General features: G+C 37.6%; 1 long non-coding RNA gene across 1 annotated transcript; it reads left to right on the top strand.

Annotated features, from left to right (window-relative positions):
• The first annotated feature begins 3,379 nt into the window (after positions 1-3,379).
• On the top strand, positions 3,380-37,798 carry LOC127390703 (uncharacterized). Its single transcript, XR_007890916.1, has 4 exons — positions 3,380-3,495; positions 4,818-4,929; positions 19,402-19,450; positions 37,224-37,798. It is a non-coding gene; the product is annotated as an uncharacterized LOC127390703 (long non-coding RNA).
• The last annotated feature ends 34,291 nt before the right edge of the window (positions 37,799-72,089 follow it).

Here is a 72,089-nt window from a genome sequence, read left to right on the forward strand (position 1 = left end):
GCTTTCATTCTTTGATGAGATTAAAAAATTTTCAGTAAAGGTGACTAATAAAGGTAGACTAGAAGTGACATAAGATTGTGTATGGTTTTTGAACTACTGTGGCATTCTGGTTAAGAGTACACTATGCAACCATAATAAGGCATACATGAATTAGCAACTGGCAGAGAGAGAAAAGGTCAATGGTAAATCAACATTATATGAGTGTTTCCTTGTAGGTTCTTCAGGGATTGCCCACGTAACGAGTTGAATTCAACATCAGTATTAATAAGATTGAAGCAAATATGAAATCACAGACAATGAAGTACACAGGCAAGAAGGAATGCTTAGATGTTGAATTAAGAGAAAATGACAACTATATCATATAATCTGGTTACTTTTTTATGGTCAACAAGGTCATTCTTGCAAAATCTGCTTTAAAAACATTATTGCAAAATAATGAGGAAAATAATTAATTAAAGACTACCTGGCTCTTGACTCTGGGCTAAGATTCTGTTTCAGTCAGCAAAATGTGCTCAAATTATTCTGTTGGATATATGTATACAAAGGGAAGCACAATATCTTAGAAACACAACAGTACTTAGACAAACATTAAGACATTATATGCATTCCATAATGTAGAAATACATGCATGTGTGCATGTGTGCGTAAATGCATTATTATTAAACAGATTATCATTTAGCTGTCATGCATAATTAATTGGAGGAAATAAACTACCCAATGCTAAAAGATTCTTTAATATAGTGGACTGATGTATAAGAACAACTGTTGTGCAGAAATTGATTCAAGACATATTTAAATGAGAACAAAAGCACTGGGTGGACTAAATGTTCTCATAGACTATATACTAAATTAAAAAAAGAAGGCACAGTCCTAAGCAATGACATGATATATTGCTTAATTACAAGCACATCTGCTGTCATGGTTTATCTTTTTAGCATTGTTATAACCTATTTAAAATACTGCCAGGCACAGTTCAAGAGACATCTTCCAACCAGCAGTGTTCCCAATAGGGCAGTATGACTACAGCCACCATCTTTCTATAGAAAAGCATTTAGGTGGGTAGACATGAGCTGTCACTTGGCCTCGAGGCCAAAGAACACCAGGGGGTTTTTAGTATGATAGCCTAGCCTTGCTTTTAATTTCATTTAAGACTCAGAGTTGAGTGGGAAAAGGTGATTGTTCACCAAAGCTCTGATGTCCATCACTGAGGTAATGTCTCTTCGGTATGATCACATCAAGCATTTTACAACTTTTAGGTAACTGACAAAGTTTAGTCTAATTAGACAAATCACAAGCTGCTACTCTGACCTCTCAGAGCTGTTCTCAGGAAACAAAGTAAATCATGAGCACTCCTAATCGCCCAAAAGCTATTTGTGTAGATCAATTTATCTTAGTTTTACTTATGCACTTTGTAAGCATTTACCTGTATTTTCTTATTTCATCCTGAATTTCAAACTACAGAAATGCCCTACAGAAATTTGTCCTCAGGCTCTGGAGGTAATTTCCATAGAAATACTGTTAAAGTGTCACTTTGGAGTTTAAAGAAGAAATCTAAGTTCCTCATCTCTCTCCTCACTTTTATGCAATAAAACTGAGTTTAGATTGGAGATGGATTTGAAAAGCTTTTCTGCCTAGATGTAATCTCAGTCCAAATCACTCTCCTCCTCTGTCACCATGACCTAACCATCAGTGGGATGAATTCTTCGTGTCATCTGTTGGAGCTGCACATCATTAACTTGTCCAGAAGTGCATGAAGCTCAGTAGTGCCTTGCAGGGTAAAGCTGGGCAGGGAAAACACTTGACAAAAATCTTCAGGGAATTTTGGAAATATTTCCTGAGAGATGTGTGCACAATGGGTCTCCCTCACTCCTACTGGAGTGCACTCATCATTGAGTAAAAAAAAAATGAGAACTGTTTTCTACATAATTTCACATTTAGTTACAGTTTTCCAGTTTTTTAAACAGCTGCTGGTTTGCATAAGAAAAGAGAACATAAAATTAATTTCTAGTTCACAATGGGTAGCTGCCAATCCAGAATGATAATGAACAAATCAAAAACATGTTACTTAGACATCTTAGTATGTCATAATTTTCCTTTTATCTCTGAAGAAAATTGAGTGGAGGAGATCATAAAAATATTTAAAATCTTAGAAGCTGAAATAGCATTTTGGAATAAGATTAAATATTTAAAAATTAAGTTTTAAAGATGGAGTTGTGGAAGGATGTAATACATTATCAAGAACATGTTAAAATTAAGCACTTGTGTATCTGTTGAAAATAATAATTCTTGATTAAGAACCAGTGGCAGATGGAAACATTCACTCAAGACATTACACATTCATTCATGAAGACACAGATGTTACTCAGTCTGATGGATTGTACATTAGCCCTAGGTTAATTTAAATAGATCCAGACATTTATTTATTATTTTTTTTATCCCTTTTAAAACATATAGTCAAGTTTAACATCACAAACCTAGTTCAGTGACTGCAAAAGGTGACTGAAAAACGACCATTCTGCACTATGCCTTTTTTTGGATAAGAGACAAACCCTTACATAAAGTATTAGTCAAACAGCAGTTCTCACACAAGTAAAAGTTGTAATGATATTATACAATCTAAGTCATACATTAATAAAAAATTAATTTCTTTTAAAATAAAATTGTCCTCTCTTTGCATACTTTAATGACTACTTTTTACTGATGGAGGGTTATGCACAGTTTTTTACTGAATGTCATCATTTTTCTAAGGTATTAATGCAATTCCACAATATTTAGCTTTTATGCAGTGAAAAACATCTAAATCAAAACAGAAATATATGTATTTTTAATACATGACAATTGCATTCAATAGATGTCAGTTTCTCACTTTGATTTTAAAAAAGAAAGTAAAGTCTTAACTTCTTTGTTTTTCTGTGGAGTAAAGAAATATTTAAGACTGGGAAACCTGAGATTTGAAAATATAAGAATATCATCTGTTTATATAGGGAAATCATGATTGTTTTAGTCACGGGAGATGCCTTATAATTTTTGAAAGCATTAATTCACACATGGTGTCCAAAATAAGAATAATTAAAGTTGGATGAAACTTCTCCTTTAAATTAAGGATAATTTGTAATCTTCATTACAATAATTTAGAAACTTAAGATTAAAATTCTAAATATTCCTGTTTACTTACACTTAATTCTTGTAAAATATCTATAAATGCATTGAAAAACATCAGATTTCTCATGCTCTACCTGTTCATTCAACTTAAAATTACTTTTACTTTGCTAGGATTTCTAGATCAAATAATTTATTTTCCTTAAGTAGTCAGAGAAGCACCAGCCACTAATTAAAACTACTTAATGGTTTTCTGTAACATTAGAAAAAATGTGCTACAAATAACTGTATTTTCCTTTCCCATTTAAAGCACTTTTCATGGAGGAAAGTGATCAAACTGACAACAAGTAGAAAGAGCCAAAGTGGAAGTTCTGTGACCATAGATCTAGAAATAAGGTAGGTGTTTTCACTTGTTCTTGCTGAGCAGCAAAGAGGGTGGCAGTCATTCAGGTGCCTGTAAGCAGTCATGAAGAAACCAAAGGCTGCCAGTGAATGACTGGTTCTTTTGCAATACAAGTGAAGGAAGGAGAGCTCTGCCTCTCTTCTGAGGCCAAGAACCTGTGGTCCCAGTTGCTCAGTGTCTAGGCCTACATCAATGCCTAAACAGAAAGTCAACCACTGAACAAATGTTAATTTACGCACGGCCCAGGTTTCATACTCTCCCAACTATTTAACCTCAGAAGATTTTATTAGTATATCTAAGACTAACAATGGGCTTCAATGAAGAGCAGTGATTGTCCTTATGAGGATGTCTTGATTGCTGCTTTAAGTGTAAAAAGAGCTCTGGGTATCACATATTCTGCTGGCACAATCTCAGTTAAATGAAACCCATTACAGAATCGTGAGTCATTATGTTTCATTTCATGGTGAAAATAGATGGAACGTTTTGAGTTGTATGTATAGGACAATTTTCCTCGTGTATCAGGAATACAGGAAATCTAAATAATTCATTATTTTAGGCATTTTTTTATTATTATAGAATTTTTTTTTCTTTTTAAGATAAATCATGTACTGACTTTGTAATATCAAATAATGAAAAGAAGAAGAAAGCCTTCCAAGATATAAACATCACTAAAAAAAACCAAACCAAAACAAACAAACAAACAAACAAACTGAAACAGAAATCCCTTTGGTTGTATATTTAAACTATGCAATTACACCATTAGCTTATTTTGATGGTTATTTCTTGGAAGACTGTAATACAGATACTGTGGATATAATATTACAGGATCTAGAGATGTTTAGTAATATGTTTTTTAGTCAATACATTTAAGAAAATAAAATCAACACAACAAGAATAATGTTTCGGGTATTGCAATTCACAATGCAGGAAAGTGCAGTGTGCTTTCAGAGCATGGAGGACACTTTTTCTCTGGGAGAAACAACAGATTTAATCACCCTGCAAATGGACAGCTGCATTTTGTCTCACTTGGCTTAACTGGTGAGGGCAAGAAAAGTTACACCTTTACAGCACTGATCATCAGAGTAGGGGGAATCAGAAACTGTCTCTTTGCAGTGATGGGTAACAGTAATAATCAGCTTCCCTCTTCTGTCTGTTACTGGACTGCAGAGAAGAGCCTGCTCTGATGGAGGCTACTTCCCAGAGACTTTGTCATTTACTATTGTTAAGATAGAATGAGTGAAACATATTCCTTTTTTTTTTTTTCTTTTTTTTTCCAGTTTAAAAAATAAGATGCACTTCTGTAATTTTTTTCCAGGTAGGTGTCACTCCAGAATCTGTCTGCCAGAAAAGAAGAGGAAGAAAACTCCCCAGCCAGGCTCCAGACTCAGCTGGGTGGCAATGTGGAACAGTGGATGCGACAACACTTGGTAAGTAAACATCTTGGGCCAAATCCCAGAGGCTCAGTGTGGACACGACATGTAATATAAATATGGTTCCAATATTATAGAATCACTTCACTCCTTCTATACACAATCTCCCCTCAAAACTTCCCAGCCATTTTTGTTTCACAGTGGTATCACAAAACAGCTAGACTTTGCAACAAAGCCACAACAACCATATTGCCTTTAAAATACACATGCAAAAGCCTATGGAATCTTAGGTGTGTAGTATTCTCTAACAGGGATAGCAAGAAACAACCAAAGCAGCTAACATTTAAAGAAAATTCTTGGCATAATAAAAAAAAAAAAAACACAACAAACATTAAAAGAGCAACAGAATATTTTAAATGCAGTATTTTCTCACTTTACTTCTTTGTAGTACTATTTCTAAAAGCATTTAGAAAAATATCTACACTTAGATTGAGGTGGCCATCAGACTAACACCCTACCAGGTCTGTATGAACCAGAACTTCCTTGACTGCATGGACGTGTAATACTGTTTTATTTTCACTGTCTACTTCAGTCCATCATGCTGTGAAAATAGCAAACGGACTGAAATAGATTTAGTAAAAAAATGGAAAAAGCCAAAGAAAATCATATGAGTAAACTTTGTAGTAAAAATCCATTCCAGTAAGTTCTGGACTGTCTACTGATATCTTAAATAATGAGAAAATGTTGAGCACAAATTACTATTTTGTTATATATATAAAACTATTGCAAGTTACTGTGCTTTAGCAGCAGTTCAGAAGGAAAAGCAAAAAATCTTAGACAAGTTTCAGAGATTATATTATCTAAACTGATAGCTCCCAAATTTGATTTTATAAAAGGAGAAGCTATGTCTTGCAGTACAAATGGAGTGTTTTGGACTGCAGGCATAATGTCTGCATCTGGACGGTAAGGAAACAGAAGCTGTCTCAGAAAAAAATTGGATCAGTGTGATTTGGGTAATTTATTGCTGATGTTCCTTCTGTTTAGCATATTTGTGAATAAAGATAAGTTTAAGATTGGTCTTCAATGCATTCCTATGTAAGCACCATCACACAGACTCACTGCTACTGTGGTATAAATTTTAGACTGGTGTTATGAAGGGTTGTACTTGACATAAGCTCTCTACTTAGTAATGAATGTGTGCAGGATTGGGATCTTCCAAAGCCAAATAAATATTTAAAAATAATGTCTTTATCTTAAAAAAAACATGTAGAATATTGATTTTACATACAGAATAGAACGATTTTCATCACATCTGCATATGTTTGCAAAATCAGGAATTAAAAATACATCTGCTGAGAATCACTTTTCTGAATTTCTTGGCAGTAATTCACTGTTAAAATATTTTCTTTACATGGAATTTACTAATGTTGCTCTTTACAGCTTACCATTTCACTGACAGTTTTTTTCCAGACAGGCTTCCTGCTAGCAGAGGAGGAGACTTAAGTAAATGCTAACCGTAGAGCATTAATTTACTATATTATTGTGACTGTACTCAGCAAATGTCAGGATTAAAACTGGAAGTTTTAATCACTTCCATTTTAGAGAAGCCTAAGCAACTCACTGATGACTAATTATTAATATCTCACAGCTTTGAGTTTCTCACACATGTCCACATTATCATATAAAATATTGCCCCAAAATTCTTGCTTTTTTTCATCAATTTTATTCAGACAAGAAAAGCAGTTCCTCATTTGTTTCCACTTTGTGACTTCACAAGTGTATTCCACATTGCTGTTCTTTTTGTTTGCCTCCTCTTGCTTTTCCGGGTTCATGTCTTTTTGAAGAAACATTGATTTAATAATTAGAAATCACCATTTTTATTATGTTATGATAAAGATCTGTGTGGGAAAGCTGATTTTTAAAGACACGCCAGTGTCTTTAGATGGAGATAAATGTCTTTTGCTAAATTCAGACTGAAGATAGCAGTATTGCAAATATATAAGTAATATAAATAATTATTGGAGTGTAGAACCTATATTTCTGTGTTTTCCTATTGGTTATTTGGACTACTAGATAATAAGCAAGATAGGACTCTTCACTCTTCAGGTTTTGGTAACCTGCCACTTTCTGAGCACCCACACCTACTATATACTTGCTTTTCATAACTGAGATGTTCCCCCAGGTACCTTTTAAATATTTTAACCTATAAAATTGACCTATAAATACATTTTATATATTTTTTAATACATAAAAATCATTATGTAGGCAGTATGACTTTTACCCAACCATGAGATTCTGGTTTTACCCCATGTCATTTATGCTAAGAAACATAAAGTTGCAAGTTCATGGCTTCTGTACTCAATGAGACATGACAATTCAGATGTTTAGGTTTCTTCCTCACCATCTGGAGAATATTCTGCTTCCTAGTATCATCCCTGAGTATCATTGCAACAGTTTTAGATCTTAGGAAATTCTCTCCTATCCCTTCCTATAGCAAATGAGGGCTTCTGACCTTCATTTGGGGCAATTAATAGGCTCAGGACTCTGCCATGCAGGTGTTCACAGAATGGATGTCCCAATAAGATGTCTGGCCTGCTCTGTCTTCAACAATTTTGGTTTCCCAATGAGATCCAAATTTTTCTTGTGTTCTTTGTGCTGATGCCTCTTACCTTAAGCAAAATTTGGATGGTGGCTCAACAATGGCATTTACAGATTTCAGCACTGGAAATGAATCCAGGAACTGAAGGCACAAGTGACACTGGGCAGTATATAAAGTTCCTCATTTTTATTAATTTTTTTCTTGTCTGAAACACTTATTGTTTCTGTCTGCTTATGCCCCAATTGTTCTTCGTGTCTATTCCCAGATAGGCTGCATTTTTAAAAGTGTTTGGAGCACTGAACATCTGATTCTTCCATAAGAGCTGGCTAGGAGGATTGTAAGCATATCAATATCGCCAAACCAGTGTCCAAAAGTAATGAGTCAGACAATCTAATCTTGAGAAATCTTTAAAACTGTGGAAGTAAACCAAATAGTTTTCATTTATTTTAGTTGCTTCTGGAGTCATAGGAAGTCTACAAGTTTTGCAAATTCTGTAAGGTTACATGACTGGAGAAGCTGAGGCTTTAAGGAAACTATCCCCAAGCTTGGATTCCACAGTGAGAGAGCAACACTTCTGCACCTTCCAATACAGTTACCTTAACTATCTATTCTGCTTCATCTGGTGAGTGAGCAAATGAACACCTTTGAATTTAAAAGCAATCATCAGAAATTGTGCCTATGTGGAAATCAAGTCAGCTTCTGCTGAGCATAAGACAAATGCTTATACTTCAAGGAGCAAGTGCTAGTATATCATGCTGGCTATCCAGTCTGAAAGAAGTGTTAATAAAAAGGTCAGAGTATATAAAAAGATCATAGTAATACAAATCAAAGAAGGCAAGGAAAGACCTGACAAGACCTCTTATCATAGAAGGCAAGTGAAACGGGACAGATAAGTAAAAGCACATTGAAAAGCACTGTATTTCAACCAAATTTTTAACCTCAGGGCAATTACTTCATACTTTTCTATAAAGAGCTGGAATATAGATGGATATACATAAATAATAAAAATATTTATTATTTGGAAGAGAGATATTTCCATATATTGAAGACCTCAATATCCCTTTCACCAAAGCAATAGAAGGTTTCATACTGCATTAAGTGCCTTGACAATTTTGAAATATGCAAATCTGATTACAGTTTATACACAAATATAATGAACTAAATATATCAGAACTAGTATCATGCATGCAAAACTCATAGGAGAACTGTCTTCTAGATTGAAAGATTAAATTACTTTGACAGCATGTTGATAAATACACTAAAGCTCTACTAGTACTTATGGAAGTCTACCATTATGAAAGTATAGGACTTTCGGTTATCTATATATGCACAATTTTTTTCATGATTTAGCATTGAATCATAGAATGGCTAGGGTTTAACCTAAAAATCTCCTGTAAGACACATGAAACACAGTCAGAATATTTGCCTTTCCTGCTGAATAAATGAAAAGAAAGGTTACTTTTTTCAGTGATGACCAGTGATAGGACAAGGGTCAATGGATGCAAACTGGAGCATAGGAGGTTCCATGTGAATATCAGGAAGAACTTCTTTACTGTGAGAGTGACAGAGCACTGGAACAGGCTGCCCAGAGAGGTTGTGGAGTCTCCTTCACTGGAGACATTCAAAACCCACCTGGACAAGTTCCTGTGTGATGTACTCTAGGTGACCCTGCTCTGGCAGGTGGGTTGGACTAGATGATCTTTCGAGGTCCCTTCCAACCCCTAGGATTCTGTGATTTTGTGATTCCGTGATTACTAGCATTTCATTTTATATGTCTGTAATTATATTCAGGAACACTTCCAAGGCATATATTTGTCTTTGTAGATTTAACTCATAGATTAGCAGCAATGTAGACTCTGGAAAACCTGTGCAGGTTCTTGGTCAGGCTGTTTATGAAGACAAGCACAGACAAATAAAATCCTCTGAACACATTTTATAAAATTCACAGATGTAGGGTGGCACACAATCACAGCATCTGAGAGAATTAATGAACACAACTTTATAGACTGTATAGAAGAATCAGTTTTCTTTATGGCTCTGGAGTGGATACTCACAAGACCACACAACTCAGGATATAGCTCATTTTTAACACAAAATTCAGCCTAAAACAAGGTCCTGGATTCCTTAAGTAATGTTTCTAGGTCTTCAGCAATTACTCTCATTATAAAATGAAGGTAACATTAATTCAATATTTTGTCATGTTGGACATACTGGATATATTGATCAAACCTTCTAAATATGAAGTTAGATTTGCAAATTTTGAATATTTTTTTTCCCCAGTGGTGAAAAAAACTGGCCCAGAACAGACCAAGAAGCAGTTTAATCTGTACCTTTGGATTTCTTAATATAAATCTGGTCTATCATGAAAAATTAATGTGTTTATGGCATTGTGGGTCCATATCATTATCACTCAAGGATTTTGGCATCAAATATGCTTAGTTTGAGAATAAAGTTTTTTTAGTTGGTTGTTTTTTTGTTTTTGTTCCTTGATTGGTTGGGCTTTTCATTTTCTTTTCTTTTCTTTTCTTTTCTTTTCTTTTCTTTTCTTTTCTTTTCTTTTCTTTTCTTTTCTTTTCTTTTCTTCTTTTCTTTTTTCTTTTCTTTTCTTTTCTTTTCTTTTCTTTTCTTTTCTTTTCTTTTCTTTTCTTTTCTTTTCTTTTCTTTTCTTTTCTTTTCTTTTCTTTTCTTTTCTTTTTTCTTTTCTTTTCTTTTCTTTTTTCCTTTCCTTTCCTTTCCTTTCCTTTCCTTTCCTTTCCTTTCCTTTCCTTTCCTTTCCTTTCCTTTCCTTTCCTTTCCTTTCCTTTCCTTTCCTTTCCTTCCCTTCCCTTCCCTTTCCTTCTCTTCCCTTCCCTTTCTTTTTCCTTCCCTTCCCTTTCTTTTTCCTTCCCTTCCCTTCCCTTTCTTTTCCCTTCCCTTCCCTTCCCTTCCCTTCCCTTCCCTTCCCTTCCCTTCCCTTCCCTTCCCTTCCCTTCCCTTCCCTTCCCTTCCCTTCCCTTCCCTTCCCTTCCCTTCCCTTCTCTTCTCTTTTTTCTGACTACTTCCTCTGCATTCCTTAGAATCAAGCTAGATATTATAGGTTTGTTTTTTTTTTTTTCATGTGACTTATCATAGCTTGTTATAAATGTTCTGCAAAGCAAATTAGCTCCAAGCTACATCTGTGCAACACAAAATTCCAAATTAAGCTTCTATGGATGGCACCATCACCTTGTTTCCCTCAGCGGAATTGCACAGGTGTATTCAGCTGAAAGTTATTAAACAAATCTGTTGAGGATATAGAAGATAGAACAAAATTTGCAGCTTACTATTTCCTTGCTGTGTTGGCTCTGCAGGAGAGAAAGCTTATTTATATTACTGGCACAGGCAGTTATTACAAAATGCGTGGAGAAAGGAGATCTGCTGAATAACATGGTGTTTGTGAGGAGGAAAGGTTCATGCTAGAGCTACGCTTTATGGTCTTCAGTACTAATATTCTGCAATCACAAAGTCCTTCTTCCAACATGGTAGAACAGGGTCAGATGTCAACAAGAAAAATTGTTACAAATAAGAACTTTATAACCTTAGAGAGAGGTAATAAAATGTTTGTGACTTTCTCATTGACTGGATCTACAGAAAAAAAAGTGTGTAAGGCAGTTATAGATGACCTAGCTTTGGAGTGATCTCTAAGCAGTTATGCTCCAATTCTTACTTCAAAAGATAATTCAAAATCTTTTTTCATTACACTTTTAAGATTTTGTTGCTGTGATTCATTTGATCCTTGAAATTTCTGTATTTTTGCCATTGCTTAGTTCGTTTCCTTGGACAGATGGAATTCCTATTGTAGTTTATAGTTATGTTCATCGACTTTTGGCACATGCGAAAATCTTGAGAATGTTTAGTACACTCAGAATAGTAAAAAATAAATGTTATTAGGAGAAGGAAAAAACAATAAACCTAGAAAATATTTTGCTTTAAAATCTGTGTGACCTTACAATAAGGGCTTGGGGTGGTTCTTTTTCTTCCTGAACCATGTTTGATTCTTTTCAGCTAAAAAACTCACCCTGAACTCTTCTCTTTAAATTGAAAATTTATCAGAGTAAAACTGAAGGAAATGAGATTCTGAGAGCATGAGTGTCCTCCCATTCCCTCCAGCCCCCGCAGTAAGGTCAAATATTGAAACAGCAGTCTGTATCAAAATGTTTCTGTCTCAGAAAGACTCTGGTCATTATGAAGTTTTCTAGCTTTCTTTTGAATATTTAGAAAGGTACATAATGCAGCTGCAATTATGTCTAGAAAAAAATCAGCAGGAGAACTGAGTGTTATTTGAAATACCTAAATAAAAAATATGCTGGTCCAAAACTCTCACCTCACTTTATGTTCCTATAGGGCTTAGATGCTTACATATGTAAAACTTAATTCAAATTTATTATTGCATTGACATCTTCAGATAGATATAAAGTAGTTTTTAATAAAACCACTAAACTGAAGACCAATATTTATATAAAATTTTCAAACATGTTATTACAAAGAAATGTTATTGCTTTGAGATTCTTTCCAGTGAACAAAATATCTGACAATAAGCAGGTATTTACAAAACAAACTATCCTAAACTTAGCACAAAAGGAATCCAAGGAATTTTTGAATCATCTCTGTTGATCCCAAGTATATAAAACATAATGAGCTAACATGGCTTTATTTCACTCCCTGTTTGCTGGCTAATTAGTCTACAACAGAAACATGCATCTGTAGCTCTTTGCTTCATTGTCTTGAGACTTTCCATTACTTCGCCTAATTTCTGAAAGATTTTGTTTATCAGGATCAAAGTAGAGAGCAGCCAACTGGCTGGAAAGGAGTCCCATCTCTCACTGCAACATACAACTACTGTTACTTTGAAGAAAGACAGCATGTTCAAGATCTCTCTGTGTGAACACTAGCAAAAGACAATTGCTTTGGTGTCTAAAGGCTTTCAAGACCACCACTGTTCTAGGTTATTTGAAAATAAAAGAGGTGGTTTGTATACTTACTTACAATGTGATCTGTTGCCTTGTCAGAGTAGCAGCTTTTTTTTTCCCCTTCAGCTTCTTGAGGACCTCTGCAAACTACAGTTATCATTTAGTCTTATGTTTTACCATAGTGACCCATGTATTAATTGCACAACCACCTTTTTCCACCCACAAAAATTACATGCATTCCAAAAGGACTTCACAGCTAAGCATGTGAGATCTGATCCTGAGGTGCATAGATGAACTTTGGGTGTCTGTCACACAGAAAATCCTGCAGCTGGTCAGTCCACATCAGTGCTGGGTTCAGCTAGTGGCTGCTCCTGTGCAGCTTTAGGGGCACCTCTCTCTGATACGGCATGACTGAGGAGCAGAGTTTTTCTGGGTACATCTATGCTGCACCTGAGGCATGATTCTAGCCTAGAAAGCAATATCCCAAGTATGTCTAATATCTTAATTAAAGGCCCAGTAACATCTCTTCTGTGCAAGCCTGATGGATCAGGTAGAGTCAAGCAAAGATGTGCCCTACCCAGTAGCTGGTACAATGATTTATGCACTTCCTTGGCATAGAATAATTACTTAGTTTTTGAGCTTTAGCCAGTGACAAGAGCAGAAACCATATGGGTTATAGCTGTGCTTAAACTTTCTTTCTTCTTATAACATTATAAATTGTATGAATCTTTATTTCTCCCTTCTCTTCTGCTTATTTTGCTGTTATTCACCATTGACCTTATACACTTACATATACACACAGATCACTATTTTTATTACTATTTTTATTATTGTAATGTACAGATTATTATTTCACAAGTTTCCCAGTAATTTTCTTGGACTTCTATGTTGTTAAATGTGAGATTCCTAATGCATTTGCATTAAAGTTAATAATCCATTGAATTACTAGGTATGACACATTGGAAGTTCAGCTAATTCTCTGTCTCATTAAGCAGTGTAGGGAACACTATAATCATCCCACATTTCACTTATACAGTAAATTAATATTCTAAAAATTTTATCTAAGCTTACTTATCTTTCACAGATGTCTGCATTATGAGCTAGGAAGCAGTGTCTCGGTAAAATATCATGTTAATGATGTCTGCCTCAATACACCTTGCAGGAGAATATTTTTTTTTTACTTGTTTGATAATTATAACTTAGAAAACATCTCTTCTCTGTTTTTTTTCTAATTCCTTAAATTACAAGTAAAATGAACGCTACAGTCTCACTAGCAGTCCCTCTTGTAAATGTGTATCTGTGTGTGAGAGAGTGAGTAAATGTAAGGAGATAGCAAGAAACCTTAAATTCTGTTAATTTATATTTATTGCTATCTTTTATGGTTTCTAGAATATTTTGTATTGAAACTCTTTTAATGGAAAATTGGGCTCTTGACCAAAAAAATTTTTTCTCTTCACAAAAACTATGTGCATTCCATGGAAAACTGCTTTTGTTTTGATTAGTTTTCCTTAAAGACCAGAGGCCTGAAAACTAAATATTTTTATTTGGCTGTGGTCCTGTAGAGACACATGAAAGCATGAGTGAGGTTCTTTTGTCTCTGCTAGGGGCTGGACTCCCAGTCAGAACACTAGAATAATATTTCACAGTCAGGAGTCATCAGGAGGGGACACTGTGGTACTTAATGAAAAGACATTGACCAAATACAGATCTAGATTAATTAAAGTATTTTTCTTACTCCTAGTTATAAATCCCATGGACTATGAGCAGTACTTACAGTTGTAAAAAATTCAGACTTAAAAAAAATATAAAAATAATATGGACAGGTTAATACAAGCAAACAAACTAAACAATATAAACTCTTCTGAAAATATATATGTCTAGAGAACAGACAATTAAACCTATACTTAAAACTATGTTTATTGTAGACACCATTAATAATGACCAGTAAATCTTGGCCATATTGAGGCTGCCACAGTTAAGTTCCATAGTGACAAGCAGATATGAGAAGTGTTTGTCTTCTGCTGAACAGATGCTGACTTTGGTGAAATAATCCATTCCATTTGGGGTGTTAAACTTCATTGATAAAATGCAACATGCAAAGAAGACCAACAGATAAAGGCAAAATACAGACAAAAGGGAAACGTATGAGTTTCATTGCTCAATGTTGTTGATCTGCTCATGAAAACACATCTCATAGAGGACACTGTATCAGTTTGAATGCAATCTGTATGGTAAAGTGTATTTGCTGTGCATGAATCTTCTCTTTAAAATGGCCAATGTTTTATGGTTACACAACTGCTGTGTGTGCAGCAGTGTAAAAGACACTGTGCCGAGCCACATTTTTACATGAAATGTGGCAAACCCCTCACAGGTATGTGACTTATTCAATAGCTCCCTGCAAAGAATATGTCTCCATGAAGTCAACACGGGTTTTAACTGAGGAACTCTCTTTTCTTGCTTGTGCAACAAACGTAACCATCCACTTCTGATTATACCAGCTGGGAGGTAAATGACTAGAGTTGTTGAAGGATGGGTAGTTTCCAACAGCAAGAGTTGCCTCATTAAAATTTTGGAATTTTTTCCCCTTGAACATACAAAACTCTGTAAAATGCTTATTGGAAGAATTTTTGGATGCAGGACGAGGGACTTCAGAGGATGACTCTCAATACTCAATAGTCCAATAACTAAAATATTTTGGTTAAATGTTGTTAATGTTGTCACTGAACTCCTTTAACTTATGTGACAAAACCTGCCCTCCATGCACAAAGGACTGCAGAGGAGCACAGCAGCTGAGGGAACCCCAGTGCCTCCCTGTTCAGCTCCAGCTGGGCCTTCATAGGAAAATCTCATTCCCACAGCTTCAAAGGCACGACGGTGGAGGGGACTCCAATGCCCCAGTCAGAGACAGGAGATCCCACTCCAGCTCCAAGTCTCTCCTAGGGCAGCCCCAGTCCGTTGTGCCTTGGGGACAACCAGCACCTGCAGTCAGTGAGGAGGATCGCCCCAAAGGGGTACTGCCTGGGATTTCAGGGTTCCCTGTGGGATTAGCAGAAGAGCATTTGGGAACTGCACAGAACTTATTGTGAATGCTTAAGGGAGGCAATTAAGATGTGAAAAGGGATGGATTGACGTGGTTTGGGGAGTTACAAGTGAAAAAAACTGGTTGGATGGCTGGGCCCAGAGAGTTGTGGTAAACGGGGTCAAACCTAGTTGGCAGCCGGTCACCAGTGGTTTCCCTCAGGGCTCAATTCTGGGGCCAGTCTTGTTCAATATCTTTATCAGTTATCCGGATGAGGGGATTTGGTGACCCTCATTAAGTTTGCAGACTACAGCAAATTGGGTGGAAGTGTTGATCTGCTAAAGGGTAGGAAGGCTCTACAGAGGGATCTGGAGAGGCTGGATTGATGGGCCAAGGCCAATTGCATGAGGTTCAATAAGGCCAAGTGCCGGGTCCTGCATTTCGGTCACAACAACTCCAGCCAAAGCTACAGGTTTGGGGAAGAGTGGCTGGAAAGCTGCCCAGCAGAAAAGGAGCTGGGGGTGCTGTTTGACAGCCAGATGAACATGAGCCAGCAATGTGCCCAGGTGGCCAAGAAGGCGAACAGCATCCTGGCCTGTATCAGGAATAGCACAGCCAGCAGGAGTAGGGAAGTGATCATGCCTCTGTACTCGGCACTGGTGAGGCTCTATCTCAAGTACTGGGTTTAGTTCTGGGTCCCTCACTACAGGAATGACATTGAGGTAGTGGAGTGTGTCCAGAGGAGAGCTACCAAGCTGGTGAAGGGTCTAGAGAACAAATCATATGAGAGAACTGGGGTTGTTTAGTTTGGAGAATAGGAGGCTGAGGGGAGATCCCATTGCCCTCTATAACTATCTGAAAGGAGGTTGTAGGGAGGGGAGTGTCGGCCTCTTCTCCCAAGTAAATAAAGACAGGACTAGAGGAAATAGCTTGAAGTTGCAGCAGGGGAGGTTCAGATTGGATATTAGAAAGAATTTTTATACTGAATGAGTGGTCAGGTACTGGAACAGCCTGCCCAAGGAGGTGGGTGAGTCACCATACTTGGAGGTATTCAAGAAACATGTAGATGTAGCCCTTCAAGGCATGCTCTAATGGCTGAGGTTGTGGGGGGCAGGGGGGTTTGTGAGTGTTTTATGGTGGAGTGTGTGTGGTTGATTGTGCTTGTTTGGGGTTTTTTTATGTGTTGATGGTTGGACTTGGTGATCTCAGAGGTCCTTTCCAACCATGATGATTCTGTGAAATTTTCATTTTACTTATTCTCCTTCAATGTGAGCCTTCAATGCCCTGTAATCTACTTCCATTCAATCAAGGTATAAAAATCCAGATTTGTGCCTCCTAGAATTAATTTTTTATCCAGTGGTCGATCCTTATTGCCTTAGTAATGACTGCCTACATGAAAATGGTTTTCAACTTGTGATCCATGGATCCCTGTATCCATGGTCAGGTACTGAAAGATCTGACAACTAAGAAAACCAAATGTATAGTCTGCAGGTTTAAATAATATGAATCTCAGCCCACATCTCTATTAGAAGAGCCATGATAAGTCCAAAACTGGCAGATAAAGATCAAGAAAACATTTAACAATCAACAGGGGAGGGCAGTTTAAATAGGCAACTCAGCCCACAGTCTGAATCACTTTCTGGGGGCATCTATCTCTTTCCATCAATACTGAAGGGAACTTTGGTTGAGTAGGCTTCTGGTGCAGATATCTTAACTGAGCACCTGAAATTAGGTGAGCTGAATAAAGAACTACGCTTCTATGGGGACTTTATGGTACTTTCTCATTAACTCAGGATAAACCTCAGTTTCTTAAAATACTTTCCACAACTTCAAAATGGCTCTTCCTATAACTTTCTGTTTTACTCAGCAAAGGTAATTAAGAGCCATATGACATATCTGAAATATCAAAATATCTTGGTTCTCATAGTTGCTCACAGGGAATAAAAAAAATTAATTTCAGATTTATTTTCCAAAAACATTTGACTTTGGTGGAAAAAGATACATTAATAAGCCAATATTGTACAAGTCTCTTGGTCAATAGCCTGGATTGTGTTGCAGACCAAGACTAAGGAATAGTAGGTAACACAATTGTGTTAGTGCTTTATAGGAAGTGTTATTTACAGCACTGAGGACAGATTTTATTTTTTATTTTTAGTGTCATTTTATGACACATCTACTACATGAAATACTTAAGAACATGACTATAATAATATTCTCTTTTACATAGTTTTAATTTGTTTCATACAATCAATACTTTGAGGCCCATTATAATGCAACAAATTAAAACAAGCACGCTCTCTTAATAACTCTTAAAAAAGGGTTGTTCTGTAACAGGCTATTTAAAACAGTCTCTTTTTTTTTTTAATGATTGCCCAGATAAATGTGGTGAGCAGTAAACAAAGAAACTCTGACAATCCTGAAATGAAATCCAATTACAGAAAATAATAAATCAAACTAAGCTTTTTGAAACTTAAGCTCTTGCATTTTAGAAATTATTATTTCTGTCAACAGTGAGTCTCACTGGGATAGGTGTTCCACTAAGTTATTTTTACATTGCGAGGGTTGGCAAAGCTGTTACAAGTTGTCTTCTATAAACCCAGTGCATGAGTCCAGTAGCTGAGCCTTTTGCGTGCATTGACTTCCAGTGTCCCCACCTGGCAATTTTATGTGACTGAACATAAAATTCAATTGAGTTGTTTGGACCTGGGATCTCAAAATCATGAGTCCCTTTTGAACAAATTGGCCCTAGATTTTTTCATTAATGAATGAGCCTTTGTATATAAATGCATAAATACATTCCTCTCAAAGAAAAGCCAGATCTGTGTGGTACAGATGTAGAGCTAGTCACAGCAACAAGCTTGGTAGAAATTGCATTCTTCATGGAAATGTGTACAACATCTGTCTCTACATTCATTTTCTTTGATGTACTTATTTTCATGTCTCTGCTAAAGAGAATGTTTTTGTAATCTTCTTCCTTCTTGGAAAAGTTTACAGTCTCTTTCAAGATGGCAGCTGAAGCCACTTTTTTCTTTCTTAGATGCAACAGGAAAGCTCTCATCTCCCTGGTTTTGTATAGTCTTTTTTAATAAAAAGAAAGAAAATTTTTAAAAGAAAGTTTACTTTAAAAATAAAAAGAAAGAATAAAAAGTAATTTAAGATTTTTGTGAGATGAAGATAGACATGTTGCTACCTGACACTTCTTATCCACTTTTGTAGTACTTACTTTTCTATCTGGTGTTATTATTTGATTTGCTAATTCTTGTATTTCTGCACATCCTCTTGAATGTGTGCAGCTACAACCTCTCTTCTGATCATACTTCACTATAACAAGTTCTAAGAAGAACATTCAGAGCAGGTAAATTAATCCAGTTGATATTTCTGTTTTTGTTAGGCCTGTCTAAGTCTGGATATGACTTTGCCAGATCATATGACACAGGCTAGTAGGTGTGTAGTATGAATACGATTCAGGCCTGGTCAAGACTGTAGGTAAGCTAATACAATGGGAGCTGTACATCCAAAGTGCATATGTGGCAGTATCTAGGGTCCCAAAGAGAAGAGAGTTTTGTCTCTTCAGAGTACCATTTTTTGGAGCTGTCAAAAAGACATAATTTTCTCTTTCTGAATAGGTTTTTGCAAAACATGAATAATCACAAGGATTCCTTGTAGCCTGTTTTTCAGACAGTTACCAAAGTATTTTAAAAATACAGGGCAACACTGCATTGTGTTTCACCATAATGAAAGTTACGTTGCTGCCAGGAAGCAACTTGAAAGTGGTACAATTACAACTCTAACACTTCTCTTTCCCAGTTTCACGTTCTGATTGCTGGAAGGCTCCATAAGGATTGCTTCAGGTCAGAAAAAGAACCATAAAACCTCTGAGTAGTTATAAAACTGGAAAAATCTCTGCTTTTTAACCATGCTAAAGTAGAAGCAGGTCATTTTCAACTAGAGCTTAAAACATCTCTGAATCTCATTTGATGCAGGAAGAAGCTGAAGGACTGCAAAGACCTCCTGAAATTTTGACACCAAAAGGTACATGAATGAATATGAAAGAATAAATACTTTATAATTTTCTTCTTCTAGCCTTTTTTTTTTTTTTCTGCTTGACTAGCCTGTGTGATACGTAATGATTCAATTGACACTGTTTTACCACGAGAGGGCAGGAACGCTTATCAAACAGGTTTGCCACTGGTTGTTTCACCATTTCTTCCTTAGGAGTGTGAATCTCAGCTGGTACCATGTGTCTAAGCATGTACCCCGAGCACTTCACAACATGACAAAATGCTTTGACCCAACAGGCTGGCCTGCCATTAGTACGACAGATTAATCCCCATGGGGTCACTGCTGAACAGCAGCTGGGTAAAGCTAAAAGCAAAATCAGAACCCCTCACTCTGGGCTGGTAAAGAGAAACAGCCGTGCCAATGCATCAGGCTTGCCAAGAGAGGTGGATGGGTAGGTAGAGGTGAATCAGTGCCTGATTTTCTTCCTTATGGTAGGTAACAGGAGCAAGAGGGAAGACCTTTAGAAACACTTTTTAACTCAATAAGAGGAACATTGGCTTATTCATGAATAATATTTAAGCTTTTCTGTAAGTGAAAAAAATTTTGATCGTACCATAACAGTAGCAAGATCTGAACAGTAGAAGACTGCACAGGACAGAACACTGTGTAGAAAAGTTCCAGACTTTTGTTAAAGTGAAACAGATTGGTGTGGAATATCCTGGTTAACTCTTGAACAATTTATAAACCAAAGCATTTAGCAGAGCTTGATTAAACGTTTAAATTTTTGTAACTGTTTGCCAACAAAATATAGTGTTTCACTGTTCCCAAAACTATGTTTTGGGAAAAAAAACACAATTAACATGTACAGTGGGGGGCCACTCACAGCTGTAAGATTTTAAACAGCTAAAGTTAAGCTCAGTAACATACATGGAAATAACCTTTCTTTTGCCTGCTCTGATGTCATTTTAAGTATTTTCCTTTTTAAAATCACAAAGGTTTTCACGTGGAGTTGTGATAATGACTGGATAAACAATATTTAATGGGAACAAAGAGAAAAAAATGGGAAAGTAACCGTACTCTAGTAATAACAATAACTTTAATAATAAGAAAAAAAATTATACAAGTTATTTTCCATTGGTCATGTCATTAAATCATGCTTTTACAAAGCCACCCTCTAGAATAACAATGTTCAGCAAAAATATCAGTTGTTAAGCTTCTTTGCTGCTTCTGTTATTGGGATAAAAAAGGTTTTCCCCAATCATAAAGTAAAAAAGGGCATTGCCTTCCTATTATGTGGCTTGACTGTCCCCTATAAGAAGTTCCTGACTTATACCTACAGGGTTACATTCCCTCTAGGAGATCTACATTCTCAGTGTAATTTTACAAATCTCTGTTCCCTGGAGGTTTTCCAGAGCCAGGCTGCAACAACATGCTACCAGGGTGACTAAGTAGAAAAGTAGGAAACCCTAAAAGATCTCATCATTCAGTGATTAAAGATTTATTTGGGGACTTTTAAATAGCCCTAAGGTTGTGTGGCTCTCTTCAAAGCCCCAGCACCATGCAAGGACCATTCAGCCCAGACTGAGCAGCCGCCAGCCACCTAGATTTTTGCTAAAAAAGGAAAAAAAATAGCTGAACAGCATGCACTAACATGGAAATAGGAGAATGGTATAAGGGTAAAAAACCTCTGTTTTCTGTGTGGTATCAGGATTCATAGAGAAATCAACACAAGTCAGGATTTCCGTAGAAGTTACACAGTCCTGTGCAGATGGATCATCCTATAACTTTTTCCAGAAAGATTTTGAAGCTGCGAAGAGGGAAGGATTGTGCTTTAAGATTTCCAGTATTTATCTGCAGGAGAATACTACCCACAAAGTTCCAAAGGAATGATGCACAAGGTGTCTTGCCTAGGGCCTCATAGAGTTACACATGTGGAAAACCTGTGTCATGTTTTGGTCAAAGACCAGAAGGAGTGACTCATTTACTTTCTATTGTATTTTCTGTAGCACAAGAATATGACAGGTGCAGTACCCAGCTCTGGGTGAATCTTGTGGTTTTGGTCTTATGGTTTTAGCTGCTGCTAAGAAACAGGTTGCCCAGGGAAGTTTTGGAAGCTCCCTCCCTGGAAGTGTTCAAGGCCAAGTTGGATGAGGCTCTGAGCAACATGATCTAGTGGAAGGTGTCCCTGTCCATGCATGGGGTGTTGGAACTAAATGGTCTTTAAGGTCTCTTCCAACTCAAACCATTCTATGATTCTATGATATATAGCAAAGAAACAGCAAAAGAAAATCTGGAATATTTTTGGTTGCTTTCCCTTTATTTCATTTCAAGAGGTACACTGCAAAAGCAAATGAAAACAGAGATATTTCTTTTTTTTCTGCCATTTCCTTTTATGTTAACTTTTGAGCAATTACAACATTTTGGACACGTTTATGGCCTTGTCTTTGAACCCTTATTCCCATAATCAACCTACTCACCTCTACATCACTTTTGTTTGTAGAAATCACTCCTTGATTTATCATTCAGTGTCTTTCCCATTAAATGCTGTTCTAGGGAGATCAAATAGGATTTCACATGATGAAAACTCTCCAGCAGACAATAACCAGGCAATACCTTATACAGGGAGCAGAGCTATAAAAAGCCCTCTAGTCAGGTAGGACCACATATAGTTAATATTAAAATTCTTACTTGCTATCAGACCAACAGAACCATCAGGTCCTTAAGAGAAATTTTTGTGACACCAACACCCATTCAGAACTACTGTCCACAAGAACCTCACCCTACCTTTTTGCTCATGGTCTGCAAAAGCATGATGTGAGATTAAGACATTTAATATTCTCTATTGAATATTCTCTGGTGCTGTTCCTTGAAATAAATTGGACTCCTTCCTAAAATTACAGCAATTTTACTGCAACATGAAGATATCTGAAGAAATGTCTGAGTGGACTGTCTCAAGTGCTAGAAGTAGTTTAGATGTTCCAGACTTGCTGTCTCACCTGAATAGGGCTGGCCAAATACAGACTATGGGGATATATATAAAGTAGTAGATTTAGGAAGGCTTTTAAATTCACAGGTGCAGAGATGTATGTTAATCATATTCCAGTCTCACAAAATCATAGAATCATTAAGGTTGGAAAAGACCTTCAAGATCGTCAAATCCAACCGTCAGCCCTATACCCCTGTGACCACTAAACCATCTCTTGAAGCACCATGTCCACCTGTTTTTTGAACACCTTCAGGGACAGTGCGCCAACACCTCCCTAGGCAGCCAGTTCCAATGCCTCACCACTCTTTCAGTGAAGAAATTTTTCCTAATATGCAAACAGAAGCTCCCCTGGTGCAACTTGACTCCATTTCGTCTTGTCCTACCACTAGCCTCCTATCAAAGCAAAACATCACCAAGCACCTGTGTGAGGAAGCTGCAGCTGATGATCAGTTCTTAAAAATCTGAATTTAAATTTCATTGAAGCAGATGCTATTTAATCCTGCCCTCTGCCATACGTATCAATAGCCTCATTTGTCTTGGTGCTGGTGGGGTCATGTGGTAAATAAAATCAAAGAACTCACCCAGCTGACAGTTTACTGAAAAAAGTAGAACGAAAAGAAAAAAAGGCAAGGAAAGGCAAGGTGGAGAGGAGAGGGAAGGGAAGGGAAGGGCAGGGAAGGGAAGGGAAGGGAAGAGAAGGGAAGGGAAGGGAAGGGACAGGAAGAATGCAAAGAGTTTGGTATAAAACAAAACCAAAATCTTTCTATTATATTAAAGAGAATGTGGGTATAACCTTTAAGAATATTTTACAGAGAAATTCAGGAGACAATATTCTGACAGTATTTAATGAGGTCTGAGTAGTAAGATCTCTAGGTATCTATTTTGAATCCAACCAGTTTCTGAAGATGGAAAGTGCATCAGTTGCTCTTTCTCTCCAGATGTTTTGGTTGCTGGTTTTTTTGAGAGGGGTAAAAGTCTGGGTTCTACTTGGGACCACACACAGGGTTGTGAAGAGGTCAGCATGAAGGAGATTGTGGTATTTCCAGGATGGAAGTGCCAGACGTTTCACAAAGACATGTTAAACATTTTTTAATCAGTTTTGCAGATTAGCAATAAAAATATTTCTATTGTTTTCATAAAATCTCAAGCTTCTCAGTGCTTTTATTGAAACCTGTGCTTTAGTGATATCTGAGCTTTTCACAACTTTTCACATCTTCTCAAATTTAAAAAATAGGTCATATATTTCAGCCTATGTAATGTAAAAATGTGTGCCAAATCTCTGTAAAATGAGTCATAGCAACATTAAAGAGACTACATCCAATACTGTGATCTTTAAACCATTTTATTCAAATGATGTCTGTTCTTGAAAGTGTAACCTCCACATACATCCCAGTTTTCCTACTGAAAAGTTCATATCCATGGAGTTATGGATTCTACAGTTTAGCCTTATTTTCTTTACTTCTTTGGCAAATCTAGAGGTTAGGCTGTTTAACCAAGAAACAAAATAAAGGTAGTTATAAGAAAATTCGAAAGTATTATTTTCATTTGAACTTGCAGTTTGAAAAAGATTAATATCCAAGCTTTTCTTAGCTTCTGTGATAATATTCAGCCTCAGATCCCATGGAATACTCGAGTACTATTATCTCACTTAACAGATACTTGGGAGAGTAGATATTGTAAATCCCTTTCCAATCAGGGTGTTACAGAAACACATCTATCACAAGGCCTGGATCAAGAAAGGCAATGATGTTAAGTGAGACTTAGATTTTAAGAAACTAAAACTAAGCTCTGGAAAGCTCCTGCTTAATCTTTGGAGGTGCCCACACTCTATCAGCACCTCATTTTTCAGTGCTGCATTAGCTCAGATGCCTGAATTTTAGGTCTGCAAAGGCTTAAAAGTAAATCACTGTTGACATGACTGACAACAGCTTGGCTTCTGTCTCATATTTAAGTCTCATCAACAGCAGCAAGCTTCGTTCCACTGTTCATTTCCTTTGCGTATCTCAACTTGAAAGGCACTCTCTCAGCAAACTTGCCAGCATGAAAGGGGAAATGTAGGAGAAAGGTTAGGCTTGTAGCTGAAAGGAGCAAGAAGTTTTTTATAAGAACCTAAGCTCTCTTTGGATCTGGGCCTACACAGTTTACCATCAGCATTGCAGGATCTGTGATAATGCAAAAATTGGAGCCCTTGTTTCTTTCCCCCAGACAAATTCTTTAATCACAGAACTGTGATTGTAGTTGCCTACAGGCTCATATTTCTGTTTAGTGAAAGCCTGTAGAGAGCTCAGAAGAAATATTACATCCATTACTCAGTACTGAACTGGAAGAACCAAATTAAAGAATCTGCAAAGAATAACAGAATTAACAGAGAGCTCAAAAATATAGTAGAGAGATTCATGTAGCAAGGAAAATTCAGATCAGATCAGGAAAACATTCATGGTAGAAACAATAAAGAAGAACTGAAAGAGAAGTGGAAGTCTCTAAGATTCTTCTATGTTTTCAGGAATGACAGAGGTATTGTACATTCTGAGTTGAATATCTAAGTTTAGCTCTTGCACTCCTTTCTCTTCTGAGGAGTAAAAAAAATGGTGGCTTCTTCCTATTGCATTCTACTCTAAACATTTTTGAAATTTATAGAGAAATATGAAGCTTAGAATTTATGTATTAATTTTTTCCTTACTTTTTCCCCATAGATAAAGCAGTCAAAACTTGGGCTATAAAGGTCAGGACCAACACATTAACTAAATTTACACATTGAATAAGCCTGTAAGTGAACCTCTGTTCATCTGAAGACATTTTAAAACAAACATCCCAAAGAGCTTTACTGGAGCCAGCAATGCTGCATCCAAACAAATGTGACACCACGTGGTCCCAGGATACTGCAACACCTTAACAGGGACTTGAGCAGTGCTCACATAACCATATTAAACTGACAAAAAACAGACTATAAAATCCTAACGATCAGACCCGCAGCTCCATATGCAGTCCTCTACAGTAACATGAGCTGTTTGGAGGGGGAACCATGTGATAATGTACCTTTGGCTCACAAGCTATGCAGCCCTTTGGTGTGGGAAGAAGTTTTTGCTGAGTGTTAATGAAGCGAAAAGAGGCTCAGAAGCTCAGCAGTGCTGTACCTGTGCAGACAAAAGGCCTCCTGAGGAGACACATCTGGAGAACCAATAGAGACCACAGCAGACTCCAAGGCTTCTTTAATGTCTCTCCCATGAAGCCAAAAAATGCCCTGGGGTAAATTCAGTAGGATAAGAACAATTTTTTTTATTTATTTATTTTTTTCACATGCAGTTTACTTTCAGGGAAGCTGCTTCTAATCATCCTGTGTTAGACAGACCTCAGCCCCTACATTTTTGAGTGATCTCGTTTTTCTCTTTGCACCATATACATCTTGCAAAGAGCAGTGTCATTTTAAACTGTCACAGCTGAGGTGGATGGAGAGGTGAGATGAACCCAGCCTATGTGGCTGTGGCTGCCCAGGAAGGGTTTGGTAAGAGGATAGAAAACCTCTCTCTCCACCAGTGATTCCGCAGGAATCACAGGGAAGGAGGATCCTCCTGGCTTTACCAGAAGAGAGAGCTGGTGCCTTGGCCACGGGCCAGGGCTGTGCTTTCTCACAGCCGCTCACCTTCATGTTCCTCACCCTCCAAGCACCAGGCAAAACGAGACGGCAAAACAGGGGGAGACATAAAAAAATCCCCCTGGTTTTCTTTGGAAGCCTACTGGATTATTTCACACAGGTACATGTGCACATGTATATAGACTCACAGAATGAACCAGAAAAAATACTTCAAAAAGTCAAAATTACCTTTTTAATTTTCTCTTCCTGCTCATCTAGAAACTGTAGAAAAATCGCAGTCTGTGTACCCACACCTAGACAGGGTTTAAATGGCCTAGACCCAGCCTGTGTGTAAAGAGCATGCTGCGTTATGCTGTCAGTAAGCAATACGATGTCTTGTTTCCCATTGTTACCAAGCTGTAGTGCTGGAGCTGACACACTGATAAAAAGATTCTTCACCTCTTACAGAAGTTTTTCTCAAATTCTTCTGCCCTATTCTCCCCCAGTGAACTCCAGTTTGACTCCCTCACCAGTGAATTTACCTGATTGCAGTTAACATTTCCAGTAATGTACAAAAGATAAATAACATATTTTTCTCACAACCCAGAACAAAGTGCTGCCCCAAATCAGTTTGGAAAATGCTTTTTTATGACATTGCAGTAAAAGTGAGATTCAATTAAATGGAAAAATATGTGCTTAAGCTATGTGCTGTAGGCTTCTGTTGCCCCACCTAAGACATGAAGCAAGGAGAGATGTGCCCATTCCTGACGGAAAGCTTTGCTGAGAAAGGCCCCAGCACAGTTACAGTTGCACAAGCAAAACTGCATTTTCACAAGGATAGCTGCTTCACCACTGCTGTGATTCTATGATTCACAGGGGGAGTGTTGTGAATTTATAAACTTGAGCTTTGCCTGTAACATTGCATACAGATCTGAGGCATTTTATCAGTAAACAAACTCTGAATCCTCTGCTGCTAAAATATTTCTAGGGCAAGTATTTGTTAGGAAGCTTGTTTGCTCTGTTATACTGACCTACTTAGAGGAGCATAGCTCTCCAGTTCCTTTGTGCAGGTAATGAAAGTTGTCATGTCTATGCCTGTGTATGCCAAAGTCACCAAGCCATGGATCTTCAAAAGGACTTCAGTCTCCTTCTTTAGGTGCTTCAGGTAATAATGCATGAGCAACACCTTCAAAATGACCCATCAGCTGCCTCTGAAGCTGGTGAATGCCTATTGTCTGCTGGGGTCTCCATGCACAGACCCAGCTGAAGCATGACAATGTTGCTGCTTCTCATAAATTGGTCAGACCCTGACACTGGATCTGATCTGCGTTCCTTTTGGCAGAAGTGTGAGGTTGGCACACTCCTCTCTTTTCACACTCCAGACCTTAGCTCCTGGCCTTGCATTTTCCCATCAAGTGAGTCAGCATAGCTGCTTGGGTGGCTATATACTGAACTGAACCTGGAAACAGACAGCTGAAAATCTTTTCAGCAATCTTTTTCTTTTTGTTTTTCTTTTTGTTTTCTTTTGTTTTCTTTTTCTTTTCTTTTTCCTTTTCCTTGTCTTTTTTTTTCCTTTTCCTTTTACTTCCTCTGTTCCACTCTACTTCTCTTCCTAACTTTAATTCCTTACCTCCATTTATTTATTTCATTTCCTTTCTTTTCCTGAATCTGTTCATTGGTCTGGTTTGCCCTACAGATAAAACATTTTTAATTTACCGAAGACGTGATGTTAGAGAGGAAACCTGTTACAGTGGGAGGTGTGCTTGACCATGGCAGGGGGCTGGAACTAAATGGTCTTTAAAAGTCTCTTTCAACCCAAACCATTCTATGATGCTATTATTCTATTTCCCAAGATGCAATTAAATATATAAAATAAGGTTAGTATAATGTGTAGTTTTCCGGGATTAATTTTTACTTCATATCAGTAACAGAATTATGTTATATATTAACCAAGTAGCTTACAGAAAGTTATGTTTGCTAAAAAAAAAGGTCAGCTAATACTTTGATAAAATCCATTAATCTAACAGAATTTTTTTGGTTTGGTGAACTGTATTTATTTTACTCTCTCTCTCTCTTTTAGTTTGCTCAAACTTTTATTTTTATGTTTTACTTTGAGCTTTAAATTGAAGCAGCAGTGAAAATGAGGCAGAAGGGGTTATGTTTCCTAGGTTTTGAGTTTAAATATGCCCCTTAATGAAGCTTTGTATTAATATAGTTCACATTCATCAGTCTCTTGACAAATAAATTTTGGTACAGGTTCACTCAGAACTTCAAGTAAGGCATATAAAGTAGTTTGGAAACCTTGTTGATATTTCAGATTTCTAATAGAAATACCAAGTTTAAATTTTTATTTTAAAACTTTGCTTTATTTTATTGAAAGAAATATATACAACCTATAAACTCAGGGGAAACTAAATCAAGAGATTTTGTGATTCTAACAACGGGAAAAGCAGTCTCCAAAATATTTATATTCAGAAGGATATCCTGAAGGCTTATAACTTCCTCTAGGAAAAAAAAAATAGTTCAGTCCAGGTTAAGATATAGACTGATTTTTTTTTACTGTTTACCCAGATGTGACCCTCCTGATGTCAAAGATCCGTAAATGAGAGCTGAGTTTGGTCTGTGCTTTGTTATACCCTTCCTGACTGGAATTTTTTTATTCACACTTGTTTACAGGACTTGGAGAAAAGGCATAAAACTCCTGACCTCAACCAGAATCTTTTGTACATATTCCACTTTAAGTTAAAGTTAAATCTTTTTAGATTTATCAAATTGTAATGTAACTATTTTGACTCAAGAAATTGGGTAATGTTAGATCCCATATCAGCACAGCTGAATGAAACTCTATTTGCAAAATTATCTATTTGTCAGGGAAAAAAAAATAAAGGTTTTGTGGGTCTAGAAATTATTCTGAATTTGGAAACTGAGTCATTGTTTCAGTCGACACGAAAATTACTAAATCTTTTTAAAGCAACAGGCTTGTTTCATTTCATTTTGTTTTAGTATTTCTTCTGCACTTCAGAAGTATCTTGTTTTGGGACAGCTATGATGAAAATGAAGGAATTAGGTTCATAATGTAGCTATGTAGCTGATGGTCCTATACCGCAAAGCCCAATGGTTAGAATGATTACCTAGGGGGTGGGAGATCAGCACTCAGATTCATCTGAAACAGAGGTCTGATCCAGAGTATGGATTTAAAACAGTGCTGTCATCTGTTTTGTGTATTTTAAACAGCTGGCAAATGCAGTCGTTGATGCAGAGTAGGACAGCATGTACAGAAAGCAAATGAGCTCAGAATACCAGCTCTCAGAATATTGGTAGGGGTGTTGGCTTGGGAATTTAAATTTACATTTCTTATTAAATGTAAAGACAGAACTCCCACATGCCAGATAAGTATTCCAATCAGTCCTTCTGGCACAGGTTATACTGAGGAGGGAAAAAGGTCAAGCTACCAGGGTTTGCTTTTCCATTGCCACCCCAGTTTCCATCTCTGTGCAGCTGCTGCGCTGCTGCCAACCACACACTCCTCAGTGCTGTACCAGCACCCCAGCTTATCACTAGCTTCTTTGCAGTTGAAGAGTACCTGAATTACAAAAGGGAAAAACAGTGTAGGTGTTTCAGGGTGTACCTCTGCTCTTTGGTTATTGATGTGAGCCTATCTGTATCATGCATCTTGGCATAAAGATGTGGCACCAACACGTAATCCAGTGCAGGGCACCACCCATGATCTGCAGAGAGGAAGGAAAGAAGTTTCTCCTCCACCTGCCTGTTTGTTTTGTCACTGGACACTCTGAAGGACTTTTGAGTAGAGTTGGATTTGTCACTTCCTGTAATGCCTTAATTTGTGGTTTGGGTTTTTGAGCTTTTTTGCAGGACACTGATTTTGCAGCTAGGTACCATCACACAATCTTGTTTACTGAAAAAAATATACAAACCCACCTTTTTTTCCCTAGCAAGGTTCATAGTAAACAAAAGACAATTTATTTGAATTATAGTGCTTCTCCCAAGAAATGTTTTGCTCAGTTTTGTTTTGCCTTTTGGCTTTCCTACAGGATCAAGCTCTTTTTGCTTTTCTGACCTTCTCTTCACTTTCTTGGCTCATCTGCTCTTAGCGCACACAACTCAAACAGATGCTTCTAAGGCTTATGACCTCACATTGAAAACTCCTCTGTGAAATCTGTGTGCCCTTTGACTGATCTTGTCATTTGACCTTGAGCAATGGCACAAAACTGTTTCTGCAGTCTTACTTATTTTGATGCTCAGTGAAAATTTCCTAGCTGCTACAATGGTAGCACTCCATTTTGTCATTCTGTGCTGTGCTTTCCTACCTGCTGTTCTGAATCCTTTCCTGGCTGTGCAAAATCAGGAGGCAGAGGGTAAAGTACACACAGAAGAAAACAGGTATATTTTTGTTAGTTAGATATGGTCCAGTGAGCCAATGGAGTTATACTAGTAACATATAGGCTTGTAATTGATCAAATCTATGTTGCTTGTACTGCCTTCAAGAACTGAAGGAGCAGAAGACTAACAAACACTTCATTTGACAAGAAAGTACTCGTATGTACAAGAAACTGGCAAGGGCTTAACTTGGATCAATAGAGAAATCCCACAGAATAATTAATTAATCACTTCAACACACTTGTTTGCTGTGGGGTCAAAATTTCCCCCCTTTGTGACTTTGTCAGAGTCACCCTTTCTTGTATAACCCATACTCTGTTCTGGCTAACTTCCAGATGGAACAACTGATTAAAATATGCAGCTACTGGGAGGTTTTTATACCTTATTTGTTAGCTAAAGCCAAAGAGTGATTAGCCAATAACCTTTTCAAATTAAGCTTGACTTTGAATTCTGAATTTCTGACAAACTGTTCACTGCAACTCCAACAAACTCTGAGTAGTGCTTTGGAAATATAGAAGTTCTGTGAATGGAAAAGCAGAAACATTTGTCTTTTATTTTAGCTCAGGACCACTTTCTTCCAAAACCTTCTTTCCCAACTCTATTTTAAATCTTCTGTGGACAGAATCTGCCCAGGCACCTGCAGTAAGAAATGTCCAGGTGACACCATATTTCTCTGTAAGTTAATTCATTTCCAACCTACCCTATGTGTGCCAGCTGAAAAGGAAGAAACACCCTGTGGATTCAATTGTTAGACTTACAAGTTGCAAGATTATAGACAGAGAATGGAGTAGAATATGGTTTCCATTTGGGCCTTAAACTATAGCAGAAAAGTGATAAACAGTTTTTCTAGTGCTTGTCAAGTGTTTGCTCTTCCATCACTGTCATTAACAACTGATCAGGGAAAAGGAGAACTCACAAAATTCCAGGTTAAACATCCAGAGTGTGATACACGATGGTGGCCAGTTCATATTTTATGAATTTTTAGAGTACAAAACTCAACGTCCATTATAATGTAATGCATTATCATTTGCCACTAAGGTAGCAACACCAAGTTCATCGTAAAGTTAATGATATTTTTTTTCTATTTTGTATCAAAAGCATGGAATTTTGCTTATACCACCAAGATGAACAAAAACAAAAGTGCATTTTGTGTAAGAGCTGATATTTGTAACTGATACACTAGCCTTAACGTTTCCTCTGCTTATCCTTGAAAGTAACGTCTCAGACTTCTGTCTAGAAATGCTTTGGCTTTTGACTTTAATGTCTAAAAAAAAAAAAAAAAAGTACTAAAGGTGTGCTAATATACTATTCTGGGCCTTGCTTTGACTATGAAGAATGACTGGGATCACTTTCTCAAGAATCACAGAAACTCTCTATGCAGGAGGTGAGGGACAAGAGCAGCTAGCAATGCACATGCAGCCCTGACCTGCCTGCCTGGAGTTAGTGCTGATACCTTTTTTATGTGATGCAGGAACAGGCACAGGGCAGGGACTAAAGCCTCTCTTCCCTTCAGAGTGTCAGTGTGCAATTGTTGCCTCTGTCTGCACTAACCAGCAGGGCAGCTCACACAAGGCCATGAAAGTGAATACCAGGCTTCTGTGCTGCCTGAAACACAGATGTCTCCTTATGTGAGCGAATGCTGCAGTGTCACTTAGCACAGGTAATACCTAGTGCCCTGTGGCGCACAGCACGGATTCTGCACAGCAGTGCTGGCACAGCATTTTCCCTGCTGCCCGTTCTTTAATTTGCCATGGCAGGGGAAAAAGTATACTGCTCATACGTAAGTGTGAAGCGTAAGGAATTACATAGCCATCCTTTTGCCTCATTTGTTTCTGTTGTGATTTCAACATGTAATTGAATGCTTCCTTGGGTGCTTGCAATGGATTTGGTGCAGCTGAACCCTGTCAGATCTGGAGCAACACCCTTTTTCCAAAGTGCTCCTAGGAAAAGAGAAAGGGATGCCTAAGTGACTCACATGGTAATTTAGATTCCATGAGAACCACAAAAAAAAAAATCTTTCAAATAGCTGACAAAATTGTACAAAATAGGGCCTAATTGTTTTTAAATTTCCTTTTTAAAATACCCTGCATTATACTTTCAGTTTAAGTATACAATTTGAAATTATAACACTGTGAACTCATAAAGTGTTGTCAAACAAAGCTTTGTTCTTTACTTTGTGCATTCTCAGAACAAAGGTATTTTACTTACACACACAAACTCACATGTATGTGACAGAAACAAGGCCCATCTGGGACTGGAGAGGTCAGACTGGAAAGGGAAGAAGGACAGCTGAAATATTTTATTTCTAAGAAAACATTAAATAACCTCATTCTCGCACTTTTCCTTCATTTTTGTAGCATGATGTATTATGGAAAGAAGAAGGAATAAAGAGAAGGGGATCTGTGCTTTGTTGGGTATCCCTATTGCCTATGTATCCAGTTTATAAATTGGTCTGTTACTGAAATGCCTGGCTTAGATATATGAGGGCTGCAATGTAGTACTGTAAGGATCCTATGCACTTTACAAAGTCACATTTGTCAGACTGTTTGATGTTTCTATTCCCCTACACAGCACACATGCTCTATGGGTCCCTTATCACCTTGAGAATAGATCTAGCCCTTGCTCAGTGTCTAGGCAGAAAGGGCCCTCATTTTCAGTAGCAGGAAATAACATTCTTTTCAGGCGAGTCACTGAGTGACTCCTTTCATATACTTGATTCCTCTGACTCAACCTAGACAGCTACATCTGTGTTAGTTGCTCTATGCTCTTCTGCAGACGAGGGAAGTAAACTGATATTGGTTAGAGACCAGTCCAGATTTACTGGTCTGAGCACTTCAATCCCAGACCCTTATTTCAGTTTAGCTTTAAGGATACCTAACTATACTTTAAAAAATCTATGTTAACCCCTCATCAATTTAAGACTGCCAGCTGAAGGGTACTGTAGTTATCAAATGCCATCAGTTTAAAACCAAGTTCCTTGGAGTGATGCATTTGTACATGGGTATATGACCCCTTAAATCGGTGCATTTTTGGTGCCTAGATTCTCCTCGAAGCTCACCATCTGTTAGACTCTAAAGCTATTTGCTCTTTAACCAAATCAGACACTTGAGAGGCTTTACATTAGAAAAAGATATATTTTTTTTTTTTAAGTTATGTCTACCTAGTAGTGATAAAAACAAATAGGGGTGTGTTTATCACCAAGGGCTAACTGTTGGGAAAACACCCATTCTTTCTAGTAGTATGCCTTCTGTATATTCTAAATCTTTTACTCTCAATCTTTATTTATATTATCATTTCTCTCAAGACAAAGCAACCAGTACCTCTCTGTACAAGCCTTTCTCTATTACATATATCCACTTGATACTTCCTTTTATCTTTGCTGCTCCTTTTTTGGTTTCACTCATAAATCTGATGCTTCTCTTCCAAGTACTTATGATCTACCAATACAGTGCTGAATTATGAATTACCTCACACCTTGATAGATATCTGTGGTTTGGGTGGAGGCAGTTCCTTGTTTCAGTCACCTGATTCCATAAAGGAATATATGTATATTTTACATGTCTACATTGAGAGCTAAATGTTATACTCACTTATTTCAGTGGGTGTCCAGAGCACAAGAAAAAAAATATTTGGAATTTCTTTTTTCTCCCATTTTTAGTAGGAAACATGTTAATAATGTTTCTGGTTTTGATGTGTTCTTTTTAATAGAAATTCTTGCATAGATATTGTACATACATAACAGCTCCAGGAAGTCTTCTGTGATAACTGTAAGGGTGAGTCACATCTATATTGAGAATTCAGTTGACAGAAAATTAATTTGGCTTGTGAGTGATGAAGGCTTCCTGCATATTTGGCTGACACAGCAAATTCACAGCTAGCAGGTTGAGGGAAGCTGTTATTTCTCTCTGCCTAGCACTTACGATGCCACAATTAGAACATCATATCATGATTCCCCTCTTTGTACAACATGAAGCAAGGAAGAGGAGAGAACCCATCACAGGGCACCAAAATCATGAGCGGTGTGGAGTATATGTCATATGAGAAGAGGATGAGAAAGCTGGGTTTGGTAAGTGTGGAGAAAAGAAGGCTAATGAAGGATCAGATTTCAGTCTTCAGCTACAAAAAGAGGGTTATGGAGAAGACAAAGGTGGATTTTTCTTAGAAATGAACACTGAAAAGACAAGCTGCAGTAGTCACAAGCTGCAGTAGGGGAAATTCAGGCTAGCTGAATACAAAGAATATTCTCCATGAGGGCAGCCAAGTACTGGATGAAGTGCCCAGAGAAGTAGTGGAATATCCACCCTTGGGGATGACTTGAAGCTCAACAGAACAAGGCCCTGAGCAATCTTACCTTACTTGGAAGTTAGCCCTGGTTTGGGTAGAGATCTAAGCTAGATGACCTACTTTAGTCACTTTCAGTCTGAATTACCCTACAGTTCAAATGTTCAGCAAAAATAAGGAAATCTCTAGGGAGAAAAGGAAATGTTTTAAGCAGGAGGAAGAATAGCACTAATATGTGCAAATAAAGAAGGAGAGAAACTTCTTACAATTTGACAATACTCTGTTTGTTTCTGTCCTCCATTAAGCATGTCCAGCAGATAGCAGTCCACTTGCTTACCCATATCTTAACCCCTGCCGATGGAGATAAAGCTTACAGTTTTATCATTGGATAAATAAGCTCTTCACCAAAGGATAAGAACAATCCCTCTCAACAATGGATGGATAAGAATCCATATATATTGTCAAGATTTGAGTTCATCAGCTTATGAAGATCTCCCAAGAAAATGGCTTATGCAAAATAAGTTCTTTTTTCACTTACTGGAAGTGAGGACAGATCTTTTTTCCTCCCAGTCTTTTGCCAAGCAGTTTACATTTTGTCTTTCACTGAATTTTTTTCTTTCTTCCTTTGATATCTGATTTGCTTTTATTTTCCATGAGACACTTTATTTTACTTTTATCCAAAAAAGTGAGGTTACTGATACATTCAGTTACCCTGGCTGAACTTATTACCATTTAATACAACATAAAGATCGTATTAATGCTCAGGAATCCTTGATTTCTTTTTAATTATCTCTGATCCTCCTGTTCCTTTACCAGTTTGCATCAGTTTTGTCAGTTTCACCCCAGCAATGATCAAAGCAGCAGAACATCTTAGACATTAATGCAGTTATTTAAAAAACTGAAATGTGATGGTTTTACCTACAGTGCACTCTATTCAGTGTTTCCTCAAACTTTGTCAACTACATACATTTTTCTACCTTTTAGAGCATGCGTTACTATAAATTATCCTTTCCTATGCAAAGATATAAATTTCACTCTCCAGAAATCCCAAAGTAAGTACTGCCTGGGTAGAAGTGCCTACAGCAGCCTTTCTGACAGCCAGTAGGACTGTGGTGGCTGCAAACTCCTCTTCAGCCAATAATCAACAAAAATAAGGCTGGCACCAAGCACCTCCATGAATGCATCAACAGACCTTGAAGGTTTTATCACCAAAGAACTCTAAGATTTTGCACATCTTTTAGAAAGTTCCAGAGATTCTAAAAAGCACTGTGAAAATCAGAGTTTTGAAACTCCGTAAGCTGCCCCAAGTACATTAGAAATCCATCTTGAGAGACTACTATTTTTTTGTGAATATAGAATGTTTGCTAATAGATACCTGACTGATTTAAAAATTAAATAAAACACAACATAAAATGTCATCTGACTTGCTTCTTTGGAGAGTTAATTGTCACATAGTTCCACTGCTCTCTCTATAGAAGGGGTGATGTTGGTAGGACTTGCTGATTCAAGTGGAATTACTCAGAGAGAAATAAGTGGGAAAAGAAAGTAAAATCAACAGGGAGCCTTCTACATGATGCTTCTCTTACAGGCTTTTCCTGCCTGCAAACTGTGAATGTCACAAAAAGGACTCTAGCTGTATATTGTTTAAATAATAAAGCAGCCAGGGAGAAATACTCACATTTCTGGAACAACAACTTTCCTGAGCTTCCTAAATTCTAACCATTATCTTTTTTTATTTTTCTAGATCACCCACATGTCATTATGTCTTCTAAATGCTGCTGTTTGGCAGCAAGATACTTAATAAGATTACAGGATATGAGAAAGCAGAGATACTTTCCTCTTGGCATTCGTGAACAAATATTTCCTAGGACACAGGTGCTTTCTTTCAAGACTTCTAAACCCTCCTCTGGGGAGACAAGATACTGTTAATCTTACAGATTTTGTTTTTAGAAATAAATAATTGCTGTTGTATGCTGAATGTGTTTGTATGCATCAATATTGTTATTATCTGGCGAGTGAAGGTATGGAAAAGGAAATTTTAAAGATAAAAACATGGTTAAATTTATCAAGAACTCAGATACCCAAGGAAATGTAAGCGTTTCCCTTTTTGGACTAAGAATTGATGTTAAAATACAGCAAATGTTTGTTATAGTCATTAAAGTCACACCTTCAGTCTGAGCCACATTGCTAACATTCAAAATTAAGACTTCATTACAGCTGCAACTGTTGAACCTTCGTGTATCACTGTCACCTTCGTCTCACAGCACATATAGAATAGCAAATTGTCTGAAACAGGAGTCAGGTTTTGTTTTCTTGCTGTCTTTCAGGTAAATTAATTACCTGTGATAATCACAGATTTTTTGAGACAGCTGTTCTTACACTTGCAATTCCACAGGCAGAAACTGAAATGTTTACAAATACAATTCTACAATCAAATTATGTAAATTTTATGCTTTTTAAATTGCAATCCACTGCCACCATCACCCCCCCCCCCCCCCCCATGGAGGCAGGTTGCTTCTTAAACAACAACAAAAAAATGTGTACATAATATTTTTCTTATGTTTTAGAAATTTGACTCCTGGCTTCAAAGGTTGCAAAACAAGATGGTATGCTGTGACACAGCATGGGAGAAAATAATGCATCAGCAGTGAGAAGTAAAATGGCTCTGCAACCTGCAATGTCTGTAAAGAGAGTGAACATTCAGGAAGAATGTATTGCACTGAACTTCTCCAATTGCTTCAGGACTTCTTCAAGAGGATTTTTTAATTATCATTATTATTATTACCTTCTATGCCATTTCTTTTCATATTCATTAGTAGAGGAGCTTCCAATATTACTGTATGAAGCATGTCAGAATAGATTCCCTATAGCAAAACTACAGACATCAGAGATAAGAGTCCAATATAATCAGTGATCTCTGCTGACGCAGACACCAGACTCAATTATTTCTTCTGAGATATTCTAGTGCATTTTATCCAGTTTACTTTAAAAATGTTATCCAAAATGGACCAAATTGTAATCCAAAGGTCAAATATTAGCCTTTTATAACTAAAGCACATTCCCTGAGAAGTCATCCTGAAGGTATTTTCCTGATTTTTTCCTCTGAACTTATGCTGAATATATAATTCCCTTACTTTAATTTTTTTAAGAAATACAATTTTTGCAATGAAAAGGACTTCTAGCTGTAACAATATATCAGCAATATTAAACAGAAGATCTTTGAAACTTCCTTTCCCAGGAATGTGTGTGAGCATTTGAACTAATTTAAATAGGTTAAAGTAGCATTTCAATGATAGGCAAGGAAAGCCACAGACATTCTAAAAACATTTTTTATGAGATTAGAGTGTGTTTTAATATATTTAATGAGTAAAGTGGGGGAAAAAAATTAAAAGTCAGTCCACTGTGTTTACAATAATAAAGACTAACCTGTAAAAAGGATTAAGATTTCATTGTGCAACAGCCATAGAGAAATTAGAGTAAAATAGTATCAAAATAGCAGAGTATTTTAAAAGCACATAATAAAAACCTTTTAAAAGATCTAGTGAAATTTCCTGTAAAATTAAAGCTTATATTTTTTTGCCTAGGAGTTTGCAGAAAGAGAACAGAGTAAGAATATAAAATATTGTGGCAGGTCTTTAAGATCTGGTATCTAGAACAGGCATTTCAGAAACCAAAAGAACCACCTTGTCACCCTGTCTTGTCTTTGTCATAAAATGCTCATTGACTCAGCTGAGAAATATTTATCCTGGTAAGTACAAAATTCTACACTTTCTTCCACAGAACTGTTCTACTCTGGACTTGGTCTGGTACATACCTACAGAAAAAGGAGGGGAGGGAAGATGGGGGTTGGGGGTGGGGAGGGAAGGTAGAATTCTAGTCTTTCTAGATTTCTGGGAAGCCTTATGGTCAAAATCTGGGTTTCTTATCTGATGATAATGCAAACAATAATTATTATTATAATACTAACAAGGCATTAAGCTTTTCCTAAAAAACCTGGGTGGTTTGGGGCCTTGTGAGCAAAGAGTCATGGAAAATTAGTGTGATACCCTGTCATCCTCCATCATAGCCCTAGTTCTGTGTGTCACTCTGAAGAGGTTCCAGAACTATGTCAATCTGAAGAAGTTCTGGAACACTGTCCATATCTTAGTCAGAAAGTCTTTCAGTTGGTCTTCTACTCATTCCTTCATTCACAATAAATCATAATTATAAAAATTAACACCTATAGAGCAGCTAACCTGAGCAGAACTTAAGCCACAGATTTCCATTTTATAGTAGAAAAAATAGTTTTTCTTACTAGAAACTAATGCCAGTTTTCTGATATTTTTAAATGCAAATAACTTGCTGTTAATTTTATCATCTTGTTTTCTTTCAACAGATAGTCTCATCACCTAATGGCAAAAGTTCTTCAGTCATTTTAGTAGGTAAATTTTCCAGTGAATCTGCTTTTGTTTTAATGGAATAATTTATTTGATCAGGCTTTTTCCAAATGTTATGTCTGTTATTGGAAACTATCTTGCAAACCATTTGTTTAAACAAACCTCAACCTATGATTTATCAGTAATATATTAATAGAAAGTTTTCAGTTGATTTTTCTGTTACTGGTCTCCTAAGTCATAAGACATGGATAATTTTTTTTTTATTTGCATAACTTCCTAAAGAAAATCCATTTCTTCTTCAAACAAATCTATTTTAGATTCCATTTTAAATTTCGTCAAATGTAATTTCTTCATTAAATAAATCACTTCTATCGTCCTGTACTACAGTCCTGAAAGTTATTTCCTATAGACATTCATATTACCAGATTCAGGTAAGAAATTTACAAACCATCTGGGTTCATAGTATCATTAGGATATTAAACAAAACAAAACCAACCAACCAAACAAAAAAACCAACACATCAAGAAACACATTAATTTCTTACTGCCATTACACATTCACTTCCAGTGAGTTGTTTGTTGACATATCTTCCTAAACAGTATCTCTACTTGGGAAATAGTCTGAATTTCTCAGTTTAACAGAAGAAAACTGCTTTTCACTCCTGAGATTTACACTGACAATTCAACTGGGCTCTTCAAAAGTCATTTTATCAGAGGTCCTCCCTCCTCCATTGTAATTCTCAGAGGTAAATGCTCTTGCTTGTAGTCCACTGTTGCATTACCTGTTCCTACATTTATTGTGCGGTTGCAATATTGGTGTCTGTGACCCTTACATATCCCACAGACAGTCAGAGACCTGGAGATGAGCAGATCAAAGTTTTATAAAATAATAAAGTCAGCAGCATCAAATAAAAGGCCTGTCTCCACAGCAGAAGAGCCATTTATTTTAGTGGTTTTCAGAGACAAAAGCACATTTTAGCAGCAGACTGTACTTGTAATACAAGGAGGTAGAAATAAAGTAACAGAAACCCAAAGGTTGTCCTGATGTTTATAGGAAAAAGAACTATGAGTGAAAATTTTATTCTTCCACACAAACAGAGGGTAAGAGATCACACAAAGAGAAAGCAGGTGTATGTCATGGCCATTTTGTGTTAGTGTGGTGGTGGCTTTTTCCATTCCAATAGCCAGTAAAATGTGTGTGGAAATATTTAGTGCCTTTCACTGTCTTCTCCTCTAATAAACCTCACTTCAATTACACAGGAAAGAACAGGTAGAAAAACTCGAACTGTTCTTTTTAACTTGAGAGTAACTAAATTAGGTAAAATAAAAAGGTTTCAGTCTAGCCGAGTTTAAATTACATTACAGCTTTTAAATTTTTGTTTTTAACAGTCTAAAAACTTTCTAAACCTTCAGCACACGTCCAGCTGCCTTGCCAACTCTCGACCTCAATTACTGCACTATGGAGAAAGTGTTTTAGCAGCAGGATGCAGTGCTCTATACCAAGCACAGGCCCTCAGTTGTGATTAGTATATATGTATAGTATGCAGTGTGCCTATTTTGGTGGCACAAAAGAATTCCTGGAAGTTCTATTCTTTGCAAGATTATATGCTAAAATAGAGAGAGTAATAATAATTATACAGTTGTACATGGTGGGTTATACATATGGTTGTGCTACTCGAGTCCTCCAAGTGCAGCTGGAATATAAAAGAGCAGGGGCAGAGTTAGCAGAAATGAGTTAATTCTTTTATGGGTTTGGATGGTTAATATAGGGCTAAGCATTCTGTAAATCTACCCCAATTTCCTGTTTGCCTAATTCAAGAATAGCCTACAAATCTCTGATTGCTGTTAATACCACTGAGGGAAATAGTTATTTAGTATATAAATAGGGAAAATATAACTAGAAAAAATGCAGAAATGGGAAAAATGGCTAAGCCAGGTTCCTGCACTGTGAATGAGAAAAGTAAATGGGTCTTAGTAGGGTTATTTTGCTGCTGATTTTTTCTATCTCCATATTCCACAACTTTGTCTAAAGAAAAGCAATACAGTTGTCACCAACTGAGAAGTGGTAGCTACCATATACAGCACCTGTTCCAGACACAGTATATGATCTGTGGCACCAAGTAATGTATTGTATCAGCTAATCAGTAAAGGAAATTAGTTTCTCCTTGTAAAAATGTGAAATTTTTGGTTTAATTTCAATGCAAAACACAAATTTTACAATTAAAAAAAAGTTGCAGATGAAACCAGCAATTGGCAGAGATAGTACTTGGAGATCATTTCCACCACTGTCTCCCTATTCCCAAACAATTATAATTTAATCCTCCTGTTCTTCTTCAGAGTGGGAGTTTCTGTTAAACAGATTACAGTGGGGCTTCCTGGATTTTTAAAGGGTGTTTTTAAAAGGTGCTCAAAAATGATGTTGTTTGTGTGCTCATTCACAAAGCCTAGCAATGACAGATTTAAATTGCTACCTGGTGCCTGCTATGCCTATAAAATACTATAAAATCGGAGATAAAAACAAGTAAATAGATTTGAGTTATCAGAAACTGAAGAATGTCCTTTAGTTTGAGTTATATTATTTTGCAAGATTTTCTTTTTTAAAAGGTGAAAAAGATTCATTTAAAAGGTGAAAAATCCATTCACAGTCTAGGAGGTTCCTCCAATGCATCGATGATAGCTTCTTGATACAAATGGTGGACAAACCAAGTAGGAGAGGAGTGCTGCTGGATCTTGTGCTCACCAACGAGGAGGGTCTGGTTGGAGTAGTGACAGTCAATTGCAGCCTTGGCTGCAGTGATCACAAGATGGTGGAGTGCAGGATCCTGTAAGGGAGCCAGGAGACCTGCATGGTTAAACAAGGAACTGCTGGGCAAACTCAAGTGAATGCTGTTGGAAGGTTCTAAAGTAAAATTGTCAAGAAAGGATACCTTTTCCAGTGCCCCATTACTATCTACAGATATAGCTGATTCCCCAATAGAAGCAGAATAGTAAAAGTTCATTGTTCCTCTTTAGGTTTATCCATTAGGCATTGTTCAAATCATTAAGATAATCACATTGAGGCAGAAATTACAAGGAAAGGAAGTTCTTGTTTTCTTTTAGATTTAATTATCTCTATTATCCATATTAAAGATTTGTTGTTAGAAGATGAGGCTTTTGACACAGTTGGGGGTCAGCTCAGTAACAAATGGTATAGCTTGTATCTACAAGAGAAAGTGTTGACAAAATAAAAGAACAAAACATTATAAAATATATTTCCTTATATAAATAAATATAAGTATATATAATAGACTACATAGAACGTTATACATAAATTACAATAGTTTAATATATTTACATGAGTTATTGTTAAATTCTATGTATTAACACATAACTATAGAAAAATACACAGTTTTCTATTAATGCAATATTATTCTATATTAAATAAAAATATATATGTGTTCTAACACCTTTCTAATAGATGATACTCAAAGAAGGTGTTTGCAATGTGTCTTACAGGGTCTGTAAGTAACATGATATATGGAGTTGTGTACCAGAGCTTTTGGAAAAGCTACTCTCCTGCCCATTGACATGGCAGTGAAGAAACTGTCATAGTAGCCTGCAGGGATTTTGGGGGTTTCAGGCATATTACGTGTCTCATCTTTGCAAGACAGAGAGTGTTCTTGGCTGGTGGTGCTGCACAGGGTCAGGAAGGCACTTTGCCACTCACTTTCACAGACAAGGGTAGCATTGGTGGAATGATTCGGGGAGGAAGGCACTGTGAAACACACTAAACGTTTAGGAACTGGCTCTTTTCAAAAGATGAGAGACCTCAGTATTATGCAGCTACTCTGAAACCTTTGTGAACTCAAATACCATAAAAATAAAAGCATATATTTGCTAATCTGAAACTGGTTAAAGAGCAAACAAAACATCTAAAGACACAGGCATCTCAAATGGAAACAAACAAATCTGTTTCTATTAGCATTTAGATTAGGTTAGGTTACCTACTGTGGCTTAGGTCTTAGGCCTGAGTATAGCTTCTGAGAATCTTGGTTGTCACAAGATACTTGCATCCTCATATGAAACACTAGAGATTCATTTTTTTGTACACCATTGGCCTCTCTTTGGGATTTGCTCTTTCCTACTGAGGTGTTTCTTAGTGTATTATTTCATGTTACTCTTGATGAGGTCTAGCTGGTGTGTGTGATAAAAAAATGAGGCTTTCTTCTTTTCTCTGACCAAAGGCAATGAGTTTCTGCCCCTCCCTCATACTGTATTTAGTGTTTGTGCAGCCACAGGAGAAGCTGGCTCAACTAGCTGTTCTCAACAGAGCATGGCATTATTTTTTCACAAGATGTCCAAGCTCACCAGTTCATCATGCAACCACATAATCTCTGGGTCTGACCACAGTAGCAGACAAAATTATGTACCTAGAGTAGAAGTATTTTTTGATTACATGAAACATAACATGAAACTGCACCTTATTCCGTAAATCCACCTGAAAGCCTGCAGCTTGGAAATTGCCTTTATTGCTGGTAGTAACCCTATTAATAACTCTAGATACCTAGATAAACTAAAGTTCAAGCTTACTGATCCCTAAAGAAGGTAATATTTCTCTTTCTCTTACTTAGCAGTCATCCAGCTCTTCTATGTTCCCAATGCATGCTCCCAAAATAGGTGCAAGGCCAGTGTAAAACTACTCACCAGACCCTTCTGTAAAAAGGTTGAACTCAGAGGCTGGTCAATTTTAATGTGAAAAAAATGGCTTTTTTTTTGCATTACCAATTTGAGTTGTGTCAGAGAAGAGACTTAAGATCATCAAAGGGTTCACTGGAAAGAAGCAGAGAAAGAATTCATAGAGACAGATGTTGCTTTTATGTGAAAGTTGTTGGACATTAACTCTTCTACACTAGTTACTGCCTTCTGATACTTGAATCACAAGTAGTGCTTTCAAATGGTGTATCAGAAACATCTGAACAAACTGCCTCATGGTTCTAAAACATTTGTCATGTTGACCAAAACGGCTCTTGAAATTCAGCCTCAGTTCCTATATGGTTTCATCTTCAACAGCAAGGAAAAAAAACAACAACCCCGAACAACAACCACAAACAGGTTCCATGAAAAATTAAACATTTGGTCTCTCTTCTCCTAGAGCTCCACACCATGTCTTTTACACAATTTGTGCAAATAATTTCTCTAGAATTGCATCTGCATGTCTGTGGCAGGTTAAATGCAGGCATGACAGTCAATACCCTCTGACTCCAGAAAGCTTTGTGCTTTGATAGTTCAGGAGGACAGAATTATTATTGACTGGTAACTTTATCATGGATGATCTTGATTTTATTTTGCATGTAGTGCAATGTCAGCTAGTTTAACTTTACCAAAAAGACTGACTGCCTGAATGTCAGATGTGCAAACAAAAAGACCATATGAGTTCAATAGATTTCACTTGTCTAAATCAGTAGTGGATCTAGGAATCTAAGAGTTGGCTAATGTACAGCATAAAGTACAGAGCACAGGGAAAGGAAATAACCAAGTCAACTAAAGTGCATAAAAAGGGCAAAACCACTCCTTTGTTCTTCTTTTAAAGAACTCCATCTAATTGGACTAGTATAAATTAAAAACATCACTGGGTATCCAACAGTGTCTGTAAAACTTTGCAGGTGGTTGAAATGTTTTTGCTCACTAAAGCAAGCTACATGCTAAATGGAAAGACAAGCGCCTTGCTTGTAGAAAGCTTTAACACTTTGGCAGCTCCTTAGCTTTTCAGAGTTCTGCAAAAACATTAACACTGGAGTGTTGACTCCTGTGAAGCAGGCATATATTATTATCCTCCTTTTATATATGGGCAACTTGTGAGACAGGGGCTGTAGTTTGCCCAGGCCCAAGACCACACAGCAAGCTGGTGGAAGAGCCAGCACTAGGATTCAGGCATTCCTGGATCCCAGCCTAGTGCACAATCCACTAGACAGCCTGTCTGCAGCCCTTTGCTATTGCTGCATGAAGCTACCCAGTTTTTGCCTTATGAATATCTGACTGTGAAAAATTATGCTTTTTACAAGTGTTTATGGGATTACTCCAGGGCAAAGCTTCACTATTGCTGCCGGAAAATACAAATCACAGTAGCAAAAATGTGGGGGGAGGGAGGGAAGCATTCTGGAATAAAATTATAAACCAACTGTCTTACAACAGGACATAAAGCAAAAACTATAAAATACAAGTTCCAGTCAAAACTGTTCTTTAGTTTTACTGCCTCCAGAAGAAACTTGAAGTAGGTTATGTTGTTGTCATCACCTCTAAGGATAGATTTCACATTTCATGACAAAATAATGAAATCACATGATCTCAACTCACACACACAAAAGTTCAGCTAAGGAAACAGAGGTCCAAAATAATTGTTTGCAATTGATGAAAAGCTTTGTGGCTGCCTCTACAAAATACAGCTGGAGCCCAAAGAACAAGGACAAACCAGATGTCCATGTGGGAGGCAAGGAACTGCACGGCTGCTTGACAGCAACACTGCCATGTGACTAGAAGGCACCTATACCTGTGCTGTAGGTACAGCAACAAAAAAGCATTTCAGACTCCTTATCTTGCTCTGTAAATTCATATCTGTGTTTAAAAGAAATGCTACAGGCATGAAAACATTACAGAAGAAGGAAGAAATGCATTGACAGATAACGTCTGGTGAATGTGATTCTTGAAACTGGAATTTGACTGCATGAGGAAGCACTTCAATGAGGGAGCTGCTGGAGCTTCAGTTATAGGAGCAGGTTCTTGTTCTGTGCTGGCAGGCTATCCAGGACTCTGTAACAACTAGGTTAAGGCATGATTTTTTGTACCAGCACATGAGGCAATGCTGCTTTATGAATATTTCACATTGATTCGACAGCCACTTTTCAGCTTTACAATACTGGTTTCTTTTAATAGAGTTCTGGCTGAGTCTGAGATGCCAGGTATCACTGCAAACCTTCTGTCTGATAAATAGTCAAATCCACATCACATCTTAATACAGTTTTGGGAGACCTTTGAAATAAGAGCTGTTGCTTCCTGCAGTCCTGGTCTCTCAGCTATTCACTACCAGGGCTATCCCAGGAAACCAGGTATATGTGGGAAGGATACCTAGGCCATGAGGAGAGGATAAATTGCATTCAAGGTGAAGAAAAACACAATTCTTCATTGAGCTAGGGTGAAAAGTAGGACCCACCATGCAGCTTGTAACTGTATTTCTGGAGCATTTCCCTGCACAGATGTAGAAGGATAGCATTCTTTCCAGCTGTCCTTCAAAAAGGTTTAATAAACAGTTCTTCATTATGTTGGCATCCTACCTCCAGATTGTACAGATAGTGCTGTATAGCTTGCAGTGTGATTTTAAACACCTAGATCTGAATTCCTGCCTCAGTAACATGCTGTGAGCTCTGCTGAACTCACTCTTCTCTTTTCATCTGAGTCTGTCTTTGTTCTCGTTTCCTTTGCATCTTACTTTCTACAGACTACATTGGCTCTTATTCTACTGGTTACATCTGCACAAGAAAGTCCTGTAGAGCCAGGGCATTGGCCTGTGACTATCCATACTGTATGTGTTGGCATTCTCCCTCACACATTTTTAACCTTGGTTACTATCCCAGTCACTTTCAGGCATGGTTTGGGGAATCACATGGGTCAGAATGTTCTCTAAAAGGCACTAGGATCTTGCTGGGGAGAGGGGACATATCTAACTGTAGGCAAGGCAACCATGACACTCACACTTGGGGACAGACAACAGACTCTGGCTCATTTTATTTATTAACATGAGTAATGTGTGTGACTGATATTTTTCCCACATTCTTCCTCCTTTCACCATTTTCAAAGAAGAAAAGCAGACCTCAGCAAAGGCTTTGTTTCAATAGGATTTTTGCATGTTTGTATCCAGGGTTATTTGGGATTTTTATTGTTTTGTTTTAATATAAAGCATTTACTGCTGAAATGCTTTTATAAGTTGGAGGACTCAAAGAGTTAGGCTTTGCAAAACAGAAAGTAATGCAGCCTGTGATGGCCCTAAGTGCTCATAGGAGTTCATTTCAGAGCTTCAGGACAGTCCTGAGAAGGCTACAGTCCCTTCACAATTTAATACTATGCTTTGGTGGAGACATCTCTTGTCCTTGAGCAATTAAGACATTATACCTTACTCATTGCACATTGCTCATTTTACTTGAGCTATACAGATGTTGTTGAAAATCATGTAACCTTCTCAATAGGTTACAAAATTCTTTAAATAACTTGTGTCTTCAAGGACACAAAGAACTTTGAGGATCAAGGCTCAAATGATGTACTCCTTAGGAATGTCTGGTCTTTTCATTTAACATCTAAAAATGTACTCAAAAGAATATAAGTAAAATCTTGTATTAACTCTACTGACACTGAGTCAGAGAAAGATAAGGAAGCACTCTAAAATTAATACAGATTAATTTTAAGTATCACATGTGGGGATGACGATTCCTTCAGAAGTAAGGAGAGGCAGAGTGACTGGACCTGGAGTCAGCCTGAAGGTTGCCAGCCTAGTGTAACAAGGCTCTGAGGTGCTGAGCAGCTGTGTTTGTTGTGGTCATATAGATGTGGTGTTCTGAGAACAGCAGTCAATGTCCATGGAGTTGCATCCTGTCTGGTTACCAAGAATAAGAAATAAATGTATAAGCAATATAAATGTCAGCCTCCTCTCTTTTAATTAAATCAGTGATTTAGAAAATTTTAAAAATAGTCTCTGAGCCAGTATATCCCAGTTCTCCAATGGGCTGTGAGTATTTGATTTTTATGCATTTCCAATTGATATGAGTAGTGGTGAAAGGCAAAGAAAGGAAACTCAAATAATCCATTGTTTCTTTTCCAGTACAGCCATGCTTCAAACAACTGGGAATTCAGACTGTGTTTATGAATCCTATTTGAAAACACTTACTCTGCTGCAAAAAGATGTATTTCACCACATGCCACATTCAAACAAAGGTCCCTCTGACAGTTTATCTAGTAAAGGAGCAATGGCGTTTGCAGGCATAAACAACACACAGAGCATGTAAGAAAGTAATTTTTTTAAAGCCATCCAAACACTGCTGACTTTTCAGAAAGGTTAGAACTTATGAGATTCAGAATCAAAAACTGATGTGACCTACATAAAAGAATCACTCTGATTTCTTAATTAAACCAAGCTGTAGCTGCACACTTGGTTAACAGCCGCCAAAGAAATTATGCAATAAATCTTCTGACTGTCCTCCAAGAATGTGGAGAGGAAGGCAGTGATGAAGAGGATGGTGGTGAGGAAGAGCAAGATGGGAATGTTCTATGTTATCCTCTTTAACATCCCCTTGCAGAGGGTTTGAGGCTTCCAGCACATAAGCCAAACAACTGATATGATAACATCTGTAGCACTAGGTTGGGGGAAGAGCCCAAATATTTTAACAGCTGCTTTTTTTTTTTCCCTTTTTTTTTTTTTCTTTCTTTCCTTTACCTAGTTTGCTTCAGGATCTTATTTCTTTCTGAAGGGGTGGGCTCAGCTCCTGCCAGGAGCCCAGCATGGTATGTTTACTCTGAGACACACAGAGATGTTTCTCTTTCTTCTCAAGTGTTTTTTTTTTCTTTTTGTTGGTTTTTGTGTGTGTGTGTTTTGTTGGTTTGGGTTTTTTTCTTTTTTTAAGGAGGGAAGGTGGGGAATTCTCTCAAGAAAGGTTCTCTTAAAACAAACACGTATATGAAAATGTGTTAATTTGAAGGTTCTTTTTCTGCCTTATGAAAGATCTATACGAAAAATAAATCAAGGAAAACCACATCACACATTACCACTGCATAGCTGTCTCCTCTGTCTACTGGACCCGCCTTTGCAAAATGCTTGTCATTCGCAGCGTCTCAGGGAAGGACTTTAACTGCACTGTGGATTTCCTGTGATTTCAGCCTTTGCTTGCTCTCCACCAGAACAGCTGTATCACTGCCAGCCTCTAGCAGAGCCAGTAAAAGCTGCTCTGAGCTGTGATTTGCACCAGTACCATGCAGTTCCACACAGATTTCTATTATTAAAACGAGTTCACACAATACACACCAGATACAGCTGCACTTATGGCTTATGCACTTACTTATACACTTATGCACTTACTGAATGGATAAACTCTCCTGTGCCAAAGGCTAAAATACTGAGTGTGGCTCACCAGAGATAGTAAGTGATGGCAAAGACCCTGACAAAAGTTCTATTTTCTTCTCCTCCTCCCATAAACAGAGCTTCATTGTTGTATTTTAAGCCAGCATATATACACACAGCATACAGGGAACAAACACATTCAAGTCACTGGTGATAAATGAACACTGTGACAAGAACAATATCCTTCATTCCTTCCCCCAGCCTCCACCCATGCCCACAGTTCACAGCCACATGGAAGAACAAAAAATACTTTTTAAAGACAAAAATAAGATTGTTAGCTTGATGCATTTACCCAAGATGGCATGCTAGGAGTAAAACAAACAAACAAAAACAACAACAAAATAAAACAAAACCACAAAAAACAAGGAAACCTGGCTGACATCAAGATTTATTTGTTGGGTGGTGATTCAAGTGTGATTTTGTCTTGTCGCTTTGAGACAGCAGAGCTATGTGTTCATGTGTGGTCCCAGCATCCAGGGTGTGGTCAGATCTTGAGCTCTGGAAAGGGGTTTTGGAACAGTCCTTCAAATTTTTTAGGCAGTCAGTGTTTCATCCCACAAGAAATATTATGAACTCCTGGTATTTACTGTTCTCAGTGTTTGCCAGTCCTCACTGCAGTCATCAGTACAAAACAATTATGTTTGCAAAGCCATACTTGTCAGGGATGAAGTCAGATCTTTTCTTGGTTTATTGAATGATAGGTCTCTGATGACAAGTTTTTTTTTCCTGTCTGTCTCCAGTTGGGAATATAGAGAGAAATATCTTCTTTTCATTCTCTGGTGGCATTTCAAGTGCAAACTATCTCTGGAAAATGTGTTTTGGTTTAGTTGTCTGCTTACAGACACCCATTAGCTTGACTTTTCTGGATGGAATTTGCAAAAGGGCAAAGTAGACCTGTGACTTGCTTCTTGGAGTTTACTACCAAAAGGGCAGAGGGAACAAAAGGGACACTAGTTATTTGTCAACTGCACAAACTTCGTCACTTCCACATGCTCTAGCAAGTGTTTGCTTTGATCTAAAAAACTCTCAGATGTTGTCAACCAGGATTTTAGAGAGGTGTCCATTCGTCCTGTGAACTGAGGCAGCTTAGCATAGTGGACTCTAACCACCTGCTGTGTTAATCTTGCCTTCACTTCCTTATGTACTCTTTAACTGACCCAGGTTGCTGCTTGTAGGCTGTCAGTATAGCCAGACTTTAATCCATGCTGCTGACACAAAGGGCAGTCTTGTCCCTGTTGTTACTCAGTCCTGTCCTTCTCCTTCTATCCAAGTCACAACTGGGAAACTGTGACTTTTACAAAAATTCTATTGTCATAACTGAGGTTAAAAATTCCTGGAGTTCACATACAAGAGAAGGTGGGGCTGCTTCTTTCAATGGTCACATTGCCCAGGGTTAGAATAATAGAAAAACATAAGTTGTAAGGGACTTCAGGAGATCCTACAGTATCACCCCTGAGCAGTGTCCCTTGCAACCAGTTGCCACTTTGACTTTGAACTACTGGCAGCTACTTTTTGAGCCCAAAACCCACAGCTTTTCATTCACCTTTTAACCCATCCATCTAGGGACATATTTCGCTGATTTAGCTGCAAAGATACTGTAGCAGATCTTGTTACCAACTGGCTAATATCAAGGTAAATGATAAGGTTAAGTCAGTCATAGAACTGCATCTTTATGCTATAGTTTTAAAAATACTTTAAGTTAATAAAAACTTGCATTGGCACTGAAATATGTTGCTCCCTGTCGCAAGCCAGTCACTCCCCTTCCAACCGCCACCTGGCCAGCACAAATTCATGTGGTGAGAATCAAACCAGGGAAACTGCTCTGTCTGGCAATGAATAAAAGACTAAATCTCTACTATACCGTTTCCCGATGTGATTCCTTGTGAAGCTGTAGAAATGCTTGTGCTTGAACAAAAGATGGAAAAGCACAGGGCAGAGAAGAGAGGGGCTAAGAACTTAATGGAGGTGAAATTTCTTCCACACACAGCAGTAATAGTGCAAGCTGCATTAAAGTGTCTGTCCAGTTGTAGACTAATGTACTGTATCAAGGTCACAGTTTTCAGCCAGTTACTTGTTTTTTTGCTCTGAATGATAGTGACAGCTTTGTTACATGTTTACATTTCTTAATTGTGTGCTCTGGTTTACTAATAGGGGGACATCAAATGAATCAAAGGCATAAGAAAACTAAAGAACCTCATTTACGCTGTTGAAGTCAGTTATGATCATCTTGCTCCAGTAGTAGTGACCAAAGAGCCCAATGCATGGGCTGAAAGGCTTTTTAAGCAATCTGCAAAGTGACTTTTCATTTTGGACATAATAAATCAGCTCTTTGCCAACTTTGTAATAACTACCAGATCTTTTATGTCAGAACAGAGGCCAGCATGAGTACTGAGTACTTGAGATACCTTCTCAGTTGTTGGTCAGCTAAAGCCTGCATAAGGCAAGTGCATGTGAGATCCCAGCAGAGACTGCCTGGAGTATCATCTGCTTGAGACATTAGTCTCCAGTTCTCTTCCAGTCCTTTGTATGGCAGTTAAAACAGACAAGAGCATGGCCTGACTCAGGTTATCTTTTCTTTCAAGGACAGTGAGATTCCCTCTTGACCTGCAGTAAAGGGACCCAGAAGCCCAGAAAAGCAGAAGAAATTCTACTCAGCGTGATTTTACTGTCTTCTTCCATTCTCCCTGCCTTGAGCGGAGGCCCAAAATAATGGGGTTTATATTTCCCTTCCCAGCTTTCTCACACAACCAGAGCTCTTAGGCAGTGAAAAGCACTGTAAAGACAGTTGCCCAGAAGGTCTGGGCTTTCACCCTACTCTTAGGATTACATCCTCCTCAACTTCCTCAGCTGTCCTTGGTACTATACTTGCAGGCAAAGCAATGGGGCACCAGGAGGGCTGGCTGTTCCCTCAGGGCCGGGAAGCCAGGAACCGTGGGCAATCCTGGCACAAGCTCTGGCCTCACTCGTGGCTTCTATCCATCAACAGGGACTTCTAATGGGGTCCAACAACAGCTTTAGGTGGGGCAAGCAATAAACCAGGGCTGGGGCACAGTCAGGAGGTGGAGATGGAGAAGGTAATAAGCATCCCTCCAAGGGGTCTGTCCCAGAGAGTAGATACCTACCAGAAGTGTTGAGACTCATGGGAGGCAGGGCTGGAGCTGGGGACAAGAAATAAAAATTCCACAGGTGGTTGGTCAAGGCCAGACTGGTCTGTGGGTGCCCTCAGCTGCCTCCACAACACACAGCAAGAAAGAGCATTAAAATAAACCTCAGTCAAGGCAATTAAAAGGACACACTGGAGTCTGGAAATAGCTCAGAGTTATAATGAAAGCAGGAACAGTAGAACTGTAGTTGTTCAAAAAGCAATTCAATATACAGCTAATGAGAATATTATATGGAAACAACATCTAGTGCACATGGTTTGGTGAGAAGATCTGAAGTGATTTTAATAACTGCTCACTCTTATCTTCTCGAGGAAATGGAGCTGTTGCTAGAAAGCAGCAAAAGCCAGGCTGCTCCCTAAGGAGAGATAAGCTGGGAGCAGCTGCCCATGAGGCAGCAGGGCAGGGCCCCATAGCCAAGGCTTGTACCATCACCCCAGCCAGGAGCAGAGTTGCTGGGGGCACTGGGCGTCCCCAGCCATGGCACAGCATCCTGGGGATGGGGGCAGGCCCAGCTCAGCAGGGACAAGGCAGGGCAGGGTTGTGGGGAGCTGGAGACTGGTACTGCTGCAGCATGAACTGATACCTCGGGGGGACCTAAGTGGGGCCTTGGGCAGCTGGCAGTGCAGAGGGAGGTGATCAGGATCAATCAGGCCTGTGGGTGCTCCCAGGGCCCCAATAGCAGCTTCCCTTCCAGCAAAGTGCCTCCCACAATCTCACAGACCAGGGCTCAGACAGACCCTGTAGCACAGTGATATAACTGCAGTGGGGCACCCCTGGGCTGCTTCAGGGGCCAGAGCCAAAGCACTGACAGTGAACAGGAAAGGGACATGGCATGGAGAGTTTCAGGCCACCATTGATAAACCCCAGAGCATAGAAAGGAGTCCAGGCTCTCTATCATAAGCCTTTCAGGCTGGGTAGGCTAGGTAGACAAGGCCATGCATGGCTAGAAACCAGACTCTGTGGTGCTCAGCTCTGAGCCTGGGGAGGTAACTTGTTAGGAAGCAGCAAGATTAAGTCTAGTCCTTAATGGCAGCAATCACAGAGCCACAGGAGAGCCCCAAGCCAGGATACACACCAGCTAGCATGCCCCACAGCTCCCCAGTGAGGAAACAAGACAAACCAAAGGACAGTGTCCAGGTCCAACCAGGAGTGCTGATCGTAAGGCTGTGTCACACAGATGAGGCAGGCCTGAGGTCAAGCTAGGAAGCCAATTTCTAGGTTAGTGTCAGGATCAAGTCCAGGCCAGACAGAGCCATAGCAGCAAGGCAGGGCCAAAGGCAAGCCAGAAAGTCAGTTCATATGGTGAGAAACAGACTAGCTGACCCCTGCATTTTAGCAGCCAGCAAGTGTGGTTAAAACTGCTGATGAAAGCCTTGGCCTGAGACAGAACAGAGTTCCTTGGCTCATGGGTGTGAGTGCAAGGTCCAGGCGAGGCTGGTCAGGGCCATTAAGACTAATTAGTGCCCTCAGGGCCCTGACAAAGTTGTGCGTGGAAGAGCAAGTGAAACAGAGAATCACTGATCATCACAACGGTACTAACTTTATCCTTTATATGCTTTAGTTATTGAAGTAGTAAAATCCTGTTTATCCCATGGTAAAATCATAGTAAATCAGCTGCAAATCATTCTATTATGTATATATATTTGCCAGAGAGCAGAGTACTCAATGGCTGTCATTCTCTGCAAGTCCGAACAAAGTAAACTGAGTTTTGCTTATTTGTACATCTATGATTGGTTTTGTTCCATGACTTTATTCTCCACAGCAATATATCTAGTTAAATCTTGCCATCCAGAAATAAAGGCGAAATACACTCATAGGCTGAAAAACACAAAACCTTGTGTTTGTCTTAGTATAAATCATGGTGTAATTTCAAACAGATGTGATATATGTGACATACACTGGTCATCTAGACATCAGCATTCCATGTAAATGATGGTTTAATTAAAATCTGTTTTCACATAACATGGACAAAAGAGGAAGAAAGCAAAACAAGAAAGTAAACATCTATATTTATTTTCCAAATGAGGGTTTCGTCAGAGCAGAGGGAGACATTTATCTTAGAGTAATATCTTTTTTAACCTGTGTTGAAAAAAGCTTTTTGTATAGATGGGACAAAAGTATGAATCATTCCCACTTAAAGAAGAAGAATGGATTTGGGTTTAGCAGACCTCAAGGTTAGGAATTTACTGTGGATTTCATTGTGTTTCAGATTAAGATCTCACTTTCACATCCTAAGTGAAGGTAACTATATTGTACTTACCAGGCTGACTCAGCAATAAACATGTCACTAATAAAAATGGAATTCATTCCAAGAGCAGCAAACAGGAACAGATGATCTCATGGCCTATGCCTCACCAACAAGACAAAAAATGTGAGACCTGGGAAGGCTTCTTTACACTCAGGTCCAATCAAAGACATACGATCTCTGTCATGGAAAGACCTGTCTGTGCACTGTCTTTTCCTTCTGTTTTTCCAGAAAAAGAAAACTAAGTGTGTGGATGGGAAGAGAATCATGGCAAACATTAGTTTGGTTGGAAGCCTGGTTGTGGGAAGAATCCAATATAGATTAGCATGTAGATTTAGTGCAGTAGTAATGACTGGCCATACTTCTCCATTTATGTACCGCTTTCCTTCAAAAATTCCAGAAATATCTTTTTTTTTTTTTTAATGACCCTTTGATTAAAAAAGGGAAAAAAATCACAGAAAATAATTATTGGTTTTGCCAGCTGGATTCTTAACAAACCTTCCCCTTCTCAGTGATGCTTGTTAAATTAAGTATTGGAAGGCAGTAGAGAGCATCCCTTTTGTTACCCAGAAACCAACTGCTGCACAACTTACAATGCAAACCACTTAGCAGTTTCCTGTCCAAATTCTCAAGCTGAATTTTGAGAACATTCTCAGATAACATTTTTATCCTCAAAGAAAATTAGTAAACACTTTCTTCATTAAGCAAGAGTTAGATGACATTCCAGTTCAATTGGAATTACTTCCGCTAGAATGAATGGTACAGGACTGATGTAGGCCAGACAAGAAAATTACCTTGAATGCTGTTAGCAGGACATGCTAAAGGTGTGTACCATCCTTCTCATTTAGATAAAGCTGACCTTTATAGCAAAATAGTTTGGAAATGTACTCAATTTCTTTTTACTTCTAATTTTACTTCACTGCTGTCTCATTCTTTTGATGAAGATAACCTGACATTTTAATGAAGAAACATCAGCAATACAAAATTAAGATTATTTAATAGCTTAATAATGATGGTTCTGAATTTACCATGGGATTTACGTCTTCATGTCTTTCAGAAAGATAGGTGCTTAACATACAAGTACATAAATAAGAAAACTCCTTTCCTTTACTCTGGTATTAAAGTGTTCTTTACATACTCCCATGGTCTAAACATAACATTTCTATCTGAGCATCTCCCAGTATTTGAACTGGCATAACACTCGGAGTCTCTCATTTTTGGTTTTTTTTATGCCTGGAGAAGATTTATAATATTTTTGTCTGGGAGGTGTATGACTAAGAGTGGATGAAGATGCACAAGTGAACCGCTGTGAGTAGTGTACTGAGAAAAATGAAAAAGTATAGCACAAGATGTCCCCCCATCATCTCAAAGTCAAAAGATTGGATCTTAAGTGACATACAAACTTCAAGTGGTCAATTTTACCTGCAGGGAAGAAAATAAAGTCTGAGTTGTTATAAATGAGCTTTTGAAAATATTGATGGCAGACCACGAGGCCAAGGTACAAGCCTGAAGCGCAATATGCAAGGCACAGCTTTGAGGAAGAGAACATGTTGTGTTTCAAAAGTCCATTTCTGTATAAGGTTATGGGATTGAATTGCATTTTTGAAAGGTAAACAAACCAAAACAAAAAAGAAAATGTATTCTGTGGACTTGAGTGAGGAAAAAAATACTTTCAGATTGATATCTGTTCTTTTAACTTTTCTCAATTTCTTGTTTCAATCTTTGGAAAAAAAAAGAAAAAAACATGTTCTCTCTATACAGCTCCCAAGAAGAATTTACTCTGTGAAGGAAGAAGGAAACAGGAGAATTTAAGCCCTTCCTATGGACCTCCCTTTCACATCAGTGACAAATAACAGGGGAGAGGCTGAAGGAGAGTGCAGCCAGCATGCAGCTGGGAACACGATAGCCAAAACTGCCAAATATTTCCTAGAACAGGCAAGAAAATGTGTAACAGGATCTAGAGGATAATTTACTCACAAGGAGTTTATTTGTAATATATTCCTCCCCATTGTCACTATGAAGGGCTATCCTGCACCTTGGTCACTCATAGACTCTCTAAAAGAATCTTCATTCATATTTTTATTGTACCAACATCTCATTACTACGAGAAACTTGCTATGTGTTTGCTCCATGGGATTTGAGTTTCAAGTTCCATAAACACACTATGGAAACTCATTTACATCCATTTAGGGTAGTGGTGTAAGTTATTCAGCCTTCTTTAATAGTTAGTAGAGGAATGGGCACTTCCAGGAGGCGTTTCATCTCATATTTGTATATGTTAAAATGAAAGGAGTAAAATAGCTTCCAGAGATTCTTCTCTTCCTCTCAAGCCTCTTGCTGCTAAGGAAAAGTTTCTTCTTAGTTTGAACCAAAATATGTAACATCAGCCCATGTGCGTGTCTTGTCTCCAGTACCATATAGAAAAAGAGCATGGGAATCAGTACACAGAGACTCATCCACTGCCTATAATGTGATCCCTTCATGTCAGCATCTGGCAGCCAGTGGTTCTGAGGCTGCCTTAGCCATAGGAAATATCTGAATCGTCCTCCCCAGTAAGGCTGGAAACCTATCCTGAATGTTTATCAACTCCTTCTTGAACCCATGTTAAGACACAGTTCATAAATGATAATCTGTGACAAAGTTCCAGTAGTTAATTATGTCTGATGTTTTGGAGACACAAGTTATGAAAGCAACAAGGAATGACACAAAAAAAACAGGTTCTCTTTCATATTCATCAAAGTTGTTCCTAGATTTAAGTTTAAATAGGACTATAACCGGGTTTTAGATATTATGAGGAATTTTATTACCTGGAAGGGTACCTCTTCTGAACTGAGGTCTCTATCCCAAATCCCAGTGAATAGTTGGATAATGATAGTGGTCTCAAACACCATGCTCCATGCTTAGGTTCAAGTGAATCAGAGCCCACAGACATTCTGCATGAGAGCAGCTCTCCTTTATTTTTCATGGCAGTTATTCTAAAATAAATAAATAAATAAATAAATAAATAAATAAATAATTTAAAAGCACCCACCCACGTCAAAAAGGCATTCTTATCACTGCTGTTACTGCGAATTTCATCATTACCACTGATACAAATTTGAGTGAGTGTGATACATACCATAGTGACAACTATGAAATCCTTATATCGATGGAGATCTGTTATAATATTTCTAGATTCATGATATTTTGAGTTATTATATGTTAATCTATTCTATGGTTATTACAGTTCTTTGAAATGGCTAAATAACATTCTAATTTCATGCTTAAATGTTCATATGGTGCTGTGTATATCTGTCATCTTTCATATTTTTCTATAGATAAATATACTTTGTCTAGTACATCTTCAGGAATACTTTTTGTGACTGTGACTTTTAAAAGTTGGACTGGCCATAAACAGCTCCTTTTCATAAACGCCTTAGCAACACAGAAGCAGAGGCTCCACTAATATCAAAGACATGCTTCTAGTCTTTGTGAATGCTAAGGAAGATGATAGCCAGCAGTTTAGCATAGCTCTACACAAAACTCTGTACTGTTTTTTTTCAGTGTAATTTATAACCTCTTTGAGCATAATTATCAGTAGAAAAAAAAAACTAAATTGATTTTGGAAGATTAAAACAAAAAAAATTGTGTTTAGCTGAAAAATATATTAGGAAGCAAATTGGTTAGGCATAAATTATATAGTGTAAATTACATACTTTCTTCCTAGTAAAAAAAAATGCCTTTTACAAATTGTTTTATCTTTAGTAAAAGACTGAAAATTATTAAAATGTCATTGAGAAGTGGAAGCCTTTTTTTTATATTCTTTTTGTTCAAAATAAGTGTGATCATCTTGTAATGCAGGAATGTTTGTAATATTAAAAAGGTCAAGAATTTAATTTATTTTTATTTACAAGTCTTGCTGTGAAAAAAAGCCACACTAGTAATAGATATCTAAAAACCTATCTTATACCAGGGTGGATCTGGTGTTAGTATTGTTTGCTGTGTCTGTGCACCTCAGGATCTTGAGTGCATGTGCATGCATGCAAACACACACAGAGGGGAATTTCAAAGCAAAAAAAATGGCCATTGCTGGTGTACAATTAAGACCAGTCTGTCAGAGAAAAAAAACCCCAACATAGATAATCAGGAAGATGTCTTCCAAGATATGTGTGGTGTAACTTTATCTACCACAGATACTAACGGAAGACCCGTGTGTACAAGTATGCAGATATGCTGTCACTGATCAGCTTTTAGGCTTCAGTTTTGACTACTTGGACACATCTGAAGTCAGTTGTATGCTGGCTTTTTAGATCATCATACTCAGTGTGAATCAAAAAAGAAAATTTGAGACTAAAGCTGAATAAAGCAAAATGCTATTGCCACTTTAGTCATATCTGCACATCCCCACGTCTTGATTTCTGCAATGTGGAAGCTGGACCATTGAGTGTTTAAAAGTTTGCAATTTTGAAAATAACGTGTCCCACAATACATTGTTGTGGAATGATACAATTTGCTTGTTGAATTGTCCCTTTACATAAGCCCAAAAAAAAAAGAAAAAAAAGAAAAAAAAAGAAAATGAAAAAATAATTTTTTAAAAAAGAAATCCTGCAGCAGTAAGATACCAAATCTGCATTCCTGAAAACAATGCCTGTGAACAGTTTAATTATTTTGCTCTTTCTTAAATCTTCTTGCCAGGAATCTTTACTGGATTAAGTATTCAACACCAAGAGATTAAAGATTTCTATCCCTGTAGCTACCACTGCACGTATCTCCACATAATCACTAGGATTAGTTTTCTAAGGAAGTAGATCAAAGCTTTATTTCCTTGTGGGTATCCAATAATAGAGGCTAAGGATAAACCCAACTCTCATCACTTTTGTATCTATCCCTCCACTACTAAATCAAGACAAAATAAGAATGTGTTTAAAGATAAAGTCATTGTAGAAGAAAGCTGCAGTACGCTACCTCAGCTATAATAACAGGAACACAGAAGAGTAATAAAAAGGAACTACAGGGACTGCAAGTTACATAAACTCTTTACAGGTACATAAAGGAAAATAATTAATAAACTGCAGAGCCTTTTGAAAGCATCTGAATAAATATTCACAAGCAAATTCTACTTGTGAACAGGCCTGTGAAGCATGTGTCCATGAACTACAAGATCCTGTACTTCAGTATGATTTGTCCTTTGAAAGCTGATAGAGAACTAAGTGCTTGTTCTAAGCAACAGCACCAAGGAGCTCCATTGTTAAAGGTACAATAACCACATAATAATTAAAGTTGGCACATTGCAAAAAAAACAGGGCATATTTTATTTTTTTCTGGACAGTTCTGGACAGTCATGGACCAATAAAAATACCTGTATTTGTACATAAGATCATTAATTTCTGTAGTGATTTATGAAAAGAGATACTTTGTGTAAGGGCCAATGCCAGTTAGCTAAGGAAGTTTATGCACACTCTGCCTTTTTTTCTGCCAGTCTTGCACTTGAAGCCTACAGGTGTTTGCTGTGCTTCTCATTCTTTAGCTATCCTGTGGTAAAAACATTCCTTTTTGTCAGCAAAACCACTGAAAGTCAAGGTTTCTTGTGACTTTGACAAATCACTTAGTCACTCTGATCCTCATTTTACCCACAAATACCTACCTTGGAGAAGTGTTGTGAAATTCAGTTAATGGTTACAAAGCATTATGAGGTCATTAAGGATGATGCTGTAGAAAAATATTCTAGTATTTTGTTCTGCCAAAGAGGACCCATTTGAAATTTCACGTTTTTTATAATGTACATAAACTTTCAAAATACACAAATCTTTTTACAGACTGTAACATTCTCAGCTTGTGAACAAATAAATGCACACAAACATGCATGTGCACACACACACTTCCTCTTGTGTGAAGATTTTTTCATAAGCTATGTAATAAACATTAAATAATTATTTTATAGAAAGCAATTTATTCTTATAAAATTGTGCAACATACTCTATAAAATCTGTATTAATGTATATTTAAAATTATGTCCGTGCTTTAAAGAACAGACTAAAATCCTGATTTATTTTTTTCTTACATTTGCTAGCATGTTGATCTAAATTTAATTAAAAGATTGTACCACTGAACGAGCAGAAACAACATATTGTTTCACTGTTGCTCTACTAGGGCTTTGAATTTTAATATACATGTTTTGTTTGCAGACTGGGTATAAAGATTGCTGTTTGTTCAATATTCCTATTCCTTCAGCGAACAAACCCTTTATGTATTGTCTTTGACTCTAAAGACAGCCAGTTTTAACATGCTTTTTATACTCAGTTCTGTCTTAGAGCATTTATTCAATAAACTTGTTCTTATAATTGTTGCTGTGCTTAATGTGGGTTTTTTCCCTTCTTTTTCCTCTGTCTCAATCAAATGCTTCTGTACAGCTTTTATACACAGAACTATATGGTAAAAGTGAACCTTTCCATTTTTCATACTTGCATCTGGCCCTATCACAGGAGGGACAAGTTAGATCAGCACCACAGTTTCTCTGGTGCCACATATGGGGTGCTCGGGGCCTCAGGACAGAACCGGGAAAGGGCACAGTGGCCAGGACCATCCCTCTGTTTTCAGTTATATGCTGTGCCCTCATCACGGGACGTGCAGGGAAGCACGGGACATCACAGGGCTCTGCTCAGGTTCAGAGTGCCCACCCACCAGCAGTGTCTTCAGCACTAGCAATACTTCAACCATCTGTGTAGGGTTTCTTTCCTGGAGCCTTTGGTTGACTTCAGCACCTGAGGAGTCCTATGAAGATGCTCAGATGAAGGAGTACGGTCGAGGAGGATTCCAGTCATTCAGCAGTGTGCATGTGCCAGACATCACACATCCAGCATTCCACTTCTCTGTCCTTATAGGTTTATTGTCAAGGATGATTTTTTAACACATCATAATTTGCACAATTGTACATAGGAAAAAAACAAACAAACAAACAAACAAAAAAAACCCCACACCAGAATCTCTATTTTGAAAAGCATTGCTAGAATATAGTGCTAACGAAAGCAATAAGGTGTCATATGTCAGATGCTCTGCCTGACTCTGGGGACATGCATGCAGCAGCATACAAAACTCAGAAAGAGGATTTGAAGTTACAGTCAAGGCTTTTAAGCTACTGTAGCTCCTGTTAGGTATCTGTTCATTTTTGAATGAACATTTCTTCAACTGCCACTTAGGATTCCTGAACATCTTATTTGGATCTCTATGCTAGTTTGGTGTTGGAGGTTCTAAGGTAAAAATTTCAAACTACAACTTTTCGAGGTTATAAAGACAAGCTATAAAAGAAGCTCAGTTAAAATACTTCAAACTGAATAGAATTTGTTTCTGTTCTGAAGAAAAATTGCTCTTCAGAAACATTAATCTATAAGAAATCATTAAGTGCCTTATGCAGTGTTTATTTCTTTTGCTTATTTTTGTGAATGATTAAGCTTTTGTGACTGGAGTTGCTGACAGTAGCTTGCAGCTTGCATAGGTAGATTTTTTTTTGTAAATTGAAATAAAATATTTTTTGTCTAGTAAGCAAAATTCTGGTACTTTATATGTGTATGTTTACAGTTGAAAGATTGCAATACTTCCAAAATAACTAAAGATTCAAAAGTCAAATGTAATTTTTACTTTGTTTCAATTATAAAAACAATCCATTTATTTCTTACCAGGTAAAAGGTCCATTAAACACCAGATAAAGTTTGCTACCTAATCAACATGGTATAGCCAAGTAGCAATAGTAAAATGACTGTGAGTATGGCAAATTTGTTTTTCATTGTTGGTGCATTGTTCCAAGGCATGTTATGCATTGTTTTGTTTTTCCAAGTTTTGTTTCTATTTTTCTGTGCACAGAAATTCAAAGCCTAGCATTCTAGCTGTACTTTTCCTAAATTAATATTGAAAATTTTTACTTCCATGAAATAAAAGCTACTTATTTTTAAGCCCTGACAAACTTAATTTTAGCAAGTATTTTTAGTTTAATGAGATTTTTCTCAACAGCATAAGTGAATGTGAATTAAAAAGATGCAGAAAAAAACCCGAAACACCACATACAAAAAAACCCACCCACCCCCACAAAAAAATCCAAAGCAACCAAAAACAACTAACAACAAACAAACAAGTAGAAGAGCAATGCACAGAAAACTTCTACTGAGATTTTAAGCCTGGCCTGCTGCCACTGACTGTGGTACAAATATTATCTTACAATTACACACCAAAAGTTAAAACACTTGTAACAATTAACTTTCTAGGGGCTGATTATAGAAGTTCCTTAGAGTAGCAGTGGTATATGATTAGATACAACATGTGAGTGGATTTCTTATCTTCATGAGAACACAAGAACTCATACTAAAATAGCAGCCCAGACATTTGTGATTCACTGGGACCATCTCATCTAGTGAGGCCAACAGAAATGATGAACCACAGACATCTGCAGTTAGTCAAAAGTGTTTTTTGTTGAATATTATTATTCGGTGATGACTCCAGCACTAGCAAAATCAAGATTAGACTGTTGTAATTCATTGTATCTAAAATCAGAAACCACTATTACTGCAAAACCAGATGAAAATGAAATTGATTAGCTGACTCAGACTCAAAACATTCCAAAGAGAGTGATCTTCACAGTTCTTCCTCCTCGGTATTGTTCCCAGAGTCCAGTTTAGATAATGTAATCAGAGGTCTCATTAACTCCATTGCTAAATTAATCATAGGATCATAGAATCACAGGACCATAGCGGTTGGAAGGGACCTCTGAAGATCATCAAGTCCAACCCCCCTGCTACAGCAGGAACCCCTAGGGCAGATCACGCAGGAACATGTCCTCAAGAATAGGTTAAACTTTGTTAGTTTCATTTTCACAGCCTGAAGATCCTCTTTAAAATATGTCCTAGTGTAGTCATACTTACCAGCAAGATCAGTTTGCACAGTGCAAACATAATTATGTGAACTCTAACATCTCCTGTGATACCAAACAAACAGAAAACAGATGTATAAAATTCCAAGATTTTCATGGAAGGAATGCAGAAAGCACTGCAGTGATTCCACATAGGATTTGTAGAAACTGTCATTTGGAATAAAATATGATGTGATAAATGACTGAACCATTTCCTCTGAGTTTCTCCCCATTCTCTTACCAGCTACTGCCACTTGTCATTCCTATACTACTGCAAGTACTACCAACTGACATTTGATGCTAATAAGTGTATGAAAAGAGAAGGATGTGTTAGCACTATGTGATTATTTCGGTCTAAGGACAGTGACAAGATGTACTACATGCCACCAGCAAGAAAGAACTACAGTCTAGAAACAGATCTGCCACCTGAAATTGATAATTTCTTTATCACTTTTGTTCATTCCATGAGAGGGATACAGATAATCCATTCTTAACATGCAGCAGGTCAGAAGTTCCTATACTGCATTCAAATACCCTGTTCATGCCAGTAAAATGTGAGCTTAGGCAATTTAGGTCTGATCTTCAAGGACTTTTGAGTATTTGCAATCTACACTGATTCCAGCACGAGTCCTAGGTGTTCACCACTCTTCCTGTAGCTCCCGCAGTGCTACCAACTATGGGAGTTCTAATGCAGACAAGATATTTGTCTTTCCATCATCAGTGTTTTCGATACATCAATAAATCTATATGCTGAAGTAGAGCAGCTGCCAAGAGGTTTTGCATGCCTGAGCTGAAGTCACCACTAGCAAGAGTGGAGCTGTGCTCATGTTAGTGTAACAGTGGGAAATTCTGCTAAATAGGCTCGTTGTAGACACACTTCTCTGCACTGTACCTCTGCTCAATAGATCATTCATGAGCACCCAGCCCCCTCCTCCAGAGAGCAAGTGGAGCTGGGTCATGAGCAGGAAGGGATGGAGACAAGGCTGAGTTTCTTACTTGCAGCTCAGGCTCAGAGCTGGTTTACTGTTGTCATGGCTACAGGCTCCACATGCCTTCAGTCCCTACTTTATGAAAAGAATGATGCAGTGTCTAGCCTTACAGCTGAATATATAAACCAAATTAGTCTACCATGCCTCTACCTGTTTTGTGGCTCACAATGAAAGAAGTAATATATCATGCAATCAGTCTTGTAGCAGTTATATTCTGTAAACACTAAGTCATTACACCCAGACTTTTTTATTTGCTCTTTAGAGTCCCTTCTCAGTATAATAAACTGCAGATTTCAGTAAGAAAGCTGATTCAGAGGAGTCCTCTGTGACTTCTCAGAATTTCTGTAACATAGAAGTTAAAAAGTGCATTTCAAATCCCTTTTCACACTCCATTTTTGCATAATCTCACTCACTAAGCAAGAAGCAGAAAGACACGATGAATGCCTTTTCCAGAGCTACAGTGCTTAGGTGTTACTAGAACCAAACTATTCCTAATATAAGTGAAAACTGAGTTATATAGTCTTGCAGGGAACCATTAACTTTTCCGGAATAGAGTAAGAGCCTCATGTGGTCTCATCGCTACTAGGAGATTAAATAAACCTTTACTGGCACTGGGTAAAGCAGTGAGAGAAGACATGTCCTGTGATACTGCTGTTGTTAGTATTGTTTAGAAGAACAGGAAGGAAAGAAAGCTTCCAAAGTGTGATCTTAATTGAAAGATAAATGTATAAAAGGAAGGAAATGGGTATCAGAATAAAAAAGTGCAAATCTCAGCAGATGATGGTGTATCCTGAATCCTGGTAACAAGAAAAATAACTAGTGTGAAGCGCAGGGTAAGTGTAAATTTGCTTTAATTTCCATCTCCTTACTTAGTCTTTTTTTTTTTTTTCCCCAGCTTGTAAATTCCACCAGTTTTTTTATTCTCTGTAGGCTCATTTAGACTATGCATGTCCATAGGTGGAGTTGTGTGGTTGCATAGTTCACCATCATTTTATGCTCTATGTCCATTTTTACCAATATGGGCCTTATTATCACTTTTATCCAAAATCCATTAAAGCACTTCAGCAGTGTGGGCTATAAATGGCATATATAGCCAAGGAAGTGTAAAGGGATCTCTGTGCAGATAAAGAACAGAAGTGTTATGTTTTTACAGATCTGAAGTATTTATTAAAAAATAAATAAAGACAACTTGATTATCTATCAGGGAAGGAACAATGTGATAAAGTATAAATTAAATATAGTTCCTCAAATGAAATTCACTTTGGCTACAGCAAATTGAATATTTTGGTTCATCAATATATTTTCCTAGTATCTCAAACTACCCAGAGTTTCCCATAATGATATTTTCTATTTCTTGATGCTGTGGAGAGAATAAAAAATAAAGACCTGTGTTCAAAATAACATACCGGTGCGTTGTAGGGCAGTACTCAGTGTCATCCAGGCTGCTACATACTCTGCAGTCTCTCACTTGAAGGGTTTTAATGACTTGGACATTTCATCAAACATTAAGACTGGAAAAGTAAAATAAAACCTTAATAATATTTTTGCTGTAATGACGCAACTCTCTCAATTTAAATAAAAGTTTTTTGCATTCTGTATTTCTCTTATCTAAAGTTAAGAAAAAAGAAAGAAAAAATAGATTTTGTGACAAAAATTGTTCCAAATAGAATAGTCATGCAAGGAAGCACATTTAACTAAGACCCTTTATGGCTATGTGCAGCTGCAGCATATTTGCATCTTTAAAATGATGCCTACAGCATTGAAAGAAATTATACAGGCAATGGGAAAATATCTGTCATTGCCACGAGTTTCATATACATGTGTTTGAATAGGTATGACTATTCTATACACAGAATATAGATACACTTTCTGCAGCAATAAAATAAAATTAATTTTGTTTCTGTATTTATTGAGTGAACAATTTCACATTTTTCTTGGAGAGACACATCCAGTTCATAAGTTCTGAACCAGTGTTTTGCACGTTTTATAGGTATGAACATATAGTACTTTTTATGCAGCCCTTAGTCAACAAAAAATGCTGTGTATATTTTAATTAGTGCTTTTATTTTTTTATGTAAGTTACATGAAACTTTACCAAGGGACTTTCAATTATTTCAAACTGTCCAATCTTCTTTATACAAAATGTATGATATTGGGGAAAGAGCTTAATGAATATGGACAAACACAGCCCACTGCACAAAAACCTATCTGTAAGGCCTTTAAATCCTTGTATTTTGGCCTTGGAACAGGAGGAGGTTTAGACTTCTAAACAGATAGTGAGCTTCTTGTTCAAGTCTGTCTTCTTTTGCACAGATTTGATTTTTTTAAAAGATGTGTTATTGTTTTTTAATGCTACAGATCAAATTTAGTAACACACATTTGCCAGTTAATATAATTAGGAGACTACAAAACTAAGTAACCAATGAGGGAAGCAGATTGTATAAATATTTCATTTCAGGGTTACATAATACAAATATTTTATCATGCATGTGTTGTATGGGACAACATAATGTGAAAGCAGGATGGCTATTAAGTTGCTGACAGATTTAGTCTGTCCTAAATAATATCTAAAGCAAGTTCTTTGAAACTCTTTATATTACCTGTATTTTCAGAGCTTTCACCTGCAGTGTATTGTATTTTTTATTCCTTAATATATATATATATATATATGCGACATAAATAGAGAAAAGAAAGGCATTTCTAAGAAAAACTAGACATAAAATTGCTAGTGGCTTTCCTAGTCTGTAAGTTTTAAGACCAGTTAAGGCCTTTAGATCATGTATTCCAACCTCCTGTATTCACAACCCTTTCCACCCAGATAGCTGACACTAAAGCCAACAAATTGACTTTAACAAAAGCATTTAATATTTTGAGAGCTGAAACAACTGTTCTTTCCCAGCAACAACCAGAAAAGACCCAGGTTCCACCAGAGCCTGAGGCTTCTGAGCATCGAGAAGTTCATTAAGTAAGCAACGGTCAAATGATCTGAGCAAGATGAATCACATTCCATGCCATAAAGGAAAGGAAAATCACAAGTAAATAAACAGCTTCTCCTCAATAACAAACACAAAACAGTGAAACAACAGTAACAAAAACCCATAAGCCCATCTGGTCTGCTAAAAGAGAATGTATTTTTTAATCTGAGACCTGACAACTAGTTTGAGCTCGGGCATGAGGGCTAACCCTGGCCAGCCAACTAAGATTCCTTGTACCTTTTCTGAATTTTAAACTAACCTATCTTATACAAACTGCTCATTTACTGCAGCTTCAAACTAAGATCTGGACACATAAATAACCTTAAAAATACATATGTCACTTGTAAAGGGAAGCAAAATATTATTAATTTCCTCTAGGATATAATTGCCTGAAACTCAAGCATGTTGTGCTTAATCAGTTATTGCCACAGTTTTGGAGGGCAATGCAAATTGTACATTCTCATAAAGAAGAAAGCAAAGCAGAGGAGAGTTCTCTGAAATACAGAATTAGATGTCAAGGCCAAAAGGACCATTTTGAGCACCTCACACCTCTATCCTTTCTTATGTACTCACTCACAGACTTTCTTCTAGAGGTTTCACTTCTTGTCCTTAAGAAATCACTGCAGACTTAGTCTAATGGTTCCACGTGATCTTCCATCTTCTGCCTTTCTGCTGTCAGCTATTTTCAATTTTAACTGGGAAAACACCTTCCTTTAACATTCAGTTGCCTAGTCTGAGCTTCACTTGCTAGGCCTTGTAATACTTTTTCTTCTTCTTCAGTATCAAAGTTTTCCCCAGTACCACCTGAACACAGGGACTGTCTTCTATGAAAAAAGAAGTCCACAAAAACTGAGCCCCATTTAACCTACAAATATTGTCATATTCAGGACTGCTTGAAATTTTTAATGTACCTGCATTATTTTCAAATATAGATGATAAGTGCTGCTGTGCTAATCTAATGTAGCGGTGCTACATATGGGAGTAATATTGTTTGTCTCCTTCTACCTGGTATCTCGGTTATCTCTTAAATGACCAAGGTACACATTTTGCCATAGTCTTTCATTTAAAACTCACCCATACTAAGAGGAAATAGTAAATGGCCAATGTCCAGATGGAGGTCAAAGATGAGTGGTGCCCCTCAGGGGTACATACTGGGACAAATGCTGTTTAACAGTGTCATCAATGACAAAGAGAGTGGGAATGAGATCACCCTCAGCAAGTTTGCAGACAGTAACAAGCTGAGTGGTGCAGTTGACATGCCTGAGGGATGGAATGCCATCCAGAGGGGCCTGGACAAGATTGAGAAGTGGACACATGTGAACCTTATGACGTTCAATAAGATTAAATGCAAGGTCCTGCACCTGGTTTGTGGCAACTCCCAGTATCAACATAGGCTGGGGGATGAAGGGATTGAGAGCAGCCCTGCGGACAAGGACTTGAGAGTACTGTTCAATGAAAAGATGCAAATGAGTCAACATTGTGCACTCACAGCCCAGAAAGCTAACTGTATCCTGGGCTGAGTCAAAAGTGTGGAGAGCATGTTGAGGGGGGTGATTTTGCCCCTCTACTCTGCTCTGGTGAGGCCTCACCCTAGAGCACTTCATCCAGCTCTGGAGTCTTCATCACAAGAAAGATATGGAACTGTTGGTGTAAGTCCAGAGGAGGACCACAAAAATGATCAGCAGGCTGGAGCACCTCACCTATGAAGAAAGGCTGGGGTTGTTCAGCCTGAAGAAGAGAAGGCCCCAGAAAGACCTTTTTGCAGCCTTTCAGTGCTTAAAGGGGGCTTATAAGAAAGATGGGGACAGACTTTTTTAATAGGGTCTGTTGTGATAGGACAAGGGGTAATGATTCTAAACTAAAAGAGGGTAGATTCAGACTAGATATAAGGAAGACATTTTTTACTGTGAGGGTGGTGAAACACTGGAACAGGTTGCCCAGAGAGGTGGTAGGTGCCTCATCCCTAGAAACTTCCAAGGTCAGGTTGAACGGGGCTCTGAGTAACCTGATCTCATTGAAAATGTCCCTGCTCATTGTAAAAAGGGTTGGACTAGATGACCTTTAAAGATTCCAACTCAAATCATTCTATGATTCTATGATTTATGAGTGCAAGTCTACCTACTACACTAAACATAAATACAAAAATGGTAGGCTGGAGAAGTAGTACACATGACAGTGTGAATGGTTTCTTCTTATTTTATTTTCTCTGCCAGTTTTATCACTAAAAAAAAAATAAATAGAAAACAAACAAAAAACCCCACAAAACAAACAGCAACAACAAAGACAAACAAACAAACAAAAAACCACAAAAAACCCCAACCAACCAAAATCCCAGACTTAAGCAAGAGGTAACCAAGTCAGGCAGAGAATATGTGACTTTCACCCTTTCACCACATGTAAGTTTCATAAGCACAGATCAAACCATAGGGATGGATACATCAAACAGCCTGCACAGAAAATTATGTCGTCTATATTTAAGGATTTCCATTGATGAAGAGTTCATAATATGTCCAGGAAATCTACTCCTGTACCACAAGATAAAATGTTCTGTCCCCCTACCTCTGTTCTGAAGAGTTACTGCTAAAATCTCAGCCCATCACCTCTCCATGCCTTTGCAAATACACCATCAACTGCTGATTTCTTTCCTTCTTGCAGTTCAATTTTAAAATTTTCAAACACATACATGGCTCCATCCTGACTTTGTCAAGGTAGAAAACTCTTACTTTGTTCAAATTTTCTATACATTTTGGGGAAACCTCCGTTTTCTACACCTCTGCATTTCTTCTCAGTTGCAGCAAGCTGATGTACATATTTGCTCAAAGACAGTAAACAAAGCTGGAATAGAACTCCCCACATTATCCAGGCTGGATTATAGTCACTTCCACCACAATTCTTCAAAATGTTAGAGCTTTGACAAGCGATAGTGGGTGACTATTCTCTGTGTTAAGGTATTGCTATTTTTGGTCGCCACTTCCATTCTTTATCCAGCTGTAACATGGTTACAGCAGAATTGACAGGTGAGGATGTGTCTGTATAAACTACTTCTCAAAAGTATATGCTGCACCTACAGATTGCTTTTAAATGAGCAAAAGAGGTTCCATACACAAAAGCTCTTCCCCATTACAAAAAATTCAGTAAATATCTGTGATTTAGAAGTATAACCAATTTTTATAAACAACTTTTTAAGAAGAATAGAAATACTAAATCATACCTAAAATCCATCTAAACTGCAATGGTGTGTCCAGAAAAGATCAGTTGGGCCTCTGTTATCTAACAAAAACAGACTGGTGTTGCTCCCCCATGAATCTATAAGTCTCCCTTTCATCCTTCTTCGTATTTAGCTGTCTGCCGTATCCATTTTCATTCTCAGTTCTGTGGCCCTCCCCCAATCCTTGGGAAAACTTACATTATTTTCAGATAGATGTAGTTTTTATTTCCTTTTTCTGATGCTTTAGCTAATAGGAGATACCAAGGGAAGACTAGAAGGAAAAGGGAAATATATAGTGATTTTTATCTCAAGGAGGGTATAAATCTTTTAGAATGACAGTGGTTTTCACTTAGCATCTCTATATCTTCATTCACACATTAGTTGTTTAAAGTTTTCTTAACACTTGTTCACAAATGTTTGACTTCCTCTTTTCCTTCCATGGTACTCAAAGTAGCCCCAGGCATGATCATTTGATTGCAGACAGCTGGTCTCTACAGCCAAGAGAGGAAGCTGAGAAAGATGTTTTCAGAACCTTTGCAAATAGTGTGTATGGAGGGTGAGAGCAATAAACTCCAAAGAGTTTGGGATAGTAAAGACTACTTGGAAATCTGGAGATAATGAAGAACTGTGAGGAGGTTTGCAGCTGGCTGGAAAGATTTTTTTGCATACTGAGTTAAGGGAAGTGGAAAAATTGTTCATGACTCCAAAGAATAAATTCTCAAAACCCAACTGTAAGAGCAATACTGACAGTTTGTGCAGGCTGAACCATTCACAGCCAAACGAAAAGTACTTTGAGATCACTATGCTGTAATGGGCATTAAGAATTACATCAGTCTGAAGCCCAGCTGAGAGAGATCCTATTTATTGTGTTGTTTCCACCATTGTTTTTATTCAGCATATTTTGTCACGCTATAAACCATGCACAGATGAAAGCTGTTCAGTGGTGCCTGGCAAAATCTCAAGCATCCAAACATCCACAGCACTAAACACCTGACTCTAGTATTTGCTGACACATTGAATTTTAATACCTTGGGGCATTTTGACTGTGTTTACGGATTGGTAGACAGGCCAAGCACTTAATGCAGGTCTGAAAACACAGAAGAAAATGTTTCTTAAACAGTCTTCTTTCTCCTCCTTTTCAGGCTCAGCTTTTAAATATGAGGTTATTTTTTAAGAAAATGAAGATTCCTTAAGAGGATATGGGAAAAGTTTGAGGGTATTTTAGTCTGTTTTGCTATATTTTGGAAAACACAGGGATGTCATTTGCTCAAACTTTGTAAAAACATTAGAATTCCTTAAAACCTTAATGATATTTAAGAATTTTTTTTTTTCCTGAATTTCTATCCTAAAATCCTTTTTAAATTATGCTTCAGAGTAATTAAAGGTGATTAATCCTTTACTATTTATAGCACAATAAGGTAAGAATAATAAGGGTATAATGATTATTTATTAAATCAGAGCAAA

This window comes from Apus apus, chromosome 1 (assembly GCF_020740795.1).
Source record: "Apus apus isolate bApuApu2 chromosome 1, bApuApu2.pri.cur, whole genome shotgun sequence".
Lineage (NCBI taxonomy): Eukaryota > Metazoa > Chordata > Aves > Apodiformes > Apodidae > Apus > Apus apus.